The following is a 63,263-nucleotide window of genomic DNA, read 5'->3' on the forward strand; positions in this document are numbered from 1 at the left end:
TTTAATATTTTATTATATAGAGTGTTTATCTAAATTAATAAACCTATGAGATATTTTATTAATTTTTAAATCTTACTTCGTAATAACAATCTAACTCAATTTTTTCAAAAATATTATTCAAAATAATAAACCAACACAGTCAGGACGTCTTTTTTTAATTTAGGAAGGTTTGTGATAGTTGTAACTATAAAATCTACGTACCTGGCAACCTACTTGTGTTGTTATTGTAGCGCGAGAAGAAGAGCGTCTAATTAATGATGCAAAGACTTATCATCAAGTGGACGAAACTAATTTTTGGGCCAGCCGATCAAGTATGAAGGGGAGTTAATTTTTACGGTCCGTCAAATTGATCAACAGGCTCAATCGCTGAACACATCTTTTCTGTATTTTAAAAAAGTCACTTTAAATTTTATTTAACACTAAAAATAACCTTAATTAATTAGGGTTTTTATTTACATATCTTTTCTCCAATTTCAATTTAATTATGGCTTTTATTTACACTATTTTCCCTCAATTTCTTAATTAATTTTTTTTATTTATATCCCTTTTTTCCAATTTCAAATTTGAATCTTATTTCGTATTCAGATTCATCCCGTTGTGTGATTATTTTCTCCATAATTTTAGTGATATATTTCCATCAAACAAAGAAATATTTGAAATAAAAAAAAAAATGTTTCATTGATTTAGAAGATTTTGAGTTAAGGTTTATAATTAAGAATTAACGAAAAATATAAAAATAGAATATGACTGTATTAAAAAAAAAATTCATTTTTAATATTTTTTAATGTTAAAATTGTCAAAAAAAAAAAAAAAAGATGGTGGCTAAAACGTAAAAGTCACTTCCCGTATGGACGGTGCTATAAAGACAGAACATTCGAGCAATTTTACCAATGACCCAACATCTCAAGCCTGCATTCACCAATGACCCAACCCAAAGTCTCCCATCTAGGCCTACCCAAATTCCACTTGTCACTTTAATTTCATGCGTGCCCTTTATATATATATAAGTTAAATTTTAGAAGCCCAAAATAATTTAATTGTGCTCGATTCTTGAACTAATTAAAACAAAAGCATAGAGATTAAGAGGTGTGTGGACCAGTAAATTTAAAGCATAGATTATAAGAATAATTGATTAAAGTCCACTGAAAATGATACTTTTAGCCTTTTAGGTGATCATGCAATTTAATCACCGTGGAGAAAAATGGACATACAAGATTAACATAACAATAAACTACTTTTTCTCACACAAATAATAACTTAATAACACTTTCCTACCTATAAAATTTTAAAATATAATTTTACAATCCAAATTTGTATTCCATTTCCAATTTTGGCATCTTTACGATCCCATATCACCACCATTTTCTTCCCTGATCATCACTCACTAAAACTCTTCAAACTCTATTTCCATCGACCTCGTCAATCACCAGCAATCGAACGATTAAGGTTTGCGCAGTAACCTCTTCTAAGTCAAATTCCGATCAATTCCAATGACCAAAATCTAACATTCCACCATCAAAAGATTCATCGTCCTTTGCTCTTCAAAATCCCAAACAGTCTGGACAAAATCTGCTCTTTTTTTATCGTCAAAATATAAATTTGGATAATAAAATAATATTTTAAAAATTTATAGGTCGGAAAGTGTCATTAAGCCATTATTTGGATAAAAAAAGTCTGTTCATTCTTAACATAATGATGAAGACATGATATTTTATAATTAATCAATACTAGTTGTATTAAACTAATCTAAATTATCAAATGTTGACAGCTTGTTAAGGTATGACGACCACCCACCCTTTTTATTACTAAGGCTCACTCCCATTACTTTATTATAATTTAATTAATTAATTACTAATTAGAGACAACTGGGGAGTCTCAACATCAATTTAGATCACAGATTGAACCCTACCGTAATTGGTGTGTGTGAAATATATTATAAATAAAAGAAGAATTGTCCCCCACAACATTCTGAAGACCCCACAGTACCGGCGGCACTTGAAACTTCCATATGCAACAGTCCAAAGCTAATTGAAACCATATCTAAAACTAAAACATTATATATTATAAGAGACTGTGATTAAGTGAGTGGATTCTGATCTAATTAAAGACTTTGTATGAACAGAAGCTCACTGGAATTTTCCATGCTTGTTCCTGCTACTTAGGGTCAAGTTCCCAGGTTTGACTCTTCTTCATCTCTTTACTGTCATTTCTATATGGCCCATTTTAATTATATATAAGCTTAATACTTATCATTTTGTGTGGTTTGTTTACAGAAAATATTTTAGTAATGGGCGAAAAATCTTATGGTGAAACCGTAGAACTCTTCCAATAATATAAAAGGTCAGGAGTCTGCATGGCAGAACCATGTAGTGTTTTGTTTCACTTGACCTAATAAATGAGTTTTAGCTTTTAAACAGTTATCATCATCGATCAATATATAATAAAAATAGTAAGTACAGGATGGTACATGATAGATACATCACCAAATGGGGTTCGATATTTTTGAATGTGAATTAACAATCCATTCCATCCATTCACATTCTTCTATCTCTTGAACTTTCTAAACATTGATCACCTCAAGTTTCAAAGAAGAGCACTTACTTAAACCAAAAAAACAAAAAAACCAACTTGCCCTTGTCTCTTCAAAGAGAAAGGAGAGAAACGCTATGATTTGCTAGGAGGAAGGTCATTTTCCAATGAAGAAAAGGGGGTGGTGGTGTGGGGAAAATAAGTGGCTGAGGCTCAACTGTTGAGAAAGCAATAGAAATTGGGAGAGAGATCTTTGTCTGGACATTGTTTAGGGTGCAATGTGATGAGAGTTTAGTGGGCACAGTTGGGTTGGGATTTGATGCTTCATGCTTTGATTGGTCCCAATTTTCTTTGTCAAGAAAAAAAAAAAAATTTAAGTCTTGAAACACAGGGTTCCCTTTATCGTGCGTGTTGGGTTTCTTTCATGTTTGCCAATTTGGAATCTCTTGTCAGTTGTGGTGGAATTGTGACTAGTGTTGGGTGGGTAGGACCCATTTCCATCTCCATTAGATTATCACCACTTTTTTTATATTTATAAGATATTTACACTTTCATCCTTCAGATTTAGGGTTTGTGTACTTTAGTCTTATCAAAATGATTAACATTAGTGTTATTGATATATTTTCTTAACTTCCTACAAGAGGGTTTTTATAATAAATATTCTATTAAAGTACATGTAAACTAACTCGAACATCTTGATCATAAAAAAAAAAAAAAATTCATTTAATTGGACTAAAATGTTTGTATTTATTGGAATAATGGGACAAGGTAAAGGATAAAAGTGTGAATATGCCCTCTCTTATTACTTAACCCTAGACGGCTATGAAAATGTATCTTATAAATCTAAATTTTCCACGTTATACATACTCTTGATATGATATTCTCTAATCCCACTACCACCTTCCCAATCTAATAAAGACAATATTATTCCCTTTCAAAATCCATTTGAGATTTTCTTAGTAGCAAACGACATCATTATGTTTTGTTTTTGATTGCCTTGGGGTGGGTTTCATTTCATATGTGTCACATCTTGCCCAACCCAACTCAGCCTTTCTTCTGTATAACCCTGATTATGTGACTGGATCATGAATCCTAACCCTAGTTTCCATCACATCACATAATAATGTAAACAATAAGTTAGTGATGTAATAATAACCATTGGATCTCTAGAATAATAATTGACTCATTTGACCACATTGGGAAGATCCAATGTATATAAAGCAAGTTGGGGGGAACAAGTAGAATCCTCTCCCTGCTGGGTATTACGAAATTGAACTGACAGGGCAATCTTTATTAATCTGGCTGTAACATGCTAATGTAGTACGTTAAAGGGAAAGATTAGAGACAGTAATATTTTAAATTAAATTAAAAACTGATTTAATAAGATTAACAAAAGGATGATCGATCAGAGACTGCGGAAGAATAATGATGGGATGTTAGGGAGAGGAGAAGATCCCTTGAAAGACTACAAAATCCGTTTGTTCCCCAAACTGTGTGATGCTTTTTTCTTCTTTTTCCGTAAGAGATGAGCTGCCCACCACATGGTTCCATGGCCATCAAAGAGAGAGAGGAATGAAATTTTAAGCACAATTAGCTAGAGAGACTGGAGAAGAATAAAGTGGAAATGGTCTGGTCTTGTTGTGTGTGTTGTGTTTTTTGAATGTGAGATGTAAACCAGACTTCCACATGGAGCCCTCTTGTCCTTTTTCCTCTTGGAATTTTCAAATTATCTCTGCACATATGTACACTTCATTAAAAGTAAAAACGTGTTCGGTACTATCTCACCTCACTTACTGACTACCCTTTGATGAATCGTTAATTTATAGTACTGTTACTGTACAACCAACTGTATAAACTGTATATACCACAAAATACGAAAAATGTGCACTTAACCTGTACTATATATACGCTTGATTATTAAGTTGTTATTGGTTATTCAAATGCAGGCATAATTAGATGAAGGAAATGAAACCCTATTAATTAATAATTTTGTTGAATTGGAAATGCACGATGTGACATCAAAGGCAGATTGGATTGGAGAAATTTAGAGCGTAGGATATTAATAATTAAGTAATTAAATGAAATAATTTGTGGGTAATTATAGAAATTAAAAAAAGAAAAAATGGAAGTGGGATTTGCATTGGGTATTGGGCTCTAGGGATTCCCTCTTCTCTATCTAAACAAAGGAATGTTACGTAGTGCTGCGGGGTGTGTAGTCTCATGTAATGTTCTTTCTTGAACCTCTCTAGATTACTTTACCTCTCTGTCTTCTTCTTGGATTTTGAATATGTCCTTTATATTCTTTTGATTTTTTTAAGTTGCATTAAACAATTACCTACTCAAATTCGATTTTAGACCAGACCCATCACGTGAAATTAGATAAATAATGCCATAATTTTCTTGTTATGCTAATCACTTTCCTTCTCTCTCTATCTCACTGTCATGATATTTCAACCCCATCAAGAAAGACTCACGTCGCCACCTGCTCTTTGTCTGTTTACTCTTTGTTTCAACGATTCCTTTGAGAGAAGAAATGTTGGGTAACTGTGAGAAGATGGTTGTCATCCCTTCAACTACTAACGAATGGCCACAGGTTCTTTTCTTTCTCTCTCTCACTACTCACTCAATTATTAGACAAAACATGACCCCATTTTTGTTTCTTTGCTTTTGGATGAGAATATCTTTTTTTGTGTTGTTATTTTACCCTAAAAACACCAACTTGACCTCTTTCTTTCTTTCTTTTTTTCTTCCCCCCACCCCCCTTTTTTTTTTCTCTTTGGTTGCAGAATCAGATAGATGAGAAAAGCTTGATGGCATCCACAAGTAGGCTTATGGAGAAACCAGGCCAAGACCAACCTCCACAACAACCTCTCAAGTGTCCTCGCTGTGATTCTTCAAACACCAAGTTCTGTTACTACAACAACTACAGCCTTTCACAGCCGAGACACTTTTGCAAAGCCTGCAAGCGTTACTGGACAAGAGGTGGAACTCTGAGAAATGTACCTGTAGGTGGTGGTTGCAGGAAAAACAAGCGTGTGAAGAGGCCTTCTTCCATTGATGGAGCTTCTTCAACTCCTAGTGCAGCAAACCCTAACCCTCCTACACAAACCCAGATTGATATTTCTTCAACCTCAAATCATATCCATTCTTTGTTTTACGGTTTACCCACAAACCCATCTGAAATGAACCTTCCATTTTCTAGGTTTAATTCAAGAGTTTCAAGTGTAGACACTGTTTCTGGCTATGATCTACAGCCTCAGTTGAATGCTCTTGGATTAGGGTTTTCCTCTGGACTCATGTCTAGTGATGCTTCTGATAGTACTAATAATTATCGAAATGGATTTAACCCAACTAAGCAAATCCAAGATGTAGTTACTTCAACTTCTCTTCTGTCAAGTAACTATTCCACTTTCGGTTCCTCACCTTCTGTCACCACCACTTCTCCGACTATGGCTTCTTTGCTTGCTTCTAGTCTTCACCAACAAAAGTACATCAACGGTGGAGTAAAAAGCTCTCAACCACACAACCATTTCAACTCCATAACATCCTTAGAAGACCTGCAAATGACTGCCAATGGTGGAGCCAGGATATCAATGAAAGAAGTGAAAGCGGAAGAGGGCCAAAACAGGATGGATTGGAATGTAGCATGCCAGAATCAGATGGAGCCAATCGGGTTATCAGATCCTTCTTTATACTGGAATGCAACTTCTGTCGGTGCTTGGCACGATCCATCAAATAATATCGGGTCCTCTGTCACCTCTCTGATCTAGCAAATCTAAACGTCATTTCCTTTCAATTTGCCTCCCTCTTTTACCTAGTCATATCTTGGTATTTTCAGTAGCTTAGGCTTGGCTCATTACTTCTGATTTCCGAAAAAAATCCAAAAAAAAAAAAAAAAAAAATCCCCAAAAACCAAAAAAAAAAAAAAAGGGTAAAAAGCATGGTAGTAGTGAAGCATAATATAAGATGGAAGGAGCTTGGATCGGAGAGATCATGTCAGCAGCAAAAAATCAGCCTATTAGTTTTATTATCAAGGTTGAGAATCAGTAATTGCGCTGAGAGGAACCTCGGATCCTCTTCATTTCATCTCACAAGGTGTCGTTGTCGCCATCATCATTATCTATCTACAGTGTTGAAGAGATAAAAGGCTTGCTCCTTGGTGCAACTTTTTAGTTCAGTAAGTCGATCGGTCTTACTTTGTATGTACATAAGTATGACATGGTTTTTTCTTTGTAATGTATTTGTTATTAGATTGGGATTGGGGGGTTTACTGGAGGTATATGTTGCAGTCCTCAATGAGGATCGCATTCGAAACTAATTAATTTTATATTCTACTTTTTTTTTCTTTTTCTTGGGGGTTTATGGGAAAGGGGTTGGGTATAATGGTATAGAAGAGAGGGGGATTAATTTGTTGTTGCAATTTGGGTGTTTAATTTTAGTGGTTTATCTTGGTGATAAGTTGTTGAGACTTTGTTTCTTGTTGATGTTATTCGTTAAGGATGCATGCTTTTTTATTAGAATGCTGATAGCTTCAAATCTCTTATACTTAGTAAAAATTCACCCTGAATTCCAAAAATTCTGGAAATAATAAGGAATTGGAGATGCAAGATCAGACTTAAATGGAGCCAAGAACAAAAAACTAGAAAGGCTTGGTAGTTTCCATTTGGATTTTAGTAATGGCAGTAAAGTTGTTCATTTCGTAGTACATACTCATATAGAGAAAGATACATATATATAGCATTACGTATGTTATAATTTCACCCCGGCAAGTTTTGAAATGAATACGGATTTTGGTCCATCACACTCTTGGATTTTAGTACTGCGGGCTACCAGTAGGGTGAAAGTTCATACGCGCGATACTGCATTTCTCTCTTGAAAGAATATATGGAGAATCTATTCATGAATCCATTAAGATTATAGTTTTGTTTCTTTATTGCACCTACCATAACAACTGCTTGCTGAATAAGTACTTCGGTTTGTTGATTGGTTTGAATTTGGTGCTGTAACTTATATATCAAGAAATCTAAACAAATGAACTGATTTATCTGATTATATTGGTGTCATTTCTGGCAATAATTTTGCAATTAATGATTCTGAAAACGGAGTTCATTATTGCATTGGTTATCTGGGAAAAGGTTCTATCTTGTTTATATATCTCTTTGCTGTGAGATCTGGTTAGGGTTTTTTGGGCATTATCATTCTAGAGTAAGTGTATCTTGCTGCCCCTTTCAGAGACTTCAATTAAACTATAATTTCGAAATAAGATAAGTCTTCAGATTAATTAATCCAGGCGTGAAGATCAACTGGATAGGGTTAATGGAGAACCAAGGCTACCAAAAACCTAGTTAAGATTTTCATATATTTTTATATTATAATCCTGTTCATCGTAATTGGCGAGAGGGCTTGAATTGCTCAGTTATCTCACCTTATTCGTGTTAGTTTTTCAATATTATAATTCTGTTCATCGTAGTTGGAGAGAGAGTTCAGGTTGAATTAAGCTTTTTGGATTAGCTTCTTGTTGCCCATAGACATTCCTTTAAGTTTCTTTAGTGAAAATTATCAACTGTGTTTTGTATTTGATTATATTGATTAATGATTATCCCACTAATTTGATTAGTTTGTTAATAGGAATGGGTTGGATTAAAGGTGGATCTCATATATATAGTCGCTGATGATGATCCAGTGTGTTAATGATAATTAGCAAATTAAGACCTTAATTAAAACAGGCCCAGCAGTCTCACTTTGCAATTAATAATCAAACGTAAACCTTTACAATATCCCTTTGATATATTATGCATGTCGAATAAATTATCATTTCAAAAGTTTAAAATAATAAGCAATGAACAAACAAGTCAATAACGCAAATTAATGATAGCTAGATATCTATGGTGGAGAGGCATTGATGGTGAAAATGGCTTTACAAAGGCTATCTAAGGTTGTGTTATCTGGAGGTGGAGTAAGTAAATCATATTAAGCGTGGCAAGGTGGTTGTGGAGGTGGTAGAGATTTATACAAACATTTATTCACCTCTTTTTTATTTTGGGTAAGAAAGTAGTATGCATTAAAAGAGAGAGAAATAATGTACAAAGAGGCCATAAAAACCCAATCATCCTACCTCAGGACAGGCTCTGGGATAGGAACAAAAGTGTAGGCCTAATAGACTGAAAACTTAATCTCCTTTTACTTGTTCATCTTAAGCATGCAAAAAATAGGAAACAAGAGAAGATGAGCAAGCAAAGGAACAAAAAGACAAAGACATTTTACCACACGACAGGCTCTGAGATAGGAACAAAAGTGTAGGCCTAATAGACTGAAAACTTAATTTCCTTTTACTTGTTTATCTTAAGCATGCGAAAAATAGGAAACAAGAGAAGATGAGCAAGCAAAGGAACAAAAAGACAAAGACATTTTACCACACGACATGCCCTGCGAAAGGATTAAAAAAATACCTAAACAAGACTAAGAATAACTATTCACCTCTATTCTCTATACATTATGCTTTATTTATAGTTAATATCTATTTATTTCCATATTTCTTCCTCTTATTATTCATATAATAAAAATATATTTCCCTTAATTAATGTTTACAGTTGTAATCCTCCCTCTTGTTTGAAAAGAAAATGATCTTAATAATGTATCGATCGAGATCATTGCACATAAATCTATAGCACAGGTCGGACAGTACATTAATAGAATAGTACTTGTATTATGTCTGCATTTTTTTCGTTTTCTGCAAGAAATTCTTCTTTTAGAAGCTGGAATTGAATAATCTTGTTGAAACAAAGTCGGGTTTCTGTTAGAATAGTAAAAAGAAGATGGGGCTTGGGGGAAGGAAACGTCCCAATGGACCCAATTAATTAAGATTTAATAAAAAAAAAAACCATTGGTGTTGTTATTTGTTGACCTCTTATGCCTCCATGCATGCCTATACAATAGTCTTCTATTTTGAGAGTGGTAGCGGGGGAATAGCCGGTGGGCGGGACCAATTTTCCTTCTTTTCATTGACTTTGGTTTACACTAATGGTTGGGAGATATACATCTACTATTAACCTAACAATTATTGTTCTTATTTTGAGATCAGAATTTGTAGTGCAATTGTAAAACTAATGTCAAAAAGTTGAAGGCAGAGTTTAATTTTTATATGTCATCACATCACATGATCGTCAATATCGCATTAATGATATAATAATGTTGTTGTAGCAGGGCAGCACTGGACCCAAGAAAGAAAAAAACTGAACCCCTCTTGCAAATGAAATGATGATGACTCCATTTTCAGGCCAAAAACGAGAACAACGATATAAACATTTGATACCCTTCATAAATTATTGAACAGAAAATATATTTGTTGCTTTAAACTCAGTCCATACTTGAGATCCAGTCCACTATACTGCAAAAAGTTTAGGCCAACCAAGCTTGATCAGTGGTCAGTCCACAGATCACCACACTTTGTGGGGGCCTGTGAAGGACAAAACTCAAATCTATTCATCAATATAAACGTATCATCTATTAATAATTATGAACAATGGTCCCCTCTCTTAACCTAATTGAAGTAGTCAGCCTATAAGATTTTAATAAGCTCATTGTCGCCATCTTTAGTCTTTACCTTTACTCGTGGCTTTATAGTTTTACCCTTAGCCACCACCAAATCTCACTAGTAAATTTAATAATAATAATGTTTTAGTCATAGTCTATCTTAAATTTTCTTGACTTTTGGGGGGCCGTGATCCAACATTATGATACAAATATAAAAGAGTAAACAACTTTTTATTACTCAAATAATGGTTTAATGGTACTTTTCTACTTACAAATTTATATTCAATTTCTGATTCTAATATTTATACGACCCCACACTATTATCATTCTCTTTCTCGATCATCACTCACAAAAACCTCTCAAACCCTACTTTCGTTTACTCTGCCAATCGCCGATAATCCAGCGATGAGGGTTTGCGCAGTCATTCCTCCAAAGTCAAATTCCAACCACCAAAATCCAATCTTCTATCACGAAAATACTCACCGGTCCCCTTTCTTTAGAAGTCCCAACAATTTAGACCAAGTTCTCTCTCTGTTCGTCGCCGAAATATAAATTTGGATAGTAAAATGATATTTTAAAAGTCTGTGAGTGAAAAAGTGTTGTAAAACCATTATTTGGGTAGGAAAAAAAATCGTTAACTCAATATAACAGGATTAATTTCACTGTATTACGTTAAAATTTGGCGTTGACAAGGTGGTTGAACATATCCAATGTGCGAAAGAATAATGCCGGGACTAATATAATCTTAATAAGAAGCTTCTTAAACCCACCAACTACTACATTATACAATTGACTCATTACCCAAATGGAAGAGGACAGGTAGGGCAATACGAGTAACATAAATGGGCAGAAACTGAGAGCAGTTGAGTTGTGGTGAGAGATGAGAATTATTAAATAATAATTAGATAGAATTACTCTTCACGCAAGAATAATATTGAGAGAGTCTTTGGGGCCATTTCATGCGTCAAACCTTCTCTTCCAAGCAAAACCCCACCGCCATTCTTTCTTTAATTCAATCTCCATTAAGTCAACATTGTCTTGACATAGGAAAACTTAAAGCAATTACACTCGTCATTCTCGCCTTCTTCAATGCGCAATCTACATGTAAATTACTTAATATTTTTTCGTCGGTAGTTTTATCGTATTTAAGAAGCTTGAGCTGGATATATATTCTTGCTCGACTTGACTTGAAACCCAATTAGCTTTTAACCAATTGACAAGATGGAGAGGCCTGCAAATGGCAATGCCAGTCAAAATGAACAGAACTAACTACTGTCCTTTGAAAGAGGCATGGCATATAGATTTTGTGTGATGAGATTTGAGTTACTTTGACAATAAGCCACATGATAAAGCTAGTGTGGGCACCTGCTCATGCCTATATTTTGTAACACAAAACAAGATGCAAGAAAGTATACATCCAATCGCCAAGGTATTCTATTTCTTAATAACCATGAGACAGCAGTGATCAATTTCAATATTCATAATTAGTCAATGTCTTAACTAAAACTCTACTTCTCCTAGATAGGCCATTGGGACCATAAAGGCTCCATTAATTCTTGACCTATTAATTTATCGTATTAGCTAGTAAGTACTCGATTTACTTTTAAGAAGGGTAGCCTCTTGACCATTTTATTCCTCTCATTTAATTATTATGTATAAATGTCCTTATTACTGACTATCAAGACCCTATATATACATGTATAAGTACTATTAGATATATAAAATCATATGATACAAAATATATAAAAGAACCAATTCAATAAACGACATGCTATATATATAATTGCATACAAATTTTATGTTTTATTAAATTTGATCAAGTAAAATATGCATTATTTGATTCAATTGTCTTGGAACCGCTCATATAAATCTCCTTCATGTAACAGGTGGTTTCCAAAAAGCGACAAGAATATATTTTTTGTTGGTTGGAGGGGATTAGCTTTGTTCTAAAAATTATTAGGATTATAATTTTATAGCCAGATTAAATGGTGGCGCGGGCCATGGCTTTGAAATTAGTCAAGACTGCTATAGAGTAATTAATCTACCTTGTGCCAGGCCCAGGGGTGAATCTTTTCAAACTTGTCACCTTCACAATCTCTACCAAACTTGTCGCTACCTATCTCAGTGGATTCATCAATAGTTTCTCCATAAAATTTCTCTGGATAAAAGCAATCTCAAGCCTATGGTATTGATGAAGATTGAAGTGGCAAACACGTGGATACGAAGACGTTTTGAAAATCATATATATATATATTCTGTTTAACTATGAAGATTGCGAAAGCTCTGATGATCAAAAGCTGATGGGTAGGCATTAGCCAATCCATAAACCCAACACTTGTGCAATCTTCATAGTTAAACAGAATGAATATATACGAAACCAAGTGACCAAATGATGGAGGAATGGGGCCTTCGTTCCAATTTCTCATAAGATGTTGATATAAAGTAGGGCCAGGAAGGCGCACTTGTGCATGCTATGATATTTTCGAAAGAAGAGAAAGAAAAGAAAAGAGAAAGAGCCCCCACACTTCAACATCATGTAAATGTAGATGTGGTGTTAAAGTTAGACAATGGATTGTTCTTCCATGCAATTGTCATCAACCTCAACCTCTCTTTAATATCATCGCAACATTACAAAGAAGAAAGGTGTAAAGGACGAAAATTCGTTGGGTTCCCACTCCCATGATACTTTTGTTTTAGATCAACCTGAAACCTCACCAGCCCACTTTCTTACAAAATTAATCTTCCTTTGACTAGGGCAATTCAAATAATTTCATCTTTTTTATTTTATTTTATTTTATTATATAAGTGAAAAAGAAAATTAATATAGCATGGTTTTGCATGAGGTCATCAGATTAGTATAAACAGAAGCTAATCACTTTTAAGTTAAATGACCTGGATAATTGATATTTAACAAAATGTTTTATTTAATGGTTTTGTTAGAAACGGATAGCCTGATGGTAAATGAGCAAAATGATCCACCTAAGTTCGAGTCTCCTTAGGTACTGATAAGGGTGATCACTAAAAAGAATTTATCCGGTCGTTCATTTCAGAGTCTCAGGGTTTATTCGTCATTCATTTCAAGGTCTCGAGGGATTGATTGAGGTGTACGTAAGCTAGTCCAAACACCATGATCAACAAAAAAATAAAAAATAAAAGATTTTGTTAGAATGGCTATATGGTATCATAATTTTTGTAAATGTTTATTCAATTGTTCATTTTAAGACCTCGAGAGATTAGTTGAGGTATATACAAACTGGTCTAAAGATTCCGATCAAACAAAATATATATATATTGTTAGAAGGGCTATATGGTATCATACTTTTTGTAAAGGTTGGCCCTGAAAGAAAAAACTAAAAATAGTAAAAGTAAAGAGTAAAAGCAATGGTTTACTCAGATAGGATACTAATTAAGACAGATAATTTGTCCATATTTGAAGCAATACGAATGTTTAATTACATTTGTATGATCATCAATACCATCTAGATTATATTTACATAGAGAATAATGTTTTTTAATTGTCATTTAATCACTAATTACTACAAAAGTTGGGAGCGATGTGGCTCGCCTTAATTGGTCCGATCATGGTAATTCAGTCATCAATGAGTACAAATTTTGATTGAAATCGTTTAATTTGTTTTAAACCCGGAAAAGCATGATCAAAATGCATTTTCGGTTTTGGGTTGAAAGAACGATTCCCATTCACTTGTCTCCTTGTGGACGGATGGTAAATTCTTTTGCCACTAAACTTAGCTATACCCAGGAATAGAGTCGGCGATGGTTGTGCTGGCCCATAGCATGACACGAAAATATGCAGGTTGAGGGATGGGCGCGGGCCGAGTCGGGGCCGAGGACCCCATCCTCGTTACCCATTTCCATGACCGTCCTCGACCCGTCCCCGTGGGCAAGAATTTTTCTCATGACTGTCCCCGTCCCAGCCCGACCTAATGAATGGGGCTTCGCGGGGAATTTCCCTTTACGGAGATTTATCCCCCAAACGAGGATTTTTACCCCGTGTAGATAAAAACTTTTCGCATGTTCTCACAAAAATGATATTAAATTATTTTAATTATGAGAAACTAGCACGTTAGTAGGTACTATATTTGACTGCTTAATTTTAGTAGTTAATTTATTAAAAATGCTAAATTTAAGGTAAGAAAATATAAAACCAACAATTTCTTGTAAAATTTAAATCAAGATTTAAAAAGCAATACATAACTACCACCATAAACTAATTTAATTATTACTAAGTTAGTGACACTTTTTCTATATAGTATTAAATAGAGGAATTTAGATTTCACATTCTGATGCTTTATGTTGGTGAAGCATTGTAATGTTCCAATGAAATAGTCTCATCTACTAAAATTCTTAAAATAAATTCCTGAAAGAAAATTTCGCTGAGAATTGATATCAATATGGTAAATAACAACAATTTCTTTGCAAAAATTGAAACATGCTCATAGATTTCAAAGCAATAAAATATAAACATCTTTCAGGTTGTAACATAAACCTCATAATATACTCAAATTATCCATTGCAACATAAACTTCATAATATATTGGTTTGGTAAATTATAATAATCTAATCAAAAAAAATTTTGGGCCATGTATTATTATTTTGTGAAATTCACAAAGTAATAATACATATATTTAATTATTAGACTCCTTCGATTAAATTATTTTTTTATAAATTTAATACAAACATTAGAAAGTATTATAAAAGTAAATATCATAAATTTAAATACATTACTTAAAACCATGATTTAAACTCTAATTTTATATACAATCTTGCAAAGGGAACAAAAAAAAAAAAAAAAATGAAATTCTTAAGAAAGAGCGGCGGGGTGAGCGAGGCTTCATTGGGATGGAGCAGGCCAGGCCGGGGATTGCACTATCCCCTCTCCTGAGCCGTCCCCAGGTGCGGGGATTTTTCTGAGGACCATCCCCGGCCCTATCCCCGAATTTTTCGGGGATTCCCTGCCTCATTCGGGCTAGGTTGGTCCGGATCCTCGCGGGGCCAGGGTAAACGCCCATCTCTATGCAAGCTGTGCTGTAGGCCTTAAAAAAGGCACATGGGCCAACATGGCACGATACGAAAAAAATTAAAAATTATAAATATAAAAATTATAAAAAAATTAAATTATAAGAATTTAGAAATCAATGAAAATTAAGATATATAATAATTCTTAATCCTAATTTCTAAGTTTGTATTTGTAATTTATAATTATAACTTATAAGTAATAAAAAATGTTAAAATTCAATTAATATTTAAATGTTTCGTTATTTTATTATATTTTTTTAATTAATATAAATAAAAAATGTCTCTAAATATAACATATAAATATTTCTATAATAATTATTAATAATAATTAAAATTATCATAATTTATAAATATTAAAATTAAATATTTTTACAAAGCATGTGAGTTGGCCTATGGCACGACCCAAAGCACGGCACCATATATAGTGGGTTGTGCCGTGGGCCTTCAAATTTGGTGGGCCAACACAACACAACAAGACACGAATTTTTACCGGCCTTAGCACGACATGATGAACCTTGAATTTTTAGGCACGGTATGATCCACCGCTATCTTTATCCAAGAGGTATTGTGTTCGAGTCACAAAAAAAATATATATCACATTTATATAATTATATTAGTCAATTAAACTTGTAAGGAGTTAAGTGATCATGAAATTTGATATCACATTTATGTAATTACTTTAGTGTATTGAACTTGTAAGGAGTCAAGGCTTAATCCTCTAATATTAATATTAATACCTCAAATAATTAAAAAAAACGATTCCCATTTCCCAATGCGAGAAAATGCCTTGGGTACTCGTCTCTTTTCCTACTTTTGTAAATAAATATATTTATGTTTTCAGAGAATTATACAAAATTGAATCCCACATTGTTGTTTTCAATTTATTTTTAAAATTACCAAACCTTCCAAGTAATTAAATAATAGGTACCAAGATTAACCATTTCCATTTGGTTAACTTATAATGACAAAGATTAAGTTGAATAAATATTGAGTAGAAAGTAGAACGGAAATGGGTATCTGAGACAGGGTTTCCAAGTTGAATTAATAAAAGAATTTATTTAGTGTGGTGTACGGCAAAGAAGTGATGGGGATTGGGGTATCCCAAGAACCACCCTCTCACTCCTCTCTTTTTATGCCCTGGACAGAGATCTCACCTTGCCAGGCCTAAGATTTCCTTGGAATCCACAATACCCACCTCCACGCCCCTTCCAATTTGTTCATGATCTTCATTTATTTATTATTATAAGTTAATAATTAAAGAAACATTCTTATTAAACTACATGAATCAGAGGGATGGTCAAATTATTACATTGTTTGTTCGAGAACTCTAAGTTGTAATAGTTCCGAGTGCTTTGGGTATGCTTGCTTCCTACTCAAACTCAAATCAAAACCATGCAGCTCACTGTAAGCCATTGGATCCTTTACGTCAACCTCAAAACACCAGAAAAGAAATTGAAATATATGGATGAATGCATGGGCATGATGAATGAAAGAGTAAATTTTAGATGAAAGCTTTTTGGTGTGTGGAAAGGTAAAGTGATGAACATTAAAGATGAGTAAATGTCAGTCGCCCACATGCAAATGCAACAAAGGGGAACCATCTTGTCTAACAACTTTCACAAACACATCAGCTCCCACTATCCCATGCATTCTATTTTTACCTATTCTTCTTCTCCTCTTTTAAGACTTAGCTTTCAACTCTCACAAACAAAACAAAACAAAACCCTAATTTCTTTTTAATCGAAAATTAATATTCATGTACAATAAAAAGCAGAAATAAATTTAAGCTCACCAAACATACACCTTATTAACTTTAATCAGAAGTTCAAAAACAACAAACCTAATCTTCCTAATTTTCAACCCAGAAAATCTCTATAATAAACAAAGGCCATTTCTCCTATTTTTCTTCTTCCATATATATGAATACAAACACATCTCAAAGTAAGGTTTATAACCCAAATGTGAAATCTTTATAGAGATTTTGTGGTTTTTTTTTTTCTCTGTATAAAAATGCAAAAAATTCCTCAAGAGAACTTATGCTCCTGTCCATTCTTTGGAGATTTGAGAGAGCTGCAAGATAGTTTAATCAGGAAGGAGGGCCATAACCTGGATGATCCCACGGATTCGGGTTCAAAGAACCAGAAACAGAGCCAGTATTGTTACTGTTGGCGTTAGTGTGGGCACTGCTGCTGGTGCTGATGCTCCACAAAGCCGTATCAGATACATTAGGGTTAGTATTGTTGATGAAGCTTTGATGCCAATCATGTTGAGAAGAACTTGCAGGTCTTGCAGAGTGAATCAAGCTCCCTTCAGGTGGATGATAAATGGGATTTACACTCTTCTCTCTATTACCAATCTGGTAAAATTGTGTTTGCTGGACAAAAGGGACGCTATATCCCTGCAAAAGACCCAAATTTGAAGACCCTCCCATATGATCACCACCACCACCACCAACACCAGCACTAAGAGCTGGACTCAGATTCTGATTAAAAGATTGTGGTTGATTCAAAGGTTGAATTGCTGCTAAAGAAGACAAGAAACCACCACTCGGAAAGTAAGGTCCCATGGAAGAAATTGAAGGCGGCGTAGCCAAATTATTACCAGATTCTTTAGCACTTCTGGCAACAACCGAGCCGGAAGAGAGAATATTTTGAGAAGGCGGAGATGGGTGTGGGTGAGAAGATCTTGAATTTTCACCGGAAGAGGAGGTTTTTGTACGTTTTCCTTTCCTGCAACCTCCTCCCACAGGAACGTTCCTTAGGGTTCCACCTTGAGTCCAGTACCTTCTACAAGTCTTGCAGAAATAACGAGGCTGAGAGAGACTGTAATTATTGTAATAACAAAACTTTGTATTTAGAGACTCACAACGAGGACACTTTTGGGGCTGCTGCTGCAGTTGTTGTTGTGAAGTCTCTCCTTGCATCACCTTCAATCTCCGATCTTGCTGATTTTGTGCCGGCTTCTTTTCTTCACTCCCTCCTCTATCTTGCTGCTGCATCTTTTGGAAAATCAAGAGTGAATTTTTCTCTATCTGTGGGTTTGCTGCATGCAGGTTTTGGTTTAGAAATGAAAGTGGAGAAGGGGCGTTTCAGATATAGAGGTATAGGTGAACTCAACGTGTCTTGAGAATCTGCACAAACTGCAAATCAACGGCGATAGTTTGCATGCGATCTCTAATACCCACTTACCTACCCACAACAAAACCAAAACCAAGGCCTCTCAATTATGGAAACTTTCAACTAAACACCAAAATAACAATCTATACTTCAAAATCTCTCTAGATTCTCAGAAAAACACATACACAGATGCAATATAAGATAATATCAACAGTGAGAGGGTATTGACTAAAGAGGGAGTGCTGTACGGGTGTCGGGCGTGGGCAAAGTCGGCAGAGGAGAGGTCTCAATCTGATACGCAGAAATATTAGAGAGTTAAAGGGGAAATGGATTTTGGTTCAGTGAAAGTACAGTTAATTATAAACAAATGGTTCAGTTCAGGTTCAGTCCCATCTCACACCAACCCAGAGGAAACATGAAGCAAGAATTAAAGAACCCCAGTTCAGTTTCTTAATCAGAACACCAAATACATCATGAAAGAGCCAACTCGAGAAAGATTTTACTAAATCTCACTCTTTTTTTCTACCCATGAAGCCGCAACATAAATAAAATAAATATATATGTATATTATCGCTAAGATTAATAAGTGGGGGGACAAAAAAAAAAAATTAAGATGGAAAGATCCAAAAGAGATTAGAGACGGTGTAAGAAGTATAATAGAGGGTTGGACCAGTAGCAGAGAGGCGGCTGCTCCGGCCAAACAGGGGTGGCGTGGCGGTAGTCAATGGGGTGGTGGGCTGTGTCAGAATTCAGCTTCTTTCTCCTTTTTTATTTGTTTTTCTCTCTCATTCCACTTACTACAATTTCACTCTTGAGTCTTCTATTCTCTTTCTTTTTGTTTCTTCTTTTTTATTCTTTCTTAATTTATTTTTAACTCTTTTCTCTTCTGTTGAACTCTACGTCAGCTTCTTTGGGAACTCTTCTTTAATATTCACACCCATCCATATTACATAAAAGATCCATATTACATAAAAGACCATCCTTCCCTCCCCAACCCCCCCACCCCCCCAAAAAAAATCTAAAATATTTGGTGATATCAAAATAAATTAATCTCTTTCAACTACAAAGTCTTATCATATATCCAAACTTAATCTCACATTATTATAGCATATTACATGAACGTTGTTTCAGAATAAATTTGTGATTTTTTTGGTTGATCATCGGAGATGTTCAGACCAGATTTTGTACACTTTAACTAATTTTTTGAGATCCTGAAATTATCGATATAGTAAGAACTCTAATGACTATACCGATTAGCACTCAGAAACAAAACTTGAACTCAGAACCTCTTGAATAATATACTTAAGAATTCCTATCCAACCGTTCGAGTCACCTACATATACTTTTATCACACTAATTTGTTTCACTTAAAGTTGAGATTATGTATTTATTATTGTACCTACATGAAGTTTACTTCAATGACAGGCAGATTCATTCATTTTCCTTTTATGAAATAATTTAAGATGAAACGTATTCATTTTAAAAATATAAAATACTATTTTATAAAATTATCAAAAACTGTGTGATAGAGATATTTAATTCTTTCTTAAAAAACCGATTGCTATTCATTTCAAGCGATGGAACAGGGGGAAAAGGAAAAAAATTTAATAACTAAAGGATAATTTGGCGGGATGAAAGATGAGGGGGGTGTTGAACTACATAGAGAAGTGAAGTAGAATGTTCAGTTAAAATAAGAGAAAGTAGGGGGAGTGGCACGTGCCCAGAAGCCACGTAAGTGAAGAGAAAGAAGGCGCGTAGAAATTGGTGGGGTGGGGAGAGGTGACGACCATGTCCGTTAGGGGTTACAACTGCTCCTACAGCCACCACTTTGTGGACAAACGCTACCGGTTCTCTAACTCTTCCTTACTATTTGCTACAGTGTATTTCTGCTCCATTATTCTTCATAAGTCCCTTTATTTTTATTATTACGTGGTCCATTTGATCATCATCATGATTATCCTCGTGCGGACTGTGGACCATCCCCTACTTACAACAGCCATTCCCTCATATAATACTTTTTTGATTGCCGTATCTGGGCTTCTGTTTAACGAAGTGGGCTTCACTTGGTCCATTTTAATTTGAATAAGAGCACTACAATCCATCAATCATATAATTGACAATCAACCATCCGTTTTATAATTACTGCATAAACTATAGAGAAAACAACTTTGCCCACCCAAGGTTTGCCTTAGTGACACTTTCCCACCCAAAAAATTTCAAAATACCACTTTTCCACCCAGAGTTTATATTCCGTTAATATCCAAAGCTCATTCCAAAAATTTCAAAATACTACTTTCCCACCTAGAGTTTATATTTCGTTACTATCCAAAACTCATTCTGACAACAAGAAATTCGTCAATCACCACCATTTGATCTCTTCTCTACAAAACCTCTCTCACTTTAACACCTAATTTCTCGTTAATTACAGACCACCACCATTTGATCTCTTCTCTATAAAATCTCTCTCACTTTGATACCTAATTTCTCGTCAATTACAAACCACTACAAAGTTAAAGTTTTCTATTCTTAAAGTTTCCTAAAGTTAAAGTTTTATATTCTTAGTTGATTTTCGACTGATTTCGATTGCAAATATTCATTCGGTCACTACCATTCCTATTCTTAGTTGATTTTTTACTGATTTCGATTGAGAATATTCATTCGGTCACCACCATTCGATCCATCGATCTCCACTCTACAAAATTACCTTGGCTCCTGATAACTCGCCGAATGTCAAATTGAGAAAGTGGTATATATTTTGAAACTTTTTGGATAGAAAAATGTCATTAAGGCAAACCTTGGGTGGGAAAAAGTCGTTTACTCTAAACTATAGGATAAAATTTAGTAGAAACAAAGCAAGTAGTATACTTATTATTTAAGTTGAAAATTAAAAAGCACAAAATCAGAACAAAAGGGGGCCCTATTACATCACAAAATAGTATCATGAAAACCTAACCCGCCATAAACTTATTTGCAGTTAATTAACAGAACACAACATTAATTACTATATCAATTAATATTTCTTCTTATTCTCATCATATCCTCCTGCTCGCCTCTTCAAATCAGCAACAACATCTTCATCTATTTTCTTCTCTCTATAAATATTATCATCATCTTTTCCCACTACGGCCTCTTTAATCTTCTGTGTAGTATCTTTGGCCGCGCCCCATGCACCTTGCACCGTTTGTTTTGTTTTTTCTCCTATATTCTGCATGGTCTCCGCCGCCTTGGTTGTCCCTTCCTTGGCCTTATCCGCCACCGTCTCTGCAGCCTCTTCGGTCTTCTCCTTCACCCCATGCGTGTAGTCTTTTGCTTTCTCTTTTGTGTAATGTGCAGTCTCCGCCGCTCTTTCCGTCCCTTCTTTGGCTTTCTCTTTTGTCTCATATGCATACTCCTTTGCCTTCTCTTTCGCGCTCTGTGCATTGTCAGCTGCTTTATAAGGTCCTTCTTTCGCCTTTTCTTTAGTTTCTTCAGCATACTCTTTTGCCTTCTCTTTCGTGCTCTCTGCAGTCTCCGCGGCTTTGTAAGTTCCTTCTTTGGCCTTCTCTTTAGCTTCTTGCCCGTACTCTTTTGCTTTCTCCTTCATTTCCTGTGCACGTTGTTTGGTTCTTTCCTTCGCTTCTATAAGAGGTTCCTTTGTTTCATCAGTCACGTCTGGTATATCTTCATCAGTTTCATTCATCGTTTGCCTCGACTCGTAGGCCATATCAGCCCTCGAGTCTTTGGCCCTTTCCACTGAATCTCGGCCCTGAAATTCAAAAATCAATCAACAAAATTAATCACCAAACATTATGAAAGGAGGTTGTGAACTGGCTCTAAGAATTTCACCTTATGATTGTAGTTATAATTTGAGGACGGAGAGGCGAAGCAGACCCTGGAGACTTTGCGAGAAGATAGAGAAAGAGAAGAGGTTTTGGGGAAAGTTTTAGAGAGGTTGAAGATGGTGGTCTTGGTTATGGACATGGAAGCCATGGTTAGTCAGTCTGAATTACGAATGTTGAGAATTTTGCGTGTGTTTTTCCTGCTTTCTGAATTCTGATAATCGCAGTGTGGCATGGCATGCTAATAAGGTGTAAAGGATGAAGAAGGTGGCAACCTATTAGATAGACGCGTGGAGAATTTTGCCACGTGGAGCACACGTTGTCTGCCTCGTTTTTGGGTACTTTAGGTAGTCAACACATGTTCATATATCCATTTTGATAATTCACTTAATTTGGTCAAATAAAAATGGATAAGCTTTTAGGGATTTTAACTATATATTAGAACCGAAAGAATTATATATTGATNGCGAAGCAGACCCTGGAGACTTTGCGAGAAGATAGAGAAAGAGAAGAGGTTTTGGGGAAAGCTTTAGAGAGGTTGAAGATGGTGGTCTTGGTTATGGACATGGAAGCCATGGTTAGTCAGTCTGAATTACGAATGTTGAGAATTTTGTGTGTGTTTTTCCTGCTTTCTGAATTCTGATAATCGCAGTGTGGCATGGCATGCTAATAAGGTGTAAAGGATGAAGAAGGTGGCAACCTATTAGATAGACGCGTGGAGAATTTTTCCACGTGGAGCACACGTTGTCTGCCTCGTTTTTGGGTACTTTAGGTAGTCAACACATGTTCATATATCCATTTTGATAATTCACTTAATTTGGTCAAATAAAAATGGATAAGCTTTTAGTGATTTTAACTATATATTAGAACCGAAAGAATTATATATTGATATTAAGGATAGGAGTAAACGACTTTTTCCCACCCTAGGTTTGCCTTAATGACACTTTCCCATAAAAAAGTTTCAAAATATCACTTTCTACCCAAAATTTATATTCCGTTTATATCCAAAATATACTTCACTTTCTCAATCGGCGTTCGTCGAGTTACCAAAAGCCAAGGTAAGATGAGTTTTGTAGAGTGGAAGCTGGTGGATCAAATGGTGGTGACAGATTGAATATTTGCCGCTAGAATCAACTAAGAACGAGAAACTCTAGCTTTACGGTGGCTCACAATCAGTGAGAAATCAAGTGGTGAAGTAAGAAAAGTTTTGTAGAGAGGAGATCGGAGACTCAAATGGTAGCAATGGAGAGAATTTTTGCCATTGGAATTAGCCAAAATCGGCTTTGGGTAGTAACAGAATATAACTTTTGTGTGGGAAAGTGTCATTAAGGCAAACCTCAATGGAATAAATGAAGATTACGATATAATAAAAAAAAAATATTACAAGGTTATATTATAACATAATGGAATAAATGAAGTAATTTTGTCAAATTAAGTGTATAATATTTACAATAAGTGCATTAAAGTTGATGTTCAATTTTATTCGTTTAATGTTACCAATGATTAAATTTTTAAAATTTTAATTCTCAAAATGAGATTGTTCAACTAATCAATTTGAGAAGCATTAAAGCAATAAATTTTGGTAAAATGCATTTAATTTTGAGTTGAGAAGAGATTAGACCCTAATAATTGTGTTAGCCTAGGCACTGAGGTGGGCCTCAAGCCCATTTAAGACGGGTAAGTTTGGGTTGATCCATTAACTCCAGGGACCCCTTTCCCTGACCTTGATGCATCGGCATCACTTATACACCTTTGATTTCAAGAGTTTGTGTTGGACAAGTGTAACGCTTCTACTTATCATATTACAGAACTACGAAAAAGAATACGTTACACAACAAGAGAGAATTTAGAGAAGTTTTTATGGTCACCATTTCAGGTAACAATCCCAATACTTCCTTTTTCATCTTGTTCGTTTGTACCAAGATCACAATATTATAATTGCTAAATTTGATTTTGTGAAAACCTGTTATATTTGTATGTAGCATATTACAAGTAGGTTGAAAAGTGATAGAAGTTTTAGGAGATAAAAGCTTTTAGTCATTTCAAGTCCTAACCACACATCTTTAGCGTTAGAATGAGGTAGAAGCTGTAATCTATAGATTTTTGAGCTTTAATGCATTATATGTGCTGATTTTATACCTTCATGATCAAATTAATCAGTCTCTGGAGTCACAGTGAACGTTGCTGTTAGCTTTAAAGGTTATTTGGGTCGCTATCGTTTGAATAAATGCAGTTAAACATTATGCATTTGCTATGATTTTGACCAGAATTTTCTTCACTGTCACTGATTGAATGATATAAGGATTGGAGTTTGTATTTCCAGGAAACTGGGACAAATTTTTTCTTATGCATATATGTATAAGTTACTCCAAATGCACCTTTGCTAGATTTGTTTTTAGATGAAGTTTTTCAGGTTATTAGAAAGAAACGACAATTACATATTAAACATAAGTTCAAACTCAGCATAATATGTTGATTGGCTGGCATTTACAGGATAAATCAGGAGATTTAGTCTTTGAAGTTGTCAATATTAAGAAGAACAAGAAGGATGCAATGCGTTCGGTTATATTTCCAGCCATTGTTTCTATTCACCACCTAGAAATCACCGAGTTGTATGATTAGTATGGCCATTTCTGTTCAGTGCTAACTAGGAGTCTTTTCTATAATGTTGTGTGTAGCCGGTTAGCATAATCAAATTGGTTTGGAGTTTATTATTTAATCTTGAGGGTTGGGACTAGAGATGGCTGTCAAAAGGTAATTTGTTCTCTCCAACAATCCCTTTTAGATTACATTGTGTTTTGAAACCGTGTTGAAGTATGAATATGCCCAAGGTAAAAATAAATTCGGTTAAGTTTCAGTTTAGATAGTAAGTAAAAATCTATGCTTTTGGAGTGTGCATATGGAAGTTTTATTATAACTTTCTCAAATGACAGAGTAATCTGTTGATTGATTATTATCATCATCATGGCAATTGCCGCCACCATCACCTTTATCTACCTTAATTTCTGTTTGATTCAACATTGTTGCTGTTTTGAACAAACAGAGCCTAGAATTCAAGCGACACTATAAAACCTTAAGTATGATCCTAAAGCAGATAATTGTCTGCATTACATTGCATAATCAAGAAAACCAACCAATTTTGGAAATCTGGAATTAATTTTAAGTTTTGTTCTTGAATGTAATCTAGAAATTCTGTTTATTGACTGCTATGTTTTAAGTTTGATATAACTTTCTCAGATCACATAGTGACTTGTTAATGTTGGCTTTTTGGTAATAGATGCTAGCAGAAAGGAAATAATGATACAACTTTTAAAGCTTTTGGAAATGATCCTTGGGAATTGATTAGATGGTGATCCATACCACAACTCTGGTATTTTAGTCAGGATTGTTAATGTTTTTCTCCTTTCTTTGTCTAATTCAGAACTCTTGAAAGAATTGAATTTCGTTGAACTAATTATAAATGATTGAGCTCCTACCATGGCTTCTGCCTAATTTGATGCTTCTAGAAGGTCAAGGTTGGGTGGACTCTGTTTGTTTCTGGAATGCAGGATATGTTTGTCAATCTATGCTTTCCGAGAAATGACTCTGTAATTTCGGTTTGCAAAATCCGAGTAACAACAACGGATGTGAATGATAAATTGATTCCGCCTTACTCATATTGTCTTTATAGAGCAAAAGTTCTGGCTATGGCTCAACGTGTTCACCATTGCTTCTAAATCATTGACAGCTATTGATCCCGCTTAGGCAGGTGTTATCACCCAGGCCTGTTAGGTGCATGCAGATCATCTTTACCGATCTATAAGTGATGCAACAGTCTCTTCACAAATCCATCCATCAATACTTTTGTTGCCTGTAACCATTACCAAAACTTTTCTTTTCTTCTCATAAACTCCTGCAAAGATTTTTGCTTATTATAGCTCTAGAAACACAAAATTTCTGAGTTGCTCAACAAGTCAGGCATCTGTTTCAAAGGTTTTGTCAATTTCAGTTGCTTATCAGTAAACCAAGTTGCTTTTTTGATACTCATTGTTATCGAAATATTGTGTTACTTTCCTTTTCACTTAAGTAGATAGTTATATATCTTTTATATTATCAAGTTCTATTGCATGCATCATATAGATCTTTAAATGGTTCCTGCTATGGTACCTTATAATGGTTAATTCATTCTTGTTTGTAGATTCTGTCTCTATCCTTCCATCAAAGTCAAGCTTCTTGTGAAACTCATATTTAATTCATACATTACCTGAAGATAGTTGTATATATGATCAAAAAGTTAAAAAAATTTATGTGCAAAATCTTATTTCTTTCTATTTCCAACCAACTCTTTTTTGTGTTTTAGCTGTTCTCTTTCGTTCACTATAAGTGCTTAATGATAAACTTCTTTTCCATGGCATACTTTTTGCCAGGAAAAAATTGTGCTAACAACTTGTTTTTGCTTTCTTTATCTAGAGGTTTTAATACCTTATATTTTATTTACTGTTGACAGCATACTAACTGATAGTAACTTAACAAATGTGTCTTTTATTACTATTTTTCCCTTTGGCACTACCTGTGGAGAAAACTGTAATCAGCCGAGTTATAATTAATTCCAGATTTTCTTCCTTTTGAGTGTATTTATTCACTAGGAGCTAACCTTGTGATATAGAAAGGTATTCCAGTTACTTTACAAACTCAAGAAATTATTGTTCTTCTCTTATAATTGGAATTTACCTATATTGTCTCCTAAAGTATATAAAATTAATGGATTGTTGTTTTCAAAGTAAGGCAGTGGTTCAGTTGTCCAGAGGGATAGACAAAACCTTATTTTGTTCATGATCAATGTTTTTACATTTATCTAGTGGTCTGAATGTTCTAATAATGTAAATAAAGTGATGCCATGGAATGCAGGGAAAATATGGTGCAATTTTCAGAACTTCTATGTTACACAATGATACTGTTCCATGAAGAAATGCTTTTCTGTTGGAATTGTTATATGTTTTTCTGATTCTGAATCAAAAGATTGTAAATAGACAAGTTTTCATAAAATCATTGTTTTGTTTTTCACTATATAGCTTGTAAGAGTATGATATACAGGGTGATTTCTTGATAGCAGGGCAGGCTGCAGTTGTTATGTACTTCCGGCATAGGTTTGGATAAGTGGACTTACAATTTCTCTTCTATATTGTGCAGTTGGTAGCAACTTCGATTAGTGGCTCATTTCAACAGTTGGAAACAATGGGAAGCAAGGAACTTAGATCACATGCATCTGAGGTGATATTTTACTACCTGAACATGTAATTTACTGTGTATAATTACCGCTATTTATTCATAAGGGTGGGGTTTTTTAACTTTTATTTTTCATACTAGCATACCTATGTTGATCAAGTTCTCCTTGAGTTCAACTTCTCTTCTTGTTTAAAATTTGTTATACTTGAGCTCCTGCCTTCCTTTCTTCTCAGTTTTAAGAAAAGGAGAGGCCTGTCATTCCACTAGGGAGCATGACCATTATTTAAATTATTTGTACACAATTTAGTATAAAGTACTTAATTTTTTCTTTGTCCTTAATAAGTTATTATATACTGTGTTCCCTTGGTTTATGCAAGGCATTCTATTTGGTTTGCTAAAAGAAAGAGTGTTGATGCAGGGTGACTTTGATCCTGGAGGCAAGGCCAAACTGATGCTTAACAAGGCATCAAAATGGCAATGCCATGGAGCGGAGGTACAACAAGTTTCATCTTCTTGGCTGTCAGCCACTCTTTTTACTCACATTCCAAACATTACTTCAACCTTTTACTCACATTCCAAACATTACATAAACCTATTATAAAAACTAAATTACAACCAAAACACCTTAAGATAAACATTAAAAAAAAATCTTGACGTCGCGATAACTCCTAACTTGAAACAATTTAAACCAATAAAAGCCTCTAGTATTTACGAAACTGTGAAAATAATTCTAAGAAAAACAAGAGGAACTAGGCATGTTCTTTGATATTTCATGGGTGTCTCTCGAGTTTGAGAGCCAGATTGTGAAGAAATAAGCAGTGGCCTATAATTTCTCCCATAAAGTTTATATTTTAAGAGGCTTAGAGAAACCCTTATGGAATGAATTAATGGGTTAAGGCTTTAGGTGCATGGTGTTCTGTGCAAGATGAGCCCAAGCCTGCCACATTTAAACGGGGGGTGGCGCCAAGTTTTTGAAGCCAACTGTATCTCCCTCTCTTACTGGGCAGATGGGTATCCCGAAACCACCAACCTCCCACCATCTGTCACCGACGCCTCACCATTGGTTCACTCTACTCTTTCACCCCATTTGTTCACTTCACTTACAGCTTCTCACTTTAATTTTCTCAGATTTTTTCTACCATTTCATGGCTTTTTCTCTCTCTACACCGGCCCTTCTGCACCACTTGACGCGTTTCTCTTGCTTTTTGGACACCTGGGCTCTCTCCACTGGCACCATCTTACACCACCACGACCTTCTTCAACCGGACTTGCACTCACTACATATGCTGCTAATACTCTCCAAACACACATACGCACACTTCTGCTCTATGCAACACTTCTTTGATCACCAACCCAACCGAAAATACAACCATTTTTGCATTTAAATAATGGCAAACAACTTTCCTACACCACCAAGCACCACAGCCACTACCGATGCTAACAACACAAACGCTACTACCATCATTAACATGAAACAAACAAATATGGCTTCTTCTCAAAATTCCCAGTTCTCTAACACTGAACCAGTGAACTTCCCTCCAACATTGCCTACAACACTACCGCAGTACTTCTTACCGCCTCAGTATTTGCAACCCTTTCATCAAAGAATGCAATTTTCTTGCACATACCCTTTAGACCAGGCGGCTACTCAATCTTTTGTTGCATATCCTGTGTATCCCGTGTGGTATGGACAAAACGGGATTGAAATTGGAGCTGCTAATGGGGTACCTGCAGGATCGTGCTTTTGGCAACCAAATAATGGTGTAGTAAAGGAGCAACAAAGAGGGAGTTTAGATCCACAAAAGACCAAGATTGCTAGGATTAAGAGAAAACTAGCACGCCAAAGGAGCCTTAGTTCGCAAAGAAATGCTTCTTCTGGTGGTTCTTCAATTGTGTCTTCCTCAACTCATATGGATGCAAGGAGACTTGCAATGTATGGTGCTGACACCATCAACACTAACAGAGATCTGTATAAGTTCTGCACTCCAGATAACAAAGTGAGTTTGTGAGAAATATCACTTGGATCTCTCAATTTTTTGTTGTTTTATTTTCTTTAATATCATGTCCTTTAGTGAGAAATTAATTTGAGCTTTTCTTGCAGAGACTGAGAGTGTTGCTGAGGAAGGAGTTGAAGAACAGTGATGTGGGGTCTCTTGGAAGGATTGTTCTTCCAAAGGTGAGGTTTTTACAATCAAAATGAGTGTGTATTAGGGCCGGCCTTTGTTTTGTATAGTCAAATTTTGCTTGTTTTGGTCTTGTTTTTCTCTTTTTGGTTTTTGATTCCAAGAAAAGATGATAGAAGGAAAAGAAGTACATTAACGAGCCAACCATTTTCTTTCATTTGATTTGCTTTTATTGATCACCACACCACATCATAGTTATGATCCAGTCTGCCGAATAACTTCCCTTCCAGACTTCTCGATTCTTGCACACAAAAATAAAGCAAAAAGGAAAAGGAAATAATAATTATTTTTATAACTCTAATTAACAAGGATAATTATCAAACATTTTCCTTGTTTTATATCAATAATACAGCGTTCTCTTCTATCGGAGTTGATCTAATGTGTTCATTCTCGGCATTGTTAATCCAGAGAGAAGCCGAGGAGAATCTTCCAAGTCTCTCTGATAAAGAAGGAATTCAAGTAGTGATGAGAGATGCCTTCTCTGAACAATTCTGGACTCTTAAATTCAAGTGGGTACCATATATATTAGCGTTTGTTTTTTTTTTTCATTTGGGTTGTCTTTGAAACTGCTTCTTGATGATAAGAGTTTGGTCTTTTGGTTACACAGGTACTGGTCTAACAATAAAAGCAGAATGTATGTTCTTGAAAATACAGGCAAGTTCCACTTGATGATGAAGTTTTTTATATCACGACTTAATATTTTTGCATGTTGTGTCGGAATCTTTTCTCTCAGGGTCCAGAATTTCTCACTTTTAGCAAGCTCACAGTTCACTTTTTCAATCTACAGGAGATTTCGTAAAGCAAAACAGGCTAGAGATTGGAGATTCCCTTACTCTTTACGAGGATGAGAACAAAAATCTCGTGAGTTAATCTTCCTTATTACCATAATAATCATATTTTTTTGACAATTAAAGTTGAATTTTGAAAATGTTAAAAAGGGTAAAAAGTTTGTTCAAGTGGGGGACAACAGTCCCCTTGACCTCTTCTGTATTGATGACGAAATCCTTTGGGAGGATGTGAACAAAAAATGACAAAAAAAAACAGTTCTAAAATGGACAAAAAATTTGAGTGTTTTATTTACATGTAGTAGATGATGTGTTGGTAACACAATTCTACAACTGCCCTTTTAATAGACAGCTAGGATGAGAACGTGCGTAGCACAAATTCTGCAGCTTTGTGGAAGATAAACCCGACCTGCACTACATTCAACATTAGCCTTATTAGCATCAGCTACTGTATATCTCTTTCGGGAAGGTTCTGATTTTGGAGATGTTTTTACAATTTTACTTCCGTTTCCAGCTAGCTATATGAAATATGCTGCTTTAGTCTGCTTTTTACTGTGTAATCTTTAATTTCTGTGTTTTATGTGTTCCAAGTTCTAACTGTTAATCTTTTTCCATTTGAGGAACAGTATTTCTCCATTACAAAGGTCAAAAAACCGGCTAGACCAGAGGCCGAGCCATCATCATACAAACAACACTATATAAACCACAACAACACTGACAACTATAATACACAAATTACGCCGCAAGCTAGAGACGAGGAAGAAGCATCTTTAGCGCTACTTATAGAACAACTTAAACACAAGGAACAACAAGAAGCATACAACCTCATGGCATTGCCTATGAATAGTGCTTCTTCATATAGACAACCAGACGAAGCAAATGATGCTCTATCCAACAACTTTACTAACACAGGAATCCATCCCTATTCAGCAGAAGCATCCATACAACCAGCCTCATTATCGAATGGTAAAATTAGCATCACAGATGATCATCAGAACAACAGTAGTACTGATGACTGCTATGGTGGTCTGGGAATGTTACCGGATGTCAATCGGTATAATTTTTTACTTTGAGCATGAGTAACAACTTCATGCCTTAATAGTCTAGTAGTGATACCATGGTCAATATGATTCATGGATGATCAATGAGTTTTCATTTTTATACTGATACATGATTGTTTGTGGTTTTATGGGGAGGATATAGAGAAGAGACATAGTTCAAAAGAAGAAAGGGAAAATAATTAAAAGTCTTTTGGTGTATCTAATGTAAAATTCTCTCTTGATGGAATAGAAAAGGTTATACAATTTTTTTTAAGTTATAATCTTCTTTGATAGTTATGGTAAGTAGATGAGTTGTACGGCATTGATTATGAAATCTGAAGTTGATTAACAGAATCACAATGGAAAGGAATTAAGTTTGATGAGTTGTATGGCATTGATTATGAAATCTGAACAGAATCACAATGGAAAGGAATTAAGTTTGATGAGTTGTATGGCATTGATTATGAAATCTGAACAGAATCACAATGGAATTAAGTTTGATGAGTTGTACTACAACATTGATTGTGAACTGAAGGTTGCTTAAATGGTAACCAAACTTTAATAATCCCTGCCTCTGACTCTGAGTTCGAAACTGCTCCAATTTCCAACCAAACAACTACTGTGGCTGTGGCTGCGGCTGCATTCTCTATCAATAAACTACAATACGCAGTAGAAAGTAGAAACCCTTTTTCAAGGTAAAATTTTGNTTTTAAGTAAATTACTATAGACTGTCTAATTATTTTTCCCCTTTTAAATGGCTAGTTTTAGTAACATATAAACTTTTTAATGTTTTAACTAAAATATAATTATTTCTAAAGTTGATAAATCAATATTTTACATCTCTTATTGATATAATCAAGTTTAAATTATTTTATTTGTATTAAATTTTGTATAATTATCATTAATTATTTAGCTAATTTATCCTCTTAAGCAATTATCATACTTTTTTTTCCCCCAAAAACAACTAAATGTATAACCTTGCTTGGAATAGTATAATTGGAAGTTCAAGTTAATTTTGTGGATTTAGAAATTTGTTAAGTTGGTAAGTCATGAAAAGAGGTAAAGTAGACTTTTAATTTTAATGACATTGATGTTTTTTATATTTTTAGACCAAAGTGTATAAATTGATCTCAGAGGGGGTAAATTAAATACACTAGAAGACAGAATCTGTCAACAAACAGCTATGAGATAATTCTTCAAATGTGATTGCAGGTCTCATGGCTAATTTTTCATACCTTTGGGTTGTAACTGATATAAACTGAAACCTAAAGGGAGGTGTGGGATAATAGTCCATTAGTAAACTGAAACCTCTATGTTAGTTGATTTGCATTTGATTTGGATGTAAAAATGGGAATAGGGTCACATAAGCCTTTAATATATATATATATATATATATATATATTAAAGGCTTATGTGACCCTATTCCCATTTTTACATCCAAATCAAATGCAAATCAACTAACATAGAGGTTTCAGTTTACTAATGGACTATTATCCCACACCTCCCTTTAGGTTTCAGTTTATATCAGTTACAACCCAAAGGTATGAAAAATTAGCCATGAGACCTGCAATCACATTTGAAGAATTATCTCATAGCTGTTTGTTGACAGATTCTGTCTTCTAGTGTATTTAATTTACCCCCTCTGAGATCAATTTATACACTTTGGTCTAAAAATATAAAAAACATCAATGTCATTAAAATTAAAAGTCTACTTTACCTCTTTTCATGACTTACCAACTTAACAAATTTCTAAATCCACAAAATTAACTTGAACTTCCAATTATACTATTCCAAGCAAGGTTATACATTTAGTTGTTTTTGGGGGAAAAAAAAGTATGATAATTGCTTAAGAGGATAAATTAGCTAAATAATTAATGATAATTATACAAAATTTAATACAAATAAAATAATTTAAACTTGATTATATCAATAAGAGATGTAAAATATTGATTTATCAACTTTAGAAATAATTATATTTTAGTTAAAACATTAAAAAGTTTATATGTTACTAAAACTAGCCATTTAAAAGGGGAAAAATAATTAGACAGTCTATAGTAATTTACTTAAAAATGTATTTTATTTTAATAAGATGTTTTAAAATTTATATTATATTATTATGAGATAAAACGAAGGATTGGACATTTATAATCAACCTTAAAGTAATTTTAATTGAGGCAAAATCAAAATAATATTATTTTGGTAAAACTAAGTTTTTTTGTCAAAAAATAATTAAAATAAAATTATCTATAAAAATAACGAGGAATAAAAAAAATATATTTTTTAGGTTGGTAAGGCATAGAATTTTAAAATTGGATGAAATCCTAACATATCACTAATGGTAAGGGTGTTTTTTATTGATTTTGAAACAAAGTTGATGACTTGGATATCCCTTGATCTTCACGGCTGTAAATAAAGCACACTAGATGACGGATTCTGTCAACTAACGGCTGAGATATTGGATAATTTTTCAAATGTGAGGGGAGGTCAAGGTAATTTTTCATACCTTTACGGTGTGAAAAGTAAAACTAGAACCTTAGGGGATGTGTGGGATAATAATCCTTTACTAATTGAGCGTGGCACAATATGATTGGTGTTCACTTACTATTGACTTCCAAAATTATCCTAATTTCAAAAAGCAAATTACAATTTTCTCCTCTAAGGGAGTTACCTTACCCGTTTCAAATATCAATACAGAGTTAAAGAGACTTTGGGATAAGCCACACAGACATTACAGAACCCATCTCTTCCCATTCCACTCAAGACCAACACAACATAATCCATGGCAGCATCAACAACACAGGCACCAAAACCAGCTTTCTCCTCTCTCTCCTCTCTCTCTTTATCTCTCCACACCACTCCACGCTTTTCTTTTCTCTCTTTAAAACCCACCAAACTCCCCAAACTCACTCTCACAGCCAGAGCCTCCAAATCAGACGACATTGACACCTCATTCTTTGACAACTACAACTACAACCCCGACCAGGACGACACCGTTTTCGACCCACCTACCCCACCTGAAGACTACACCCCACCTCCCTCCTTCGACGACCTCCCCTTAGAAAACGAGGATGAGATTGCCGCCGCCTACGAGGAGCTATATGGACCCGCTTATTCGGGAGTCACTGTTCTTGGAAACGACATTAATGTGATGGACTCAAAAGTGAAAAAAGCATCTGGGTCTTGGGGAAGAACTAAGAAGGAGAAAATTAAGGACGGGTTCGACGAGAGAGTGGTTCAAGTAAGGAGAGTGACGAAAGTGGTGAAAGGAGGGAAACAGTTGCGTTTTAGAGCAATTGTTGTGGTTGGTGATAAGAAAGGACAAGTGGGTGTTGGTGTGGGTAAAGCTAAAGAGGTTATAGCTGCTGTTCAAAAATCGGCTGTTAATGCTAGGAGGAATATAATTACTGTGCCCATGACTAAATACTTAACCTTCCCGCACAGGTATCGCTGATTCTTTTATGTTGGTTGTTGTTTTGGTTTGTTGTTGATGATTATGTTTGAGTTTTGGTTTGAATTGTGTGTTAATAAGTGGGTTTCATTATGAATGTGTATAAGATTTATAGTTTAAGTGATTGTTGATTCGAAGATTGCTTTGCTCCCTGTCAATGAGCATGATTTGCTAGAGTAGTTATCTTTATGGACAACGGTTTGAAACTTCAGTTACTTTGGTGGAAATTTTTTGTTTAGGCGTAACTGTAAATGAAGAGTCAACTATCCTATCCATGTAGAACTCTAAGGTGAATTTCGGTTTTGGTCATTGGTGTTGGTGTAAAGCTTATCTATAACTACATTCTATCTGTAGTTCTAGTTGAATTTATGCTTCTATTCTGCATACTTTAGAGATATAGATTGGTTCAGTTAGAATTTAAGGGCTCAGCAGATCACAATCTGGTTGGTTAAAGAACTGTCTGAATCTGGTAAGTTGTTAAATGGTTCTTCCAGGTCTCTTGCATTATTCTTTAGTGGTGATGGATATTTGCGAATCAAATACGGCTTTGGATTGTGTCTGCCAACATCGAACTACTCTACTGGAGGCTGAGTAAAGCAAACCTGTGTGGACAATTATGAAGTTCTTGTTGTTATTTTGCAATCTCATGTACCATTTTAGTCAGGACGTTGTTGAAGCTAACTTGGCCAAGTAGCTAAAGTACAAATTTGAAGCTATCAGAAGTCGAGAAATGGGCCTTTGAACACTTATAAAATATCAGAGTGGAGTTACTTCCTTTGAACTCTGCAGATGCATGATGAGTGCAGTGAACTTTCTTCTTCACATACAACTCATTGCCAGGAAGTGAAAATATTTTATATAAGAAACAATTTACTTGGAGAAAAGATTTCTTGATATATTCCAATGTATATGGGCAGAGGATTAGTGGGATGTATTTTGTCTTTTTCTTTGTTTCTATTTTTATCATATTATAGTTAAAGTTAGTAGAGGGCGTGTTTTTTATTCAATATGTTTTACTGCCGAAGTACTTTTACGACTATCTGCATTTAATTGATTCTGTTGAGAAAATAAATGGCAGATCTGATGGTGATTATGGGGCAGCCAAGGTGATGCTTAGACCTGCTTCACCTGGTACCGGAGTGATTGCTGGAGGTGCTGTGAGAATTGTCCTTGAAATGGCAGGTGTTGAGAATGCTTTGGGAAAGCAACTTGGAAGCAACAATGCCCTCAATAATGCTAGAGCCACGGTTGTTGCAGTGCAGAAAATGAGGCAGTTTCGTGATGTTGCTCGTGAACGTGGGATCCCAATGGAAGAACTATGGAAGTGAGTTAAAAGCAACTCGGTTTATGACTTTATATTATTCCCCTTGTTATGTAGATTCTGTACAAGTTTTCGTAATGCAACCCAGCCAAAAACAAAATTCAGACACCTATTTTTGGAGCTTGGTGGCAAAGCTGATTGTATAATTTAATTCAATTTGTTTCCTTTTAATGCAACATTGAGCTTCAATAAAATCTTTTCATTTTTTATCATCAATTTTGCTTTTTCATGTTACGGTGTCAATCTAGGAGAGGTTACTCATGAATTTTATGGCGGTTAGCTCTTGGCTGTTTATTTTATGAACAAGAAATGAAGCTGCCATTGGAGTAGTCCTACTCCTACATTTAGACTAGAGAGTGAAGTGATGCGGCTTGCAAAACTAGTAGTACAATGCAAAAGAAGCAGAATTTTGTATATCACTTGATTTTACAGCTTTACATTTGATTGTAATTGTTTTCGTGTATGCCTATATTCAAGTTCTGAGTAGGTGCGAGTATCATATTTTCGAGGTCGCTAATCTCCACAACTTCAGATATTGGTCATGGCTTCCTGAGACAACTGTTAGATTGTCTTCAGGTATTGCGAATGTAGTTATTAACACATTGTGTGCATCAGTGCACCATATTAGATTGCTCTCAGAGGGATTCAAGGGACTGCAATAAGACATAAATGATATTTAATAGGGAGGAATACTATGAAAAAGGACCGCAATGTTGATAATAACATTGAGAACTCTTCCTAGATCAGTCTTTGCAGGTATTTGACAGCTATCACATCATGTCATTGTATCCATAATTCTGTCATTCGTTTTTAATTGAGCATTATCCAGCCTTATCTATCAATGATACAAATCGAATCGACGCAGAAATATTACAAGGTATACCAGTATCCGTAAGAAGGCATATTAATCAAATTTGCCCAATGTAGAGGCAATCAAGAGAGCAGTGCAAGTAAATATATAACCGACGAAAAAGTAAACTAATCCAACCAATCTCAATGGAAAATGTCACTGGCTTTTTTCACCATTGAATCAAATTAGCAAAAGGACGAATACCTGCGTAACTATTATTCTTGCACCTGCACAAGTTCTGGATTTTGAATATCAAATATTATCATCATTTTTCTGCTGTATTTGCAAGTAGTTGACATGGAAGTAGTCTCTGGTAAGCTTCTTCTTTGATCCTTATACATGAAAGTTACCAAGTTTTCCCCCCAAATCAGACGGCTGATATCCCTTGTTGATTTTATATTCTTGGCTTCTTTTTGCAGTGTAGCCATACAATTACTTTTATTTCTTGGTAGCCCAGAAAGCTCTTCCATGAGGAAAAGAACCATAAAGGCAGCCTTTCCATTTTTCTTTTCTTTTTCAATGCAAATAGCAACATACCCACACAGTTAAGCATAAGACATCCAATGGCAAAGAATATGAAAATAAAGAAGTTAGGCATCTTCTGATCTGTAAGAGATAGGAATGGCATCCAATAACATGAATGAATAAAGGAACACAAGGAATAAGAAAACTAAGGCTGGAGTGCTATATACATGCTTGTTTTCCAAACATTTGGAGATCACTAGCTACGCAAAGATATGCAGTGCCTTCTTAAACTGCCTTGGTGCTCATGTTTCTGCTTCATCAAGGGTAAAAATGACAAACACAAACACAAGAAGGAAGAAAAAGAAAAGGAAAAGGAAGGCTAATGGCGGCAATTGCTGCAGCCCACTATGATTCTCATCAAACGTATGGATGAAGTGCAATCTTTTCTTCTTGTTCCTTTCAAGATGAATGCATCACAGATGTGTATCTATCTTTCATTTAAATTGTCACGAGTTATTTCTTGCGAGTATCTCCTATGTTCATGATGTCTTCACTTCTAATGTTAAAGGAACATTAAAAACAAAACTATTTGTTCTTTTTGTTTCTCTGATTATTATTCGGCACCAAGTTCATCTCCTGCATTTGATGTTCAACTTCAACCAGACCAGTCTGCCCAAGAAACCTGCAGGAGTATTCAATCAGTGCCTCAGGAAGCCTTCAGCTTAAAAATTTTAATCACACATGATTAGAGATTTTATTATGCTCACTCAAATTATTTTCCAGAATAAAAATGTATCCTTAAGTTATTATTATTTCAACACTGGTTGCTAAATGAAATAAAACTAATCAAGTAGCCTTCCCTTTTCTGCCCACAGGCTCAAGAAAAGCATGCAACATAACATAACAGGACTAAAATCAAACAAATCCATAAGGATTCAGCTTTTATCGCCAAGGTAAATCGTGTATTTAGCATGTTGAATTCAAACTACATGATTAACCTATGATTAATATAACATGGCATAAAAAATACCATGCCATGAATAGTGAAAACCCATATATACAAAAGGCAGGCAAAGATATCTATTCTAAGATCAGCTAGTTGGTCCTAGAAGGCTAGGACTGCTCCAGGAGCCATCAAGTATAAGAAAACAGAATCTAGTCCCCAGAACACACTTTGAGCCACTAGCATATACGCACTGATTAGACAACACTGTCTAAGGAAATCATAAGCAGTGTCAAAGGCTACAGGGACACAGTATGTATGACGGTTTATCCTCTGGAGCCAGAAAGAAATTAAAAACAGACCAAGGCAAAAATAATTAGAGAGGAGTAAAGGATCACAAAACTGTTTTAATCTGGAGTTTATAAACTTCTTATGACAGTTATTTACACATAAAAATGCAGTCCCAAAGCCTACAAAGACAAATGATGTATGCAGGTTTGTACTCTTGATCTAGAAGCAAATAAATAAAGGGAAAAATCATTAGAATGCAAGAGGGAGGAAAGGAGCACAAAAAATGTTTTAATTTGGAATTATATACCGCTAATAACAGCTTTCATGAGATGTAAAAATTGGTATTTTCCTTCTCTAACAATGCTAGAAGTTGACTGCACAAGATAGAAGAAAGGTTTTGATAACAGCCTGCATAACTGCTGATTTACATAAAGAAGCCACAAAATTTTAAAGTTGAAGTCTACTAGAAAGAAAGCTTGTTTGATGTAATATTTCCGAAAGAATCCACATAATTCTAATGGTAAAAATCAACTCATTTAGCATATAAGAAATGAATGGACTATAAAGCCAAGCATATATTCATGGAGCAGCACCCCTTGCAAAAGAACATACGGCAATTGGTTTGGTTGTATACAGGTACTACAACATATTACACTACTTTTGTGACAAGATTCAGACAGAGGGCACATCATTTTGTCAAATCCCATATTGCTAGGAATGACAGTCTGGATCAGTTTATAAACCTTAGCCCTTAGGTCTCCAGCTGCATTTAGGTAAAAGACAGCTTATGTAAAGCCTAAAAAGCAAAATTGTATGGGCTAGGATCAAACTACTTAGTTAGGCCAAAACCGTTCAATTAACATGTCTGAAACACTTTGAATCTTTGATAAATATTATGGTACTCAGAACATCGCAAGCCTTAAAAAGATGTAGGCAATCATATGACCTACATGTGAAACCAAATTATGCTTCTGCAGCCTGATATTAATGGTTGCTATTCTGATTCTAGACTATAAATCCTAATTCAATCACCCCCAAAAGATACCTAGAAGACAATCCCTCATTGATATTTCTCCTACTGAACAATCTATCTTTTCAAAATCAAACTTGCCATAAAATTACCACAAGCCTAATCATGCTTGATCATACTCCACTCCACCCTCAAAATATTAGAACTACTTTAAGGAACATAACGTATTGCGTAAGAGAACATACATGATAAAAAACATATATAAAAAAAGAATCATCTTCACATGATATAAAACTCAGAGAAGCTGGAAAAAAAAGGAGCAACTGATAACAAAAATGCAAGTTCACTGAAAGCAAAAGCACAAACAAACAAGTGAAATTCAAAGTATGAGACTTTATAAGAAAGAGGTGAAATGTACCAGCTAAGAAGGAAGAAGAGGGAGGCAGCAATTAGAACAAGAAACCCAACATGAAGTAACAATGAAGAGTCACTTGAAGAGAATGCTAAGCCCAACATGACAAACAGACACAAACCCAGCATCAAAAACGCTGATTTTAGAATAGTCCATGTTGGAACCTGAAATCAAATCAACAACAAGAAGAAAGATTGATTAACAATTACCCAGGAAAGAAAATATCGTTAATAAGAGATTAATTATAATGGCACGAACGTTAACACCAGGAGCAAGAGCTCCTAGTAACACCGCTTCTGCTGATGAATAATCTGTTTTCTCGGATTGTTCCTTCTCCATTTTTGCCTTTTCAGATAAGGAGTTACAGCACTTGCGAGACAAACACAGAGCAGAAGAAGAGGAAGAAAGATGGAGTATAATTGGGCCGCAAATTGAGCCAAGATGTTGGCGTTCACGGCCCAATCGAAGGTTGTTTTAGGATTTTATTATCCTTGATTTTAGTAAATATAATACAAATTTAAGTTTTTAAAACTAAAAATAAAAAAATATAATTTTAAGATTAATTTAACTTTAAACATTAATTAAAAAACACTACATCTACAAAATCTTATACAAAGGCATCTGTTTTAGATTGATTGAATCATTTTAATTTAGAAATGAATTAAATAAAATTAAAGTAAGTCAAACATCAGGGTTGTAAGGAATGATATGTAAATCTAAAAAAAAAATATGAGAAATAAAACCTTAAGAAAAATAAATACAATTTTAAGAGAAAAATAGTACTTCCAAGTTCCAACATTGCAAAAACCTAGAAAAGCAAAAAAATTACATAACTTAGCCTTTCAAGTTTAATAAAAAGAAAATTATTTTTTGTTGATACAAGAAATCGTAACAATGAGAGGTACGTGATTGACAGCGTTAGAATTACGTCAGTACATTTATGTAATCCTGATGGATCAACGATTTGACAAAGTGATTATGTATGAACAACAATTAAACGCCAAACACAAAGAGCAAAAAAAAGATTTTTAAAGTGGTTCGGATACTTATAATGCAAATCTTATATCCATTGTTATGTTATTGAGAGTTTTTTAGAACAACGAGCAGAGTTACGAAGAGTTATCTCAAAGAATCCCTCAAGTTGTCTCTTCTCTCAATCTCTATAAGAGTAGATATTTCTTTTTATGTGTAAGGTGTAGTGACTCGTGTTTTGTCACCGATTATAAGTTTGAATTGGAAATAAATACAAATTCAAAGAAATAAAAAATTGACTTGATTTTACGGAGACCTTATCACGTGATATCTCATAGCCAAATTGGAAATCATCCTTTCCCGATTTATCGCACAACAACTTTTTTTCTCTAAGAATTGTCTTGATAAAGTTGTAATAAGAGTTCAAGATTAAACACATAAAGTCAAAACAAAATTGAAGTTAAAAGAAGCAACAAGAGCATGAAATCAGCCAATTACTCATGTACTACTGTAATGAGTCAATACTATTAATTATGGAAGATGAAAGAAATTTTCAAAAATAATTTTCTAATTGATCTAGGACACAAAAAATAAGTTGGGGTTGGGGGTACTGAAGAAAATTATGAAAATATGGGATTTTCTTCTCCAACACGGTTATTATTTCACAAAATTTTCTTCAAAGCAATTATAGGGGAAAATAAATGTATGCTTGACCAGACTTTCTATAAACGAAGCAAGTGTAAATTCTTACACACAAGGATGGAGAAAATCATATCTGAACAGTGAAGAGTACAAATGTTATACAAAATCATCTACATGATATGTGGTGGGGAGTAAGATTTTCTCTACAAACATTCTTTAATGTAATACCTATTTTAGATATCAAAGTACAGCATAAATATTCACAATATAGTTCATATTCATACAGCCTCGTTAACTTCTTCAAGTTGACTTACTATACCAGTAGTCTGCTCATATCAACATGTGTAGAAATTTCAGTTTCCCATATATGGACCTCTCAGGGTTGGGTCCCTATGGAGTAACCATTCTTTCTCTTTCAGATACTGCAAAAGCGGCTGTGGCTCGTCTCTGAAGTCTGTTGCAACACCACAACCATAAGGAGGTGGTCTTTGGTAACCATGAAACAGCTTATCCCTTCTGTGTTCATCTGCATCATGAACTTGGGGCAACCCTGGATGCAACGGTGTGCTCTCAGTATAAACCATTTGGTTCGAAGCCAAAGGAGCTAGCCACTGATTAGAAGGATCGAACCAGGAAGCATCTTGACCATGGAAGTTGCCAGAGTTCCTGGGAGCATAAAAATGAAGAGGCCATGAATGGCTATTGGCCCTATCAAGATTTTGATTTTCTCTGTACTGACGAAGCCATTCAGAAGAAGACATTCCACGGAATGGAGGGTATCCATCCATGAAACCAGGAATGGCAGAACCATAATCAGGTGGACCAGGAGTAGCACCCCAAGTTGGATAGCTGCTTAACTGTAATGCATCAGCATGGGAACCTATTCTATTGTTGCTCCCTGTGTTATTGAAGTTGGAAAAACTAGGTTGAACAGCATCAAACCAAGCAGCATTGTCAGGCAATAACGGGGCAGAAGGCAATGGAGCTGAATAAGGAGATGAGTAATGGCTGCTTGCATAATCTTGCCTAGAACCAATGACCGAATCTTCGTTTCCTCTGATGGAAAGACCAGATAAAGAAGTAGAAGCTATTTCATCTATAGGGCTCAAGACAGGTTTAGTTATATCACTTCTCCCTTTTTCCTTATCATTATCGACAATTCCTCTATCAAAGACCCAAGCACTGAGGGAGGGAGGCCCAGCAGAGACAGGGGTTTGAAAAAATGAGTGTGTTCCAGTTTCCTTTACAAGAGGAGACTCCGGCTGCTTAAATGGTTTGCTGGGCCTGAAATTAGTGATGTCAGAATGAAACTCTGAAGGATCACCTTGCTTCTGGTTTTGTGCTATAAGCAAAGATGTGGCACGACGCAAGCAGTCATCAGGAGATACAGTCTGCTCCTCTATGTCCTTTGGAGACTCCAACTCTTTTTTATAGATAGAAGGATAGAGTGGTGCAGAATTATATCTTGTAAGAGGTTTGAAAACAATGACTTCTTCCTCTTCCACAGCAACGGATTTGTTATATACAGAAAGGCTACTCGCGTTTTCCCCAGGGCTTTGTTTATCACAATCCTCTGTGGAATCAGATGTACACTGGGGCTCTTTCACTTTAAGATCAGTGGTCAACTCTGCTTCTGATTTTCTCCTGTCTGAGTTTACATTTGAATCTGCCGCATAGAATTTTGTTTCTGCTTTGTCATAGATTATCCACCTTTGAGAACCATTTGATCTGTCTGCAATCTTAATTGCAGCATTAATTATGCGGTCAGCACGACATTTAGTTCCACTTTCAAAACTCTGTACACATTCATAATGAGTTGAGAAATCTAATGAGACATGAGAACAAGATAGTGGTGCAAAGCCCCTCAACTCATAGTCTTCCCACAGAGCAGTCCTCTCAGGATTTGAGACTTCGCCTCTAAAATCTAACTTCTTTAGAAGTGCAATTAAAGCACCAAAAAAGTAAGACATAGCACTGTAAACTTTATCATCAGTCTCATGTGCTTCTACTTCATCAAGCATGCCCACCAACCACTCCACAAAAACAAGTACAGCAGGTAGAAGGGGGCAAGAAACCAACGGATTTGACTTCAAACACCTATCAACTAGGCGCCCCATGAAAATGAATGTCACAGTCAATGCAAATCTTGTCAACTCAAGCTCCTTTAAATCATTTTTGTCTTCCAATAGTTTTGTTCCACTGCTACTGATTACCTTCTGCACAACAAACATAAATATAGGAACAACTTGAAGGGCTCTAAAAGGGCCCGCTCTAGCTGAACCCATAAGCTCATAGGACGCCAGCATGGCTACTAGTTTTGTATCATCTAGTTCCAGAATGGAGTCCAGCTCTCTCATCGTAGAAGCAAAAGCACAAGGGAAGTCCTCCAAACTGCATCACATTAAAAAAAAAGGCAGAAAACATCAAAAAGAAAGTGCAAGAGGAATGTGAATATTACAAGCTTTAGCATCCAATATTGTTGTATTTTGGATGTCTCATATGCTCATGAAGGGATTTGAAAAGAATGTCTATGAAAAGCGATGCATAGTAGCTTAAGATAAGTACTAAGCACGATTTGACTTGTATGAACAACTACAGTGCATTTTGCCATTATGTTTGTTTTAGGTAATGCTTCTGCTTTTCCAAGGTTGTGACTTCAGCCAGTTGAATGATTCCTGGATTATCATTTACAAATCCTTCAATCTCAATTAAAGCATGTGTTTTTTGTGAACAAGCACTGTGATATATGTAACAAATGCTAAACAAAAAACTACCGCTAATCCTTCTATCATGGGTTTTATATACATTTGTTTTTCTTATAAATGCTTTAAGTATCACTCATGAGCATATTCTATGAAATTAAAGTTCTATCTAGTGTTATAAGGCTGACCATTATAAAAGAATGAATAAAAGAGAAAAACCATTTTTATATTCTCTAGCAACAAACTTTTTACTGAAAAGATACTGATAGACATATAGAAAGAGCCAAAAAATTATATGTAGGAAGCATGCCCATGTATATTGCCAAAAGGACAACAGACAGTAGTACTCCTTATGTTACACTTTTGCTGTTTTGAGGAGGAAAACAAATGTCTCAAATCCACTGCAGCTGAAAAATTATGGGAAGAAAACACCCTTACTTTGTTGTAAAAAATTGACTCAACGACAACTTATGGTATTTTGATTTGAAGATAATTTCTATGTAACTGAACGGTTTATATACATTTAAGAATTTAAAGGCTAATTTTATTATGGGATGATTTTACACACTCTTCATGAATGATGGTACCACTATAAGATTGAATCATCTCATAATAATTGTTAAAGCCCTATGACCATTTAAAATCACAAATCAGCAAAATCATCAAAGGTCTAGGGATAGATTTTGAACCAAATGGAAATGGACATGCAATAAGGAGAGATCAAATCAACAATTGGGGAGAGTTGATTCTTGCGACATCTCAAGACCAAAGTGCCTATATTCACATCTTTTCAACATGAAATACATTCATCATTCGCTTAATGCAGGTTAGGATGATATAATTTGGATTGTGGACAAAGATAAGATCAGAGGTACAATTATATGAAATTATGTATATCAAAATGGGTAAAAATCAATACAATAGAGCAAAATTCAGTACAAGATCATTCATATATAGTTATATATGCAACTAAGGAAAGTATATAAATCGCAATCATACTAGTGAATTTAAAATGAACTAAAACTGTTGGTTGAAATAAAGCTGCTTCAAGGATTACCTGGATTTTATGAAAAAGAAACTCATTGTTCTGATGATAAGTGACCACAAAGTTGTTTCCACAGAGCAAATATTGTCAGCTTTCAACATATTGCAATTTGAAACATCACTACTCGATTGTGACTTAATCTGACAACTGCTTCTTTCAGATGGTTTTAAGAAATCAAAGCAGGCCTCTCGAGAAAGGGAATGCAAATATAATGACCTATTCTGTAATACCATAAGAAGCACTTGAGAACTGCCAACAACTGACAATAGAAATTAATATGAAGAACGATAAAATCTATTTAGGAGAAACAGGAAAAAAGATGAAGTCTTACTCTTTCAAACAATAAAATGAGATTATTATGCGCATCAGGAAAAGGCTCTTTAACAGCTAAACTTCTTATGCAGTGATACAAAGCAAGGAACTCATCACCAACATAAGTTGCCAATACTGCCAACTACAGATGAACACGATTACCAATTTAGCTGAATTAGTAGCATTGTATAATCATAAATGTAAACTTTATATAGCAACACAGACCCCAAGTCCAAAAAAGAAAGTGAAATACCTGATTTTGGGGGTTTCCACTATCTGGCCAAATCATTGTAGCTTCCAAATAATAGGTGGCTGCAACTGACCAGTTGTGATCCTCTGAACCAAATTTTTCATACTGCTCTTTGTACCTAGCAAGATCCCCAAGACAAACTAAAAAGCGATGGCATAAAAATTGGCATTTCTGCATTTTTTTTGGTTCAACAGTCATGGAGATGCCATCTTTTCTAAAGAAGGAATATTCTTCTGGGAGCCCACAGCATCTTCTAATTTTTACTATCAGATTTTGATAAAATTCAATTGCTTCCAACAAAAATGATTTGAATCCTTCTATATGATTGTCATTGCTTTTCTGCAGGTTTGCACCACTTTGCAGCACTGCAAATGTTGTATTATCTGAATTACCAGAACTTTTCTTTATTCTTTTGCGAAATTCATCAATGTGCTTATAATGAAGCTTCCAGAGAGAAAATTCAACATCCTGAAGCTCTGCCTGATCATAATCATTCAGTACAATTTTCTCATAACTTGAGCAGACTTTGCGGTACAACTCTTGAACATCTGAGCACAATAAACCTTTGAAAAGGATCAATGTCCATAACTGTTTCTCTGTATTAGCAACCTGAAATCAACACATTACTAGAGTCAAGAATAAACTGAAACAAGAAAAAACTTTCTATCAAACAATCACAAGCAACTGCAGAGAAAAACTTACCTCAACAAGTACATTGGGTTTTCCTTTCCGATATTTAAGGGAAACAGGTGAATTGCCGCTCATGATTACAGGTGGAAACTTCTTCAAAGCTATTCTTCCTTCTCAGCATAGAATGTTGACGTTCATTGCAAATTTGGCCTGTGAATTAATGATGCAACCCACTAAGCAATGAAAGAGATTAAACCAATTCACAACTTAAAAAAGCTGAAGAACATGAATAGCTAGATTTGATTTTTCTTTTTATGTATATTTAAAAGTTCAATTTCATTGCAATTCTCGTCATGCACAAGCAAAATTCAAGCAACAATGACAGCAGAGAAACTATCTGGTTAAAAGAATTTGCTCTGATTAACATTAAATGTTATTCATGATCATAAATCCATTCTCCAGAAAGCTTTCTCACATCACAACCATAGCAATTGAAAAATTCAGTAGCAAATCGGACACGCTCAGTTTCTTAGTTAAACACAAAGGAACGAATTGTTTTTTCCTAAAGAGCATCTAAACCCATTCAAACAATTAATAGCATCAAGCACATCCAGCATTGAAAGCACATAAAGGAAGTCATTTTACAGATATATCAACGACAGAGGAAACCTCAGAAAAGGGCCTAATTTCGGAGTCGATCCAGAGTTAATAACAACAAAACACATAAACCCCACAATTCAGTGAGTAACTACTATCAACTCAATTCTACGAAATTATCCCGCGAATGGCCAGAACCCTGAGAGAATTTAAGCTTTACGAAGCATAAAATTTTCCTGGAAGACGATGACTGAAGAATGTAAACAGTAAAAACTTACTTCAAAAACATACAGAAATAGGGTAGTTTGACTTTGAGTAATCAAAATTAATTAAACAGAAAACATATTTTCCACCACCCAGATACGAATCCAACAAAGAAAAAGCCATGAGACAAACACGAAAACAATTTAGGTAGAAAAGAAAAAATAATGATGAAACCCACATGAAGTAAAAGTAAAGAAGTTTACTAAAACATGAAAATCACCACATAGAAGTTGAAGTAAACAAATAAACAAAACCCTTCACAACCAATAGCAACACTGAAACAAAAAGAACGTGTCAAATTGAGCAACAAAGGCAGAATCAACGGACCCAAGAGATCACAGAATTGGAGAAGAAAATTGAAGGAAAAAGATCACCTCAAAAAAACAGAGAAACAAAAACAACAAAGTTAGCAACTTACAGCGAGAGTGTGAAGCAGCCTGAAGAAAACTATCCAAACAAAAGAACACCAATAAGAGAGAGAGAGAGAGAGAGAGAGAGAGAGAGAAGAAGAGAGAAAGAAAGACGTATAAAGACACCTGTACTGTGCTCAGCTGTGAAACAGACAAAGTAAAAGGTGGCTAATGCTGAGACTCAAGACCAAAAAAACTATCTAACCAATTTGTTTGTTTTTTCTGTAATTTATAATTATTTCAAATTAATCATAAAGGGAGGAATAAATTTAAATTAAAAAGTAAATGATCTTCTGTTTTCCGTAAGACTTGAGTGAGGAGGATCCCTTGCAATTTAAGCTAACCCCATCCTTTTTGTCTCTTATGTTCAACTTTATGAACATACTATTTTTAGTCATAAACCTGCGTTATTATAATACTATGTGAATAGATTATGGGTTTATTAAAGATTTTTGTCAATTATATTTGACATTAGAGGAATTTAATAAAAGGGGTTTGTTTGGTGTTTGGTATTTTTCCACCAAAATAAACGAGGACTTAGCCGCACGTTCACATATGTACTGATTGAAGTGGCTGGTTTTGTGGGTGGTTGAAGGGTCTTGTAACTATCATATGCTTATAAAGTCTAAATCTGGATATTCATATCAATATGAACAAATAATTACAGTGCACAATACCTACAAATAAATTTGGTTGATGAGTGTTACATTCTACAACATAGGGGTGAGCATGGGTAAAGGGTAGGACTGTAACAGGAAGCAACCAACCCACCGGTTATGGAAAATTGGAATAGGAAATTCCTAGGTCTGATTCCAATTCGTGCAGTGTTGGAATCGAGAAACATAATCAAAATTGAGTACCTAGATAGGAACTAAGACTAAATTGTAATTTTTGCAAACTATTGGAAGTATATTTGTCATTTTTTAAAAATAGGGATAATTGAAATTAACCTGAGTACCTAGAATCAGAACCAAAACCTATGTTTCAGGTTTCGATTACAAAACACCAGAAACGGCCGATTCAGGTTATAGTTATAATTCCTTTAAAAAATGCAGGGTAAACGAAGGAAAAAACCACTCACCACTACTACTACATAGATAGATATGTGGCAAATATACAGTATATATAGGGTGAGTTTGGGGTTAATATAGCTTCTTCATAATCACTTATTTCATGAGCTATAATCTCAAATGTGTTAGATTAAAATATTTAAAAAATTATTATAAAAGAGTAGATTGTTACATAATCTATTTTCTTGAAAAACTTCAAAAATAGCATTTTTAGCCTTTAGAATACAAAGGTTGTTTCTAGGGGAGTTAATTACAAATGCAACCCAAAGTAATTGAGTGGATCTACATTGTCAACAATATTATACTCGTCGAGCGACAATCTATGTAATAATGTCAATGATATTAAGCAATATAGCGGCATTTTATTTTGGTTTTATATCTTATTTGGTAAAATCGAAAGCGATTTTAAAATTAAACAAAACAAATACTTCATAAATTATTTTTAAAGACTATTTGAAAATGGTACTGGATAAATGAGTGAGATAGTGTTGGACCTTGGGGTTCGATGTGGAAAAGGGAGGGGCGCTGAACAGTACATGTCGTGTAATGCACGACTCCTGGGTCCCTCAACGAAGACCAATTGATGCATGGATTGAAAATGATACTTTAACAAATGTGATGTGAATACTGAATACAATGCCAAGGGTGAAGAATAAAAGTAATCAATACTTCAATAGCGTATTAAATAAAGCCTGCACATGGGTCTATTTGTTGATGTTGGTTAGGTTTCTGATTTGAACTATTTCAACCCAATTCATACCCTCATTTATTATTATTATTATTATTATTCTTATTATTCCGAACGACTTATGCATACCCAAGGTTTGCTAAAACGATAAATTGGTATCTAAAAAGTTTTGAAATGATAAATAGGTACCTTCCGTCATGTTCTATTAGTGATTTTCGTTTGATAATAGTAAAAAGACTAAAATGCCCTTGAAAGTTTAATATTTTGGTTTTTTATAAATTTAAAAATTTCTAAAAAACCCCCTAGGTTTGCTAATTTAACTAAATACCCTAATATATAAAATTTTTATAAAATGACAAAAACACCCCTGTCACCCGCAGTGCCAGATTCCGACCACCACCGTTGGAATCTGACCGGAATCTTGCGTTACGACACAGACCCGTCGGATCTATGTCGTAACGCGTAGATCTGGCATTTTTCGGCAAGATCCGTGGCTGATCTGGCCGGAAAAGGCCAGATCTACGGCGAGATCTGGCCGTCGAGGCCGAAATCTTGCCGGAAAATTGAGTTACGACACAGACCCCTCAGATCTGTGTCGTAACACGTCGATCTGGTATTTTGTGCAGCTGAGTCTGGCCTCGATGCCGAAGCCAGATCGACGCGTTTTACGACACAAATCCGATGGGTCTGTGTCGTAATGCAATTTTTCGGCCAGATTCCGACAGTGGTGGCCAGAATCTGGCACTGTGGGTTGCGGGGGTGTTTTGTTATTTTTATAAAATTTATATATATTGGGGTTTAGTCAAATTAGCAAACCTGGGGGGCTTTTAGAAATTTTAAATTTAAGAAAACTAAAATATTAACTTTCAAGGGCATTTTAGTCTTTTCACTATTATCAAACAAAAATCACTAACAGAACATGACAAAAGGTACCTATTTGTCGTTTTCAAAATCTTTGTGGGTATCAACTTGTCGTTTCGGCAAACCTTGGGTATGTGTAAGTCGTTCTCCCTTATTATTATAATCTTTAATGATGGGAGGTATCGCATCTCAATTATAGTGTTAACAATCGGTAAGTCTCTAGTGCCATCTCTATTTTAGTCGAGATAGATCGAACTCAAGACTTTTGATAATATATCCAAAGTCCTAGTGTATGGGTAAAGTTTCACATCAAGAGCTAACCTATTAGGTGAAGAGACTCTCCCATTTGTAAGCCTAAGTTCTTCCCAATATGCTTTATGTGGGATTATTACACTGGTTGACCCCCTTGGTCCCCTAGTGTGGTTCATTTCATATTATTTCTCTACATATCACCCATACAACTTATGTTTTAGTTTTTGAAAATTACTTCTAAATGAAAAACAAATAAGGACCAACTTAAATTTGATGTCAAATAATAATATAAACTTAATGTAAAGGGGGCCAGAAATATTTTATTTACCTTTTTTTTTTTTTAGTTTACTCTCTAGTTAACTTCTAATTGATAAAACAATATAAATACATTTAATTAATGAATATTATATTTTTAAACAAACAATAGGAAATTTATACTTTTAGATGAATGAGGTTAGTTTGAAAAGTAAATTATATCAAATCAGGGTGGAAAAAAAAAAAAGACAAGCATAAGGGAAATTATTATAAAAATAAAAAATAAAACACGAGTGGGGTCACCTGCCCCCAGTCGCATCTTTATAAGTCTGTCCATGATATGAAAGGAAAAATATTTTTAACAAAATTTTGATTTTCTAATTTGTGAATAGATTTTGGTAAGGATGGAGGAAGAAGAACGTAACAAATGGTTGATAAAGTTATGGAATTCTAGAGATAATTAAATTTAGGTGGGCATGAGATCGAGGAGGGACGACTTATAGAAATGAGCCTGAGCGCAACCAATGTATATATTATATAGTATTAAATAAAAGTCAATTTCATTAGGTTGGAAAATATTGAGTTGGAGATTATATTAAGTAATTTATAGTTGTGAGTTGTGTATAATTGATTTGCAGAAGTATAGGTCCGTTTGGTTTATTATTTTGATACTTTTTAGAATAATATTTTGAAAAAAGTAAAATTTGGTGGGTATTATGATGTAAGATTTGAAAATAAATAAAAATATCCCCCTATGTTTGTTTATTTATTAAACACCCCTATAATAAAATATTAAAAATTAACAAAAACACCTCCAACCCACCCATTAAATACGGACAACTGGCTACCACCGCCAGAGGATGGCCAGAGTCGTCGTATCGGTGCACGACCGACTGGATCTAGCTGATTGTCCGCCGATATGACATTTTTTGGCTAGATCCACAGAAGATCTAGCTGGAAAATACCAGATTTATGGTTAGATTTGGCCATTGATGGCCATATCTGGCCACATTTGGTTGTCAATGACGGCCATATCTTGGCCATTCGTTGACGATTGGCTTTGGCCAAAGATTTGGCTATTGACGACTAGATCTTTGGCCGTAGATCTGGTCTTTTTCAGCACACTATCTGCCAGATCTAGTTGGTAGTGCGCTATTATACCAGATTCCGGTCAGCTTCCGACGGTGGTGGCTAGAATCTGGTAAATGTGGGTTACTGAAGTGTTTTTGTCAATTTCTAAAACTTTTTTTTTGGAGCGTTTAGTTAAATTAACAAATTTAGGAGGTTTAAAAGAAATTGAATAATATAGAATAATATTTTAAGAATAAGAGAATAAATATGTATTTTGAATAAAATAGAGAATAGAATACTAAAAAGTTCTCCACCACGCGGAGTCAGTCTTGGGGTCTACCCCATTAATATGGGAAGATGGATAAGCTTTAAATATTTTAAGTATTTAGACTCGAGGGAGAGGGACCCTTCATTCACCGTCCTTACTATATATGAACTCAAGTTAACTTCTGGTTCGGGTTGGATATTTAAGGGAAAAATCTAATAGCAAAACCTCATACTTAAGTCACCATTCAAACAAATATCAATAATGATTAAAGTATTAGGAAAGTGAAAAGAAAGATGTGTTTGACAAATATCAGTAGTGGGAATCCATTATTCATCATCTCTTTGTTAATGTTTATCTCAATTTTGAAGCTGTGAATGCGGGTCCAAAAACAACTTCTTACGTAATACAAAAGTGAGTGCTGCTTAATTTGATGCTGACTTCTCAACCTTTTAAAACAATTTACAACACATGCCTAAAAAATTAGAGAGTCTTGGTCGAACAACGTTACAAGAAATTGATGGGTTCGATAGAGACTTTTGGGTGTATTACTCAAGTGATTCTAAATTCAAATTCTTCATCGGTTTCTAATAAGGATATAGCCACTATAGTTCTTATCCAGTTGGTAGTTCCAAGGTTCTAGGGGATTAGTTGAGGTACATATAAGCTGACCCGGACACCCTTGTTCATTAAAAAAAATAAAAAAAGATTACAAGAAATCCAAAATCATTTTAACCCAATTCGTTATTGGATTAGACAACCTACTCTACACCATTGTTTTAAAACATGGACTAGACCGGCCAGTCGGATCGGGACCCGACTGTTTCTCCGGTCCGGTTCAGGTTCCATTGTTTTAGGGGGGTTTCTGATATTTTTCAAAGTGTAGGGACTCCTTCAACTTTTTACGGGTCTTGTTGAATATTTCAAAATTTTAGGGACTAATTGGTATTTTGAAATAAATTAAAATTTCAAAGCCTAATTGCAATTTTGTAGGGGTATTTTATAATATATTAAAATTTAAGAGACTAAATTTTAGTTTTTTAAAAGTATTTTTATTGTTGAAGTCACCGGTCCAACCGGTTCGATCGATTGGTTGGACCGGTCGACCCACGATCTGGTCACTTTGTTGGGTCTTAAAATGGGTTAGGTTTTAAAACAATGCTCTACCCAATAATTCCGTTCCAAAGAACAAAGTTCCCATTTTATAAACTAGTCCTCGTAACAAAATACATTATTTGTGACTAGTAGTTAGTAATAAAAATAAAAAAGAGAAAATAAACCTTAATCATAAACGCTTATAAATATACAAAGAGAGGAGAAGACCCTAATTCTTGGGGATTGTTACAAAACTGATAAATAAAAAGGAGTCAAGGAGGAAGAAAAGGGCAACCTATAATTATGTTAAATCAGATAATTAACAACAAATAATCAAATTTTCAGATTCAAACCTTTCTGTTTTATACGAAAATTCAAGATCCACCACCCTTATATCAGGAAGAGGAGGAAACGAACGCACATTAATATTTTCATTTTTTTTTTAAATTACTTTTAAGTTGTGAAAAATCATGGGTTTTATGCTCTCGTTGATCTTCCTCCTCTCGGCGGTGCTCATGATGGTCCAGTCGACCGCCTTTGACGAAGCCAACTGGGGTCGTTTCAGCAACCTTGGCGTTGAAGAGGAGATGTATGGTGACAAGAATATGATGGAGTCATGGAGTGGGCGTCGACAGCTCGAAGATAGTGAGACCATCAGTTATGCAGCCCTAACGGCGGACAAGGTTCCAATCAACAATCGCGGTATATCTTATTACAATTGCGAGACTGGGCTGCTAATCCTTACCGCCATGCATGGTTGCAGCTCCATTACTGATTGTGCGTCAACTCTTTTTACATAATTATCATCGGCACTTGCCAGTTTTTGTATTTTCGGTTTTTTAATTTTTTAATCTAGTTTTATATTGAATAAAATTAGAATTTCTGTTTAATATATTCTTGAGGCATTCTGGTAAATGACTTTTCTAAAAGCTAATTTTGAATTCTAAAAACTGGAGATACATCCTTCAATAAATAAATTATAGAAGTAGATTATTCCGTAATCGTTTTGTATCATTGCTTAAAAAAAAAATGATTATAAGAGAAGTTATAGTAACCCGAAACTGATCCTAAACCATTCCATAACCGGGTGGATGTATTTGATATGATTAAAATTAAATCCATCCTCTAAGAGCTTTCTTACATACAAATTATAGCAATTGCAAAACTAATTTAGTCACCAAAACAATGAATTCAATCTTAAAGTGTTTGATAAACATTGCTTTTGGAATTATTTAAATTTAAACTGATTCTAAAATAATTGGGTTTATAAAGGATTTTCAAGAACTACCTAAGATTATTCCTTACGTTAGATTCTGAAATATACCATCACAAAAATACTTATATTTTAGTACTTTAAATTAATTAAATCGAATTCATTTAAATAAAATTTTCAAAAGATACTGTAGCACCATCACCACTAGCGATTGTTGATTGTCGGTGGCGGTCTACCAACTATTGAGGATGCCTGGATTGGTTAAAACAAAACTAGGCGGAATCAAAGTCCACATCTAACTATAATTGGCATAATTTTTTTTTTTTTATTATTTATTATAATTAGTTCTCTAACTAGTTTATGCGTATTTTAATTAATCTTTTAAGATCTTAGACATAAAATAATTTCATCACTATCCACAGCTAAATACCGGTATAATCAAATTTCTTTCTAATCATTTCTATTAAAATCATTATTATATTTATTAAGATATATTAAGTTTAATATATTTTTTTTATACAAGACCAAATCTTTTTCCATCAATATTTTACATTAAATTCTTAATTTTTTTTTCATTATTTGGGCTTCAAAGAATTCTAAATTCTATTGCTTTCTACAATTTCGTTTTTCGTTAATCAGTTCTTTTGATTTGTTATCATCAATATTTGTTTATACAATTTTTTTTTTTTTTTTAACTTTATGCATGTTCAATATAAATTATAAATACAGAAATGAAGAACTTAAAAAGAGAAAAAAAAAAAAAAAAGACTAAAATATTGGTTTAATTATACAATGAAGTTCTAGATAATTTTATCATAAATAATAATTCAAATTTAAAATTGAGAGGAATCTTTGAATGAAATATTTTTGTTATAGAATTTTAGTTAACAAATTTAATTAATAATAGTAAATTTATTTAATATAGATAATATGCCTATTTTTTATTTTGGTCTTAGGCTAAAAATATCCTTGAGATGGCACCAACAACAAGACTAATTGAGATGGCACTGAAAACAAAATTAAGGAGTCAAAGAGGGGGGCATTTTATTAAAAGACCATATAGAGTTCAAATTTAATTAAAAGGCCATGTAGTTTGAAAGTGTTAAGTAAATAGCCTTGTTTTTTATTAAGGTTAATTAAACATGATTAGGGGTTAATTAGGATTAATAAAGTATTGTGTAATATTTTAAAAATTTTAATATGTCCCCAAAGAACCGAAATTCTTGCAAACAAACCCAACACCTTCTTCGTCCTCCTCCCGCCACATTAACGGATCCCTCCCCTGGTTGTAAGCTTCGTCTACATCATCTTCTTCTTCTTCTTCCTCCGTCCTACACATTTTCTTCTTCCCACTATTAACACTATCTTCTTCCTCTGCCATTAACATCTTCTTCGCCATAGATCCTCCTCCTCCTCTTGACATTTCGTCCACGTATGTGTATCTCCCCTTTCCATTTTATATTTCGATTTACAAAGATTTAATGATGGATTGGGTTTGGGTTTGGGTTATGATTTTGATTTAGTTGTTTAGGTTGTTGGGTTGTGTTTGATGTAATGGAAGTTGAAAGGAGTGAAATTTGTTGAATATTTTCTTGCATTGTGGGTAGCTGGGGTTGGTAGCACCGATTGTAGGTGGAGATGGCTGAAAATGTGTTCTGGATATGATGGATCGCTTAAGCGATCTAGTGTATCACTTAAGTGATCTGGTATAGTGCAGCAGTTCGTAGATCGCTTAAGCGATCTGCTAAAAGTCTGGTATATAGCAACAGATCGCTTAAGCGATCAGGTAAGTGGCATATGATCGCTTAAGCGATCAGGCTTATTTATACTAGATCGCTTAAGTGATCCATTATATTGCTTAAGCGATCCAGTAAACGATATACAAGATCGCTTACGCATACAGCAGATCCCTCAAGCGACTGTGCAGATGCTTTTTAAAATCTTTCAACCCTTAATAAATCAGTTAATAATATTTTTTTTCTTGCATTATTGGTACTTGGCTATTATTAGACATGGGACAAGTTATTTTGGGTGTTAAATATTTTGGTGAGTGGGTGGAGGAAGAAAGTTGCTGAAAGTGGATTGGGAAGAGCAAAGAAGTTATACCAATTGTTGTGAGCACAGATGTTAGTTCTGATGAGTTGATTGATGAAATAATTAGAAGAGATGATTTGAGTTGCTCACGTAGCGATATAGTTGTGAAGTATGTTTTAAGCAGAGTTCCTGAACATTATAAGGTACCTCCGACTACATTAAAGTTGGATGAAAGTGTGAAGCTATAAATGATTGATGTGGCCGATAATGGTTCAGACCAATTTTAAGGGTTTCTTTTGTAGATAAACCGTTGGAAGTTGGTTCAAAGGAAGGGGATAACGAGGAAGTTGGCAGAGATTTGCCTGGTTTTAATTTGAACTACAAAGGCGTTGATTTGTTAGTTGAAAAATCAAGAGTAGGCGGTGATTTGGGTGGTGAGGAGGACACTGTAGAAGAGTTGGTCATGTGCGGCAAAATGAAAATGTTGAGGAGGAGGACCCCATACATGTTCCTGTAGATGTAGAGATTCCTTTACATACAGATTATGCAGAAGGTGTAGTTTATGAGGAAGAGAACACTATGGTCGTTTATGCAGGTTCAGAGAGGGTAATTGCAGGTAGAAGTGAATCAGCTCATATTTTTACGGATGGATCGGAATTGCGCATAGGGTATTTATTTGACAACAAATAAGAAATGGTGAGGAAGCTAAAACTTGTTGCCGTGAGAGGTAATTTTGAGTTCATCACCAAAAAGTCAAATTCATCGATTGTGATAGTTGCATGTCGTGACCGAAAGTGCAAGTGGTGGGTTTATTGTAGAAGGTTGGCGGAGTCCCAAGAATTTATTCTTAGCACATATACCCGTGAACACACATATGGTTTGGGACATATTTTAGGTAAGCATCGACATATTAGTTTATAGGTTTTGAATTGATATTATCATTATTTTCTTGCGTTTAAAGTATTACATATTAGTTTATAGGTTTTTTTTTTAACTTTATGCATGTTTAATAGAAACTATAAATACAGAAATGAAGAACTTAAAAAAGAAAAAAAAAACTAAAATATTAGACTAATTATAGCAATGCAGTTCTTGATAATTTTATCATAAATAATAATAAAAATGTAAAACTAAGTGAAATTTTTTAATGAAATATTTTTGTCATAGAATTTTAGTTAACATATTTAATTTGTTTTACAAAATTTAATTAATAATGTTATATCTTTTTTTAATTTTTGTCTTAGGCCGCAAAAACTGAGTCAAGGAGGAAGAAACGGCGAAGCTAAAATTACGTTAAATCAAATAATTAACAACCACATAATCCAATTTTCTAATTCAATCCTTTCTTTTTTTTATATGAAGGATATGAGATCCACCACCTTTTATTCACTACTTAATAATTTGTGTATATCCTTCTCTTCCTATCCTTTCACGAAGAGGAGGAAAATAAAGTCATTTTTTTAATTTATTTATTAAGTTGTGAAAAATCATGGGTTCTAAGCTCTTGTTGATCTTCCTCTTCTTGGCGGTGCTGATGGTGGTCCAGTCGACTGCCTTCAACGAAGCCAGCCGGGGTCATTTCACCAAGGATATGTACGGTGACGAGAATTTGATGGAGTCTTGGAGTGGACGTCGACAGCTTGAAGGTAGTTCGTCGTTTCTCAGTTATTCAGCCTTATCGGCCGACAGTGCTCCATGCAAAACTCGTGGTCAATCTTATTTCAACTGTAGGAATGGGGCTGTGGCTAATCCTCGCTAAGGCCAGTTGAATGTGCGATGAATTATGAGAGAGAGTGAATGGATCAATGTCCATTATTATATATATCTATATATGTATGTATTACCAACACATTCCTTGAGTAAAGAATAAACTGAAACAAGAGAAAAAAAAAAGAAAAAACTATCTATCAAATAATACCAAGCAACTGCACACAAAAACTTAGGTCAATTAATTTATAAAAGTTCCGTTTCATTTCAATATTTCTAGTTATCCGAGAAATGTTTCCAAATTTAATTATGGTATTAATGATCACAAATTCAAATATTCAATATCCTCTACAAAGCTTTAATTCTTTACGCCATTTCATTGCAATTATTTCTAGTCATGCGCAAGCAAAAAGTTTTCAAACTCCATACTACAAAATGGCATCAGAGAACTACCTCTAAGTGGTCGACTGGTTAATTTGATAGGAACTCTTAGATATATTACTCAAGAGGTTCTGAGTTCGAGTCTCTCTCTGGTTTCTAATAAGGGAAGCCATTGGAGCTCTTATTCAGCCGGTAGTTGTAAGGTCCCAATGGATTAATTGGGGTATAGGTAAGCTGACTCGAATACCCTTGGTTATAAAAAAATGGCATCAGAGGAACTATCCAGTTAAAATCATTCCCGATGAAACCCTAGGCAGTAGCTAGTGGTGGAGCTACATACCACAAGATCTTCAAATTTTATATGAAAATTTTTCTCAATTTAGTCCCATTAAATTCAATTTGTTATAAATTCAATTTGTTTTTTGACCATCCCAAATTTTGATTTTAACACTTCGGACCTTATAAATATAACTCCCAACTGTTTTGTAGCCCCATAGTTCATTAAAGATGACATTTTAGCCCCTCAAAATAAATTTTCTGGCTTCGCCCCTAGCAGTTGCCAAGGGCCTCATCTAAGATTAAGGACCCAAAATTGTCAAAATAAATATATATATATATTTTTTTTTTTTACTGAGTAAACCACATGTTCCCACCCAACGTTAAGTGATATGGTAAGTTGCCATCCCTGAGTTCATAAATTCTAAATATTTAGCCTTAAAGTAACACCATCAACGAATTTTAAGTTCTGACACATATGCAGAAGATGATATTATCAAACTGTCCTCCCATCTTCTTCTTCATCTCCCCCTTATCCCATTTTCATCTTTTTCATCTCCCCCTCCTCCTCTCGTCTTCATCTTCTTTATCTCTCAATCAACTCCCAATTGCGACTGTTGCATGAAACCAAAGGTGAGTGGCAGACGACAGTGTGAGCAACCGCCATCTAATGAGATAGGGGTTTTGTCAAGGAGATGCCAATGGTGGTAATGGTGGGGATAGGTGGAGTTTTTGGCGTCGAGAGTGGCCGAAACCCAGCCAGGAAGTGAGAGGTCACGCGAAAACAAACCTAGCGGCGGCCGACGATTGGCTAGGGCAGTGAGGTGGGGAATTGAGGGGTTTTGGTGTGGAGGGAATGGGGTAGTTGATGGTGGTGGTGGCGAGGTCCAACAGCTTCGGATTTAGCCGGTTGGCCTAAAAGCAACAGTTGTGCGGGTGATTTTTGGAGTTGTTTGGGAGTGATTTTGTAGGGGTTTTTGTTTGGAGTTTGTTTGGCTATTGATTGGAGTTGATTTGTTGAATTTTAGAGATCATATTATTGAAAAATTGGTCATTTTCCTCTCACCCACTGGCACCCACCATCTGTTTGTAAAAAAGCCACAACCAAATCCAGCCACACCAAAGGTGGGGTGAGATGAAGTTTGGATTTAGTGGGGTTGTCGGAATCTGGGTTTGATGTGGTTTGAGGAGGGGGAGATAAAGTTTGGATCTGGTGGAGGTTAGGGTGTCTGAATCGCACCTGACCGGATGTGATTCTCGTCGAATGAGATATGAGATTTGGAATTACCATTTTACCTTTAGACCGTTACATTAAATAATTTTCTATTGATTTAAAGGTGAGAATCTGGAAGTTATGCATTTCGCTTAACCTTGTGGGAACACGTTTACTCTTATTTTACTTTATGCATGTTTAATAGAAAATATAAGGGTTACTATCAGGCACCTCCCCGTAGGTATTAGATTTTCAAGTGCCTCCCACATGTATCAGAAATTTCCAAAAACCTGCCTTCACATTCCAGCTTCCCTTAAATACATAAATTAAATTGAATATGATAGACAGAGGCTTAATATATGTTTCTATGTTAGATTGAATATGATAGGGGTAAAGGAGTAAATTGCTAATAAATTTTATAATCAGTAATAATTGATGAATTTATAAGTTAAATTTTAAAAATTTCAAATTAAACTTATAAAAAAATTAAAGAATTAATAAAATAGACAATTAACGAATTAAAAACCTTAACACTTCGCATTAGCCATTCAAGTTTTCACTCAATGAATTAATTTCAAAAATCAAATCAAACCATACGTTGAGTTTCCACTTAGTGAACTAATTTCACAAATAAAATCACGTGGGTATGCTATTTGGATTGAATCAAAATTGACATAGTAGAAAGATGACGGTTGCTCAGACATGGACAAGGACAAAACATCATTAGAACTAAGGGTGAAATCGAGTCGAGTCGAGTATTTAGATACTCAAACTCGACTCAATTGCTACAGTATTGAGTCGAGTTCAAGTTCGAGCCTGGTCAAGCTTGATGAATTGAGTTCGAACTTGAAGTTCGATTTTAAGCTCAGTTAATCGAGTTTTGGTTGAGCTTAATCGAGCTTTTCGAGTTTTTTATACAGTGATCGAACTCGACTCGTAAGATTATTGAAGCTACTCGAACTCGACTAGACTAATGACGAGTTGAATTTGAGCCAAAACCAAGCCGAGCTCGAGCCACTCGCAAGCAGCTCGGCTTGGTTTTCACCCCTAGTTAGAATGAAGGAAAATCATGTGGTTAATTTTTTTTTATAAAATTTAATTAATTATGTTAAACTATTTAAAATAAAAATAAACCTATTTTCAAGTTTTGTCTTAGGCCTCAAATATCCTGCTGAGACACAAAAACTAAAGGAGTCAGAGGAAGAAACGGGGAACCTATAATTACGTTGAGTCAAATAATTAATAACCACATAATCCAATTTTCTAATTGAATCCTTTGTTTTTTTTTTTCCGAAGAATTTGAGATCCACCACCTTTTTTTCTTCACCACTTTATAATTTCGTGTATCATTCTCTTCATATCCTTTCTCAAAGAGAAGGAAAATAACGTCATTTCTTTTTTATTTAAGTTGTGACAAATCATGGATTCTAAGCTCTGGTTGATCTTCCTCCTATCGGCAGTGCTGATGGTGGTCCAGTCGATCGCCTTCACGAAGGAGATGTACGGTGATGAGAATTTGATGGAGTCTTGGAGTGGACGTCGACAGCTTGAAAGTCGTCAGTATGTGAGTTATAGTGCCTTATTTGCCGACACTACTCCGTGCCAAAAACGTGGTCAATCTTATTTCAATTGTAAGACTGGGGCTCAAGCTAATCCCCCTCCGCCTAATTCTTCCAAAAGTGATTCCCTTCAAAGCAAGTCTTCCAAAAGTGATCCCCCTGAAGCTAATTCTCCCACAAGTGATCCCCCTCAGGCTGATTCTTCCGAAAGTGATTACGCGCGATGAATTGAGAGAGAGTGAATGGATCAATGTCCATCACTGAATCTATACATGTATTAGCAACCTGAAACCAAGACATTCCTTGCGTATAGAATAAACTGAAACAAGAGAAAAAACTTTGTATTAAATAATACCAAGCAACTGCACACAAAAAATTTCGTCAATAAGACATTGGGTTTTCATATCTGATATAACTGTTAATTCTCATTATCACAGTTAGATACTTATTCACGGCTATTAATGTTCTTCCTTCTCACCATACAATGTCGATGGTGATTGCGCAAATTTTGGCCACCAAAAATCTGAAGAACATGAAATATATAAAAGTTCCATTTCATTGCAATATTTCTAGTCATGCACAAGCAAAGACTACAAAATGGCATCAAATCATTCCTGATGAATTTGATCTGATTAAAGTATAATTATGGTATTAGTGATCATAAATTCAATATCCTTTACAAAGCTTTCTTGACATCGCAACCACAGAAATTGCAGAACTCATTAGTGATCACCAAAAACAATGAAAGTGTATTTTAGAATAAAAAAGCAAATCGGACTCCCTCAGTTAACAATATCATTAGCCTCCATCTTCTCTCTCTCTCTAATTACATTTGCTTGCTCGTGATATACATTCTAGCATTTTGCAATATTCTTTGGACACAGCTTTAGGCCATTAACTTTCCATACTTCACCATGTTGGATCATGTGTAAGTTGTGTTGTTCTGTAAATTCCTAAAGTAAGAATTCACATTACGTGTCATTCTTTTAGGTTAATTTTATTTACAAGATTGTTATTGTAATAGTATATAAGCATACTTTTTACTCAGATTATGAATCTGATTATTAGTTAATATTTTATAAGTTGTACTTGTATACAGAGAAAACATGGAAAGCGATACAATAATAGTGGATATAGGATTTGCACTTAACATCCGAACCATTTAAATTTTTTGTTTTTCTTGTGCTATTATTCAATTTCTCATTCATTCATCGATCCTGCATCGAGATTATGAGTTTCATATAAACTCCTACGTATATTCCACCACAGACCTTACATACTTCTCGTTGGTGCAAATCACAACATCAACAAGTTGTAACCATTTAACCCATTATAATTTATTAATGATATATATATTGTTCAAACTTCAAACTACCAAAGGTTACTCTTCTCCTACATTAACAATTGTTTATATAAGAAAATAGTAATATTTAGTGGCAGTGACAATCAATTTTCTTCTCCTTTTCTATTTTTCATCCTTATTTCTCCTTGGGTATTAATTATCTTTTCCATGTGTTATTTCATGAGAGAAAATTGGAAAGTTTCAATTAACA

General features: G+C 34.7%; 7 protein-coding genes and 1 long non-coding RNA gene across 9 annotated transcripts; 4 read left to right on the top strand and 4 right to left on the bottom strand.

Annotated features, from left to right (window-relative positions):
• The first annotated feature begins 4,947 nt into the window (after positions 1-4,947).
• Positions 4,948-6,878, top strand: LOC116105754 (dof zinc finger protein DOF1.4). The gene is made up of 2 exons (XM_031392174.1): positions 4,948-5,122; positions 5,316-6,878. Exons 1-2 carry the CDS (start codon positions 5,063-5,065, stop codon positions 6,297-6,299), a joined length of 1,044 nt encoding a protein of 347 aa, XP_031248034.1. The 5' UTR covers positions 4,948-5,062; the 3' UTR covers positions 6,300-6,878.
• A 9,936-nt stretch (positions 6,879-16,814) lies between these two features.
• LOC116105762 (dof zinc finger protein DOF5.8-like) lies at positions 16,815-19,091 on the bottom strand. Its single transcript, XM_031392180.1, has one exon. The coding sequence runs from the start codon at positions 18,095-18,097 to the stop codon at positions 17,186-17,188; it is 912 nt and encodes a 303-aa protein (XP_031248040.1). The 5' UTR covers positions 18,098-19,091; the 3' UTR covers positions 16,815-17,185.
• Positions 19,092-21,070: 1,979 nt separating this feature from the next.
• Positions 21,071-22,235, bottom strand: LOC116105765 (late embryogenesis abundant protein, group 3). The gene is made up of 2 exons (XM_031392183.1): positions 22,041-22,235; positions 21,071-21,960 (listed from the first exon to the last, which is right to left on the bottom strand). The coding sequence occupies exons 1-2, from the start codon at positions 22,182-22,184 to the stop codon at positions 21,226-21,228; spliced, it is 879 nt and encodes a 292-aa protein (XP_031248043.1). The 5' UTR covers positions 22,185-22,235; the 3' UTR covers positions 21,071-21,225.
• Positions 22,236-23,832: 1,597 nt separating this feature from the next.
• LOC116105659 lies at positions 23,833-27,891 on the top strand. 2 transcript variants are annotated; one of them, XR_004124106.1, is made up of 3 exons: positions 23,833-23,909; positions 27,203-27,306; positions 27,657-27,891. It is a non-coding gene; the product is annotated as an uncharacterized LOC116105659 (long non-coding RNA). The 2 variants fall into 2 exon arrangements; XR_004124107.1 differs by having other exon boundaries at positions 27,203-27,283.
• A 733-nt stretch (positions 27,892-28,624) lies between these two features.
• LOC116105716 lies at positions 28,625-36,231 on the top strand. Its single transcript, XM_031392124.1, has 8 exons — positions 28,625-29,235; positions 29,340-29,414; positions 29,830-29,930; positions 30,029-30,075; positions 30,209-30,282; positions 30,833-31,273; positions 34,023-34,687; positions 35,773-36,231. The coding sequence occupies exons 1-8, from the start codon at positions 28,627-28,629 to the stop codon at positions 36,020-36,022; spliced, it is 2,262 nt and encodes a 753-aa protein (XP_031247984.1). The 5' UTR covers positions 28,625-28,626; the 3' UTR covers positions 36,023-36,231.
• Positions 36,232-37,429: 1,198 nt separating this feature from the next.
• Positions 37,430-40,388, bottom strand: LOC116105764. Its single transcript, XM_031392182.1, has 3 exons — positions 40,205-40,388; positions 39,953-40,110; positions 37,430-38,012 (listed from the first exon to the last, which is right to left on the bottom strand). The coding sequence occupies exons 1-3, from the start codon at positions 40,283-40,285 to the stop codon at positions 37,916-37,918; spliced, it is 336 nt and encodes a 111-aa protein (XP_031248042.1). The 5' UTR covers positions 40,286-40,388; the 3' UTR covers positions 37,430-37,915.
• A 1,277-nt stretch (positions 40,389-41,665) lies between these two features.
• Positions 41,666-47,877, bottom strand: LOC116105667 (protein SMG7L). The gene is made up of 6 exons (XM_031392077.1): positions 47,779-47,877; positions 46,572-46,709; positions 45,873-46,478; positions 45,639-45,761; positions 45,320-45,528; positions 41,666-43,951 (listed from the first exon to the last, which is right to left on the bottom strand). The coding sequence occupies exons 2-6, from the start codon at positions 46,632-46,634 to the stop codon at positions 41,914-41,916; spliced, it is 3,039 nt and encodes a 1,012-aa protein (XP_031247937.1). The 5' UTR covers positions 46,635-46,709; positions 47,779-47,877; the 3' UTR covers positions 41,666-41,913.
• Positions 47,878-53,797: 5,920 nt separating this feature from the next.
• Positions 53,798-54,127, top strand: LOC116105718 (rapid alkalinization factor-like). The gene has a single exon (XM_031392125.1). The coding sequence runs from the start codon at positions 53,798-53,800 to the stop codon at positions 54,125-54,127; it is 330 nt and encodes a 109-aa protein (XP_031247985.1).
• The last annotated feature ends 9,136 nt before the right edge of the window (positions 54,128-63,263 follow it).

This window comes from Pistacia vera, unplaced genomic scaffold (assembly GCF_008641045.1).
Source record: "Pistacia vera cultivar Batoury unplaced genomic scaffold, PisVer_v2 Contig503, whole genome shotgun sequence".
NCBI classification, from domain to species: Eukaryota; Viridiplantae; Streptophyta; class Magnoliopsida; order Sapindales; family Anacardiaceae; genus Pistacia; species Pistacia vera.

Excerpts from the sequence above, each read along its gene's own strand:
- LOC116105754 (XM_031392174.1), top strand. The coding sequence starts at position 5,063 with ATGTTGGGTAACTGTGAGAAGATGGTTGTCATCCCTTCAACTACTAAC. Across the intron at positions 5,123-5,315 it reads CTACTAACGAATGGCCACAG|AATCAGATAGATGAGAAAAG; the intron begins GTTCTTTTCTTT and ends CTTTGGTTGCAG.
- LOC116105762 (XM_031392180.1), bottom strand. The coding sequence starts at position 18,097 with ATGCAGCAGCAAGATAGAGGAGGGAGTGAAGAAAAGAAGCCGGCACAA.
- LOC116105764 (XM_031392182.1), bottom strand. The coding sequence starts at position 40,285 with ATGGAGAAGGAACAATCCGAGAAAACAGATTATTCATCAGCAGAAGCG. Across the intron at positions 40,111-40,204 it reads CTCTTGCTCCTGGTGTTAAC|GTTCCAACATGGACTATTCT; the intron begins GTTCGTGCCATT and ends ATTTGATTTCAG. Across the intron at positions 38,013-39,952 it reads CTCTTCTTCCTTCTTAGCTG|GTTTCTTGGGCAGACTGGTC; the intron begins GTACATTTCACC and ends ATACTCCTGCAG.
- LOC116105667 (XM_031392077.1), bottom strand. The coding sequence starts at position 46,634 with ATGAGCGGCAATTCACCTGTTTCCCTTAAATATCGGAAAGGAAAACCC. Across the intron at positions 45,529-45,638 it reads TCATTTTATTGTTTGAAAGA|AATAGGTCATTATATTTGCA; the intron begins GTAAGACTTCAT and ends ATGGTATTACAG. Across the intron at positions 43,952-45,319 it reads TTCTTTTTCATAAAATCCAG|TTTGGAGGACTTCCCTTGTG; the intron begins GTAATCCTTGAA and ends AATGTGATGCAG.
- LOC116105765 (XM_031392183.1), bottom strand. The coding sequence starts at position 22,184 with ATGGCTTCCATGTCCATAACCAAGACCACCATCTTCAACCTCTCTAAA. Across the intron at positions 21,961-22,040 it reads ATTATAACTACAATCATAAG|GGCCGAGATTCAGTGGAAAG; the intron begins GTGAAATTCTTA and ends TTTGAATTTCAG.
- LOC116105718 (XM_031392125.1), top strand. The coding sequence starts at position 53,798 with ATGGGTTTTATGCTCTCGTTGATCTTCCTCCTCTCGGCGGTGCTCATG.
- LOC116105716 (XM_031392124.1), top strand. The coding sequence starts at position 28,627 with ATGGCAAACAACTTTCCTACACCACCAAGCACCACAGCCACTACCGAT. Across the intron at positions 29,415-29,829 it reads GAAGGATTGTTCTTCCAAAG|AGAGAAGCCGAGGAGAATCT; the intron begins GTGAGGTTTTTA and ends TTGTTAATCCAG. Across the intron at positions 34,688-35,772 it reads TACTTAACCTTCCCGCACAG|ATCTGATGGTGATTATGGGG; the intron begins GTATCGCTGATT and ends AATAAATGGCAG.